Raw genomic sequence first — 70,760 nt, forward strand, 5'->3', positions numbered from 1 at the left:
GCAGAGTCAGCAGAAGCCAGCAGATCACATGACAGATCATTATGTGCAATGGTTTAAAACTTCCTGTGCATTGTGCAAGGTTCAGTTATAACTATATGTATTTAAGAAAACAATGTTGCTTTGCCAGAAAAAGACTTTGGTTATGTAAATTGTTAAAGTCCTTATATTAGTGTGTTCCATAGCCCTGTACATAAACAGTGTGTGGACGTAAGACACCAACACACAGTACTATAAACGGTTGTTCTCTGTTCGATGTTGCCCCCTTGTGGACGAAGAGCTGCACTTCAGAAGCGAAACCCTGTCAGTGTGCATAACGGCTTGGATCTCTGCAGTTCCAGCGAATGTTTACGCTGTTGATTTTGATAGTTTCCCAATATCACATGTTGACCTAAATGTGCACTGAAAGTTCAGCCAAAGCTGCTCCTTCAAATATTTGCTCTGCTTTGCTGCGAGTCTGCCTGAATGATTGCATAATCCTGGAAAAAAACTATAAAATAACAAAATGTCTCCAATGAATTCTTAAAATTAAATGACCTTTGGCCTTTGGTATAAACCGTGTTCCTGCACAAAAAGGGGACATAATTATATTTATATACATTCTACAGTATAAACACATCTTTACAGTCGTTTGTATTAGGTATTGCAATGACTATGCTTCACTATGTGCAGTGTACATTTAAGACTAAGAAAGGAAATATGTAGCATAATGCTTTGTCGTTGAATCACTCATTAAACAAGTTAAAGCATTTGAGATCATTTTCTTTTCATTTATACCTTCTGAATATTTTAATAACTGTCTCAAAATAGATGTAATGCTATGTAATAAAACTTTAATTAAAGTAATAAAACGATTTTCAGTCATATTTCTTTGCAGTTACTCCTGGTATTTGGGGAATGATATTTTGAAATCACAGTAAACTAGAAACATAAACATGAACATATATTCTTTTCCATACTTTTATAGTACATTCTTATGCTTTGTTCATAAATTAGGCTGTGATTCAATTGATCAGCACATAACTAAAAGAACAGACAACAGTTATACAACAGTTTTGCAGAAATGATGAGAAGAAGTTAATCATTTTGACTGATTATTGTGTTTTTTAGGGCTTTGCATACAGTGGGAAGAACATTACATACGGACTGGAACTTGGTTAAACTAAAACAAGGGTGTCCAAACTACGTCCCGGGGGCCAAATGCAGCCTGCGGGACATTTTGAATTGGCCCTCAGTGAATTCAAAAAGTATAAGGAAATATGGCCCAGACATGAAACTTGTGCTTGTGTTCTATTGTACTTATTACATATATATCTAAACATATCTTACACAGTATTCATGAGTTAATGAGCCCACTTAAACCCAAATAAATTCAGTCAGTTAAAGTTACAAACATTTTCTATCAAATCTTAGTTGATAAAAAAAAGCCAAATACCTTATTTCCATAACAAGCTTTAAATAGATCTTTCATATTTCCCCTTATTATAACATTCTGAGGCTTCTGTTTGAAGGGATGAGCTGCTAACACCTTTTGTAGCATTATAAATAAAACCATATGGAGAGCTGAGATGTATTTTTTTTTTTTAGCATTTTCCAGTATCAGACATAATTCACCTACATTTGATTTTTCTAACTTATAACTTAACTTATGAGGTGTTATACCTCACTTGAGTGGCCCAGCCCTTCCTATATGTTTCTGTATGTGGCCCTCTGTGAAAAAAGTTTGGACACCCATAACTAAAACAAACATTTAAACTCTGCTTTTTGGAGTTTCCGAGCAATGAGTCAATATTGCTGCACCTGAAATCCAAACCAATGACTCCGACGACATCAACTTGGCCCTTTTGCAGTTGAATAATCATTGACAGAGATGTAGCTTTAAAGGCTACGGGACGGTCTCACAACACCAATTGTCTCTTCAGAGGTTCATCATGAGGATCGCTCTACAGCTGGGCCTCTGCAGCCTGTGTCTGACTTTGACACTTCTTGGAGGAGGAATGTATGCATATTCTTATTTCATTATTTTCATTTGAAGCATCTAATTTTTATGAGCTGAAGATTTGGTACAGGGCGAAATGTTGCATCACTTAATATGTGTATTTTAGGGGAACGGATCTTCCTGAACCACCAGCAGTGAATTGTGCTTGGAGCCGCTGGTCAGAGTGGAGTCCATGTGATAATTGCACGAAAACCAGAGTGAGTCAAAAGTTAAAACTGTCAGTGAAAACTCAATTTTCAAATGAGTTTGATGACAATATTGTGCTAGCTGGCATGTACTGCATCAAATCCAAATCACAGTAACTTCATGGTCAAAGTTGAGTTAGAATCAGTATTTCAGTAGTAATATTATTTTCATTATAAATGTGTCGTTCATCACACACACACACACACACACACACACACACACACACACACACACACACACACACACACACACACACACACACACACACACACACACACACACACACACACACACACACACACACACACACACACACACACACACACACACACACACACACACACACACACACACACACACACACACAGGTTTTGTTTTGCTTTTGTTTGTATTTCATTTCCTGACATCAGTTTTACCAAAAATGTATATTCACAAAAAAAGCAGTGGCTGTAAAATTAATGCAGAAAGCCTTAACTATAAAATAATTAATTCCTTTACTGACTTTTCCCTGATAGGAATATAATTGGTAAAAAAATCCTGAATTGTGTATGTTTTCTGTGAAAGAGCCTGAAATACAAAATTGTTATCTTCACCGTTTCTCCACTGTTTACCCCTGTAACAAATACACAACACACTTGTTTCACATAGATGTTGAACAAAGTGCAATATCATTTATGATCCTCAGAGGCGGGCTCGAGGTGTAGAAGTGTTTGGTCAGTTCGGTGGAGATTCCTGCCAGGGGTCACTGGGGGACAGAGAGGCCTGTGTAACAGACGCTGCCTGTGAGCTGCCGCCTCCGGCCACATGCTCCGACACTGAGTTCCGCTGTGAGTCAGGTACTGCAGCCTCTTTGAACTCACCAACTGTTCAATACCTTTATTTCTTTTCAATGCCTATACAATTCCATCTCAACACAGGAACTTGCATCAAGAAGAGATTAATGTGCAACGGGGACTATGACTGTGAGGACGGATCAGATGAGGACTGTGATCCTCTGCACAGACCTTGTGGATCAAAAGTCCTGGACAGTAATGAGCAAGGCAGGACAGCAGGATATGGGTAAGAGAGAGTTCAGTTGCAAGTGTCCATATACAGTCATATAAAAGTTAAACGAGGGCTTTGTCGCTTCAGGGTAGAGCACTGACTCTCATTGTGACTAGATATTAATCAAAGCATTATTCGGAGGAGATGCTTTCCGATGTTTTGTAGTTGTTTTGCAAGTAAATAATAGATTAAACACTATTGTGACATTTTGGGAACTATATGTAGTCACTTTCTTGCAGAGTTAGATACGAATAAATATCACTGTGAGATTATTTTGGCATAAAAATATTGAAAGCAGGAGGATGCCTCACTCAGTCCAAGTGTAAGAATGTCCCATAATGTAAAACCATTCCGTTTAATACAAGTTATAGAACATGTCTCCTAGTTTGCTCAACTGTACAGCTCAAACTTTTGCAAGCATAATACTTTTTATAGTCTTAAAAGTGTAAAAAACTGTGTCCATGCTCCAGAATCAACATCCTGGGTGCAGATCCTCGCATGAACCCGTTCAACAATGATTACTTCAACGGGAGGTGTGATCGAGTGAGGAATCCCAACTCTGGGAATAATGATAGACTTCCCTGGAATGTCGTTGTGCTCAACTATCAGGTTAGCCAAAACCGTTTCACCTGTTTTACCCCTATCTGTCAAACATGAATGAGACTATTCTGTAAGTTCTGCCATCACAAAATGTTGTCTCCCTGTTTTCCAGACAATAGTGGAAGAAACATCTTCTAGAGAGATTTACGAAAACAAACACACCCTCCTGAGGGAAATGCTAAAAGAGATGAGTACTAAAGTTGATGCCGGGCTTTCCTTCAAATTCAGCCCATCTGAGGGATCCATGTCAAATAAAACATCATCAAAAGTGGGTTTAGATTATGAATATGAGAAGAAAAAAATGATAAAGGATGTCTCAGAGATCTCCACCATCAAGGTAAAAGACACTATTGTGTATATACTCTCAAATAGATGCCACCTGTGTTTACTGATGCCTCTCCCCTGCACACACAGAACCAGAGTTTCATGCGGGTGAAGGGCACCGTGCAGCTGAGCACCTACAGGATGCGTTCCCGCGATCTGAAAACGGCAGATGAATTCTTGGAGCATATCAAATCTTTGCCTCTAGAGTATGAGAAGGGTATTTATTTTGCCTTCCTAGAGGACTACGGAACTCACTACACCAAAAATGGGAAGACGGGCGGCGAATACGAGTTGATTTATGTTTTGAACCAGGACACCATACAGGCCAAAAGTATGTGTCTCTATTCAAACCAAACGTTTTCTTGCACAATGTTATAATAACTCACTCATATGCTTTATCATTGTTGCAGATCTGACAGAGAGAAAGATTCAAGAATGTGTCAAATTGGGCATAACCGCAGACTTTTCAGGAAAAGTTGATGGACATGTGAAAGGCAGCGACTGTAACGATGTAACAAACAAAGATCAAGGTCAGCTTTCCCTGTGTTAACTGATCATACTGATAAGAAATGTAATATTTAAAGAATTTGTGAAATATATCTTTATACTAGACTGTACTCACATGCCACGTATGCTGAGATGTGTAGCTTCAATCCTTCCTGCTGCCAATACTGGCCATTTGTATCAGAATACCTTTATTCGTCCCACAGAGAGGAAATTTACATTTGCTACCGCAACAACAGAGCCAAAGACTACTTAAAAAAAGCATGCATTAAAAAAAATATTAAAGATAAAAAATAGAAAATAAAATAAATATGAATTAAAAAAAGGGGGAAAGAGGAGGACTACCCTGAACTGGGGACAATATACACAGTCTATTTAAAGGACAGAATTACTCTCAAGTTCCGAGGAAGGGTTACATGCGGCTTCAACAATGTAACTTAGGCAAATTGAGTGGGTATATTTGCTTTGTTAGCGGCATTAAGAAGAATTCCTCTGACAAATCTAAGGGAAAAGCTGGGAGAATTTTGTGTATTCAAACAAACCAGCAAGAATCTGAACGTAACCTCTGAAACCAAGCCTTATGAGTAGATCGAGCACAGCTATTGTAATGTGTATGATTAAGGTTTACGGTAATGTATGAATGTGGAAAGTCACTAAAAGTCTTCCCTTGTTGCCACACAGTTGAAACTCACGGAAAAGCAGTGGTGGACAAAGTGATGACATCGGTCAAAGGTGGCACTCTACAAAGTGCTGTGGGTATGAGGGCTAAATTGAACAAGGATGGAGTGATGGATATCAGTACTTATGTGGAGTGGGCCCGGACCATCTCTGATGCCCCTGCGCTGCTGACCAGTGAGGTAAGCTGGATGGGCTTTCTTGCACTTCTTCTGGTTGTGTGAATGTGGTTGAAATGAAATCATTAAAAGAGGCTTGGGAGAAAAAGCATCAGCTGAAATAATGGTTTGTTACATAAAACGCTAAGAAAGATTGATCGGCATAGTGAAGCTGTAACAATATCATTAAAGATGACATGCTGTGACAACAATCTTTTTAGCAAGGCCATCACTCTGATACAGAATACACTATTGTAACTATTAGATTACTTTTTAAACACACTTTCTCAAAAGCTACTGGATGGATGTCATATCACGGCAAGTGCAATGATACTCATTGTGTGTTGATTCTGACAGCCTGAAGCCATCCATATGTTGATTCCATTGGACATGCCAGGTGCTAACTCCAGGATATCCAACCTGAAGCGGGCCACCACAGAATATGTGGCAGAGTATAACGTGTGCAAGTGTAAGCCCTGTCATAACGGAGGCACCCTTGCTCTGCTGGATGGGAAGTGTGTCTGCATGTGTCCTAACCTGTTTGAAGGCATAGCCTGCCAGAATTTCAAGGGGGAAAATGCAAAAAATCCAGGTAAAAGTTAACAGAAACAGTATCACACTTTCCAACAAGGACTCAATGTCCCTTTAGGTCGTTTTAATTAAACATTTGGGAAATGTGTTGCAGCTCAGAGACCGGCTGTGAATCAGGAAGGTAACTGGTCATGCTGGTCCAGCTGGTCCAGTTGTAACGGAGCGAAGCGCTCCCGGACACGCAGCTGTAACATCGACGGGCTTCCTGTGGCCGTGTGCAGAGGAGACACCAATAGTGAAGAGCACTGCTGAGCAGACCCATTTCAACAATCACACACATGGTCACAGACCCTTTATGTCTTAAATACAAAAACAAAGCACCACGTTGGTCTTAACATGCTTATTTAGGAGAAAGGAGCCATCTTGACAGCATTCATTGATAATACAGTTAATAAAATCACAGTTTTTTTATGTGGAAGGATTTTTCTGTTTAGTTTTGGGATTGATGTGTTTTTTTTACTACACATACTGAATGTATCTAGATAAATGAATCTACATTAACCCAACACAGATCTTCTAAAGTTGTTTTAGTACAACTGTAACTAATTGTATGGAAAGTTGACCGCTGACAAACAAATATCAAGCGTAATGTGTATCATGTATTTAATTTATCTGCTGCTGTATACTACACATTTGTATAACACCAGTGATCACTGAATTATTTCCCCAAATCATTTCATTCAAAACTCTGTGCTCTTTTACAGCGCTACAGATAAAAAAGAGCATGTCCTATTTAATCATTAATCAGTCTTAAAGTCCAGTTAGATTCAAACAAAGATATTTGACTACAAACAACAGTGTGTCTCTCCACTTAAGTTGAGTTATAATAGTTTTGTCTGAGGAACGTACTAATAGGCTAATAACTCATCTTTAAAAGCATGAACATATTCCAGGCTGCGCTGTGCAAATGAGATCCAGATGAGTAGAAACAGGGAGGAGAGAAAACTGACAGAGGACAACGAGAGATTAAGGTGTAAACATGACAAAATATATGTGCATTTATATGGGTTTACTGTTCCTAAAAGCACTTTCACGTATGTCTATGAACACATGAATCAAATCTGCTATGGTTAATGTTGGGACAAATCGTTACATTTATTCAAAACCAGCAAGAACTTGAAATGAAGATGAAACTAGAGTCTAGGTTTTACATACAGCTCCAGAAAACAATTAAGAGACCACTACAATTGTTTCTTAAATCTTTATCTCTACATTTATGGCAGCCATTCCAATGTCTGTTGAATTCCAACAAAGAGAAAAATTGTCGGTAGCTTATAGAATACAATAAATGAATAATAAGATAAACCTATACATAATAAACTAGAGAAACTGATAATGCTGAAGTGGTCTCTTAATCTTTTCCACAGCTGTATGTTTACCAAAGAAAAAAAACTTTTGAGAAGTCAGATTACAAACAAACAGGTGTAAATAATAAAGTGTCTGTTGATGAAAGGGTGTATTTAAATCATTACCATTGGGTTATTGCTTTCATGCTTGGAAAGTTGCACTGATAATGGACAAAAAGGATGAATGTCGTGTTTGCTTAGCTTAACAGCCTTTGATTTCCATGTTTGTTAATGGATTTAGTCATTTAGCAGCAACACTGCAGGCATGACTGGAGATCCTAGTGCAACAGGACGCCTTGCTGAGCAAACAGCAGTGAGCATGCTGCTGACAGTGTTGCACAATATATAGGAATGTGCAGACCTGTAAAAGAGAAATATTCTCGCAAAATCTTCTTTTTTCTGCCTGTGTGTGTGTGTGTGTGTGTGTGTGTGTGTGTGTGTGTGTGTGTGTGTGTGTGTGTGTGTGTGTGTGTGTGTGTGTGTGTGTGTGTGTGTGTGTGTGTGTGTGTGTGTGTGTGTGTGTGTAGGGGGGTGGAGATGAATGCATACTTGAGAGGTAACCATTGGGGGTGGTACCCCCTGGCCTTTAGGATGTCAGCATAATGGAGTAAAACTTTGGGACCTTATTGAGCTCCAGGGAGACCCCATTCACTCCGGACAGCACCACAGCCTCGGGCCATTATCTTAGCCTAAAATGTTTTGTTCTTTCTTCAGCCTTCAACAGAACAGTTAGCTCAAAATAATGAACCCCTCTTCATCGATAGACTGCCAGATTCTCTTTTTACTAATATTACCTCATACTATAAACTTAGTAACAAGTCAAAATACAAAGGTTAAATGAGTACATCAGAAACTTGTGACACTTAAATGTAATAGTTTATTTTTCTAATATAGCCCTGATCTAGTGAGTGGGCAAAACACTTCATAATTTGCTCAAATTAATTCCAACAAGAACTTGTTTTCTAAATAATGTTTGAGTAGAAACATCTTGATAGCCAGATGTGAAACTCTTGAGTGAAACATTTCTACATTCACATTAAAAAACATATTCCAGATACTTTTCAAAGCTGTGAAAGGTTCAAGAGAAAATATGAAGGCAAACAAAAAACATAAAGTTGTTGTAACTTTAAGAAACTTTCAAATCCTCAAATTCCTTACTTTGCAACTGGCCAGAAAATGAATTCATGGTTCGCTATCAAAGGGAGAACCATTGTTGTCTCATCTCATAAACATATAGTCCCTGCTTTCAATGAAGAAGTGGTAAGGGATATTTTTTTCAACAAAGCCCTTAGAAGGGTGTGAAAGGAGCCCTTTCGCACTCCTAAACGCCTGGACACAGTTGGAGGTGCCCCCTCCCCACTTCCCTGGGTCACTAAAGGCATTGAAGTTTTAGAGGGCTGCTACGGCAGATTACTCCACACAGCTGCCCCAGCACCGTGGAAATGAAGTTATGCCCCCTTGTCAGCTATGTTTTGTATTCCCCCTCCTCCTCTTCTTCTCTCACTTACTAAAACCTTACACCAGGAGGCCACGTTTGGATGCAGGAGGGAATCAGGGGAGGAAACTAACGGACAACTCCTACAGCCATGGCAGATAGAGAATCTGATTGGCTGATTAGATATTCCCTCTTTGCATCATTATTCAGAGGCTCCAAATCCCTGACATTCAACCCAGCCACTCTCCCATACCATTCCCTTCCCCCATTAAACCTCAATCATAAATCAACCCCTCCTCCACCTTTCCCACCTCTCTAAAAGCTCAGGGTACGGCCTGCCTCAAGTCTACCCCCCCAACCTTCAATTATTGTGGGTCACTGGGGGTTTTTTCACTTTGCTTTGGCTAAGTTTGTTTATTTTCAGTCAAAACTGAACTCTAAGTAACCCATATATGAAACCATGTTTAAAAGTTTGAAATAAAATTCTGGGAATCACATGCTTAATTTTAAAAGATAAAAGTCGGATTACAAACAATAAAAGTCACGCTTGCTAAATTTAATATACTCAGAGGTTTCGACTGCTACTGCCTGATTTGGTCCGGTATGACCTCATGGTGACTGGTTTCAGCTAACTTTAGATACAAGTGAGTAAATAACAGTTCCCTCAACCGTGTATACTGAAACACTATGTTTATCACATCTTACAAGCAGACATTTCAACAGATAATTTAGAAAACGACACAACATTTTCTATCAATTTCTTTTGGGAAAATTAGTGGCTGTTCAGCTAAAGTAATTTAGTTTTACTTCCAGACATTTATTAAACATTTTTAAAGACTTATCATTTAGTCTATACAATATAAGAACATAGAAAAAAGGTTTATTCAGGTTTGAAGAGACTGAGGAGACATCTTCAGATTGTTTCTGTTTTGTCCGATCAACAGAAACCTAAATATTACTTTCAAGCTGATTTGAGAAAGAGACAGATTTTAAAATGTGATATACTTGGATAAGCAAATGTTTTATAATATTTTCCTTTCCAACAACTGCAATATTTATGACATTACTACTCCACTATTTGCATGAAGGTCAGTGATATAACAAGTTGAGAGAAGATGAGAAAACAACGTCCAGCATAAGTTTCCAAGGCCAAGAATGAACCTTAAACCACATTACTCGTTAGATTTGCAGAAAACCAACTACCACTTTCCAAACTTAAGGCCCTCTCTTTCTCTGTTTCAAACTTTTTGTGTCCATCTCACTTTAGATTTCCATGAATCAGACGTGACTACAAATAAATTAGAGCCAGTTGTCTTGATTCCACGAAAGGCAGTCTCCAGAGAGGCTCAACAGGAAAAAGTCAGTCTGGCGGCTGAGTAGTTTTAAAGGCGCTGTATAAAGTTCTGCAGGGACTAAGAAAGAGGGAGTTATTGCATTGCCGTTGTATTAACCTAACTCAAGCAATTATCCGGCATCAAACTGTTTTGTAGTCCCACATAATTTCTTCTCCAAAAGCTTTTGCAGTCATTTATATGTACATTCAGTGTGGTAATAAAATGACGTGGTATGGGGGAAATAATGAGTAATGGTCATTGCGCCAGTGGCCAACGGAGAGAATATATTGTCTACAAAAACTAGCCAAAGTAGGGCTGCCTGTTTTTCCTTAGTGTAACCTAGAGGAGGATGGGTTTGGGGCGGGGTAGAGGGGAGGTGGGACAAGCAACACTGAGTTATGATGAGGCAATTTTAATGATGTTCTGGTCCCTGCACCAAAGGCCCCGGTTGACTCTTTTCTGTTTCGCTATTGGAAAAAAAACAAAAACATTCCTATTTCCTTTGGTGCCAAAAGTTAATTGAAAACATTTCAGGGCAAAGTATGGTCTGGGGCCCCCATATGATTCTCATCCGTTCATTATCCTCCACAATGATAAAAAGGCATTACAATTATTAATGGTTGGAGCAGAGGCCTTCTCTCTTAAAGTGACAGTGTCAAGCTTTTGCTTCTCATCACTAAAGGCTCCGAAATGCCTTCACTGCTTCATTTTGTTGGTATTTTTCTTACAATTGCTGCCATAGTAGGATTTATTATTTGTTTTTTTATAAAGATTGTTTAAAGCCTGGTGATAGCAGTTGAGTCATATAGTAAACTAAAGAGTGCCACATATAGAAGTAGGAGAAGACCTCATCTAATTGTAAGAGAACTAACTGTTAAACAAATGTATCAGCAGGAGTTGGACTGAGCAATAAAGCTGAACTTTCTCACATAACTCCTCTGGGATAGCTGTCTCCCTGTGCTCCCCCACTCCCTGAAAAGGGTGACAGAGGGATAGAGTGAATGACGTGCCCCAGCATTGTGCTGCTGCACCATTGTGTATTTTGCATCTCCATAATAGAGGTGCCACTCGACTTCTCTTCCAATCAATGGGCTGGAGGGCCCATCTCTTTTCCTTGAAAAGCAACATGGCTGCCATCAATAGTTTCAAGACCCATTATCACAAGTGAAGGAGGGGACGCTGGCTTTTTTGTGAGTATAGAGAGCTGACAGACTCATAACAGGAGTCACAACCATGTAAACAGACGGATACGCCATCACTGCTATCACTGATTTAAAAGTGCATTATACTTGTACCTAAATCATAAATATAGTTGTGTGTGACATAGTGTAAAGATAAATATGGTTAGCTTTGGAACTGTTGTTGATTTATAAAGCAAAGGTTACTTTATTTAAGTTATTTTGATGATGTTAATGCAGGTCAATACATTGTTTTGAGCCCTATAGCCTGTTCTGAATAATACTGGTACTTAATAGCTAATGCATGACAGTTACAGCCCAGGTTAAAATCTAATATATTCTATGAAATTTCACTAGAGGGGTATATAAATGGCTGTGCTAAAATCAGTAAAAGTTTAATGTACTTTCAGTGACACCTGGTGAACAGTTGTGTTAAATGCCCTCAGAAAAGAGTTGGTCCCAGCTATATTTACCAACCCAATCAAATTGTCCAAAGAAAATAAAAGTAAAACAGTCCGATTTGAACTTTTTCATACTATTACTGATGTCTTTTCTTTCAGATAAAACGATAATGACCATTTACACTCTTTAAATGTGTATTAAACCAGACACTTTCAAAATAAATGGAAAATACACTTTCAAAAGTTAGAGCCACAAAGAATCCAAATGAATTATTACAAAAACTATCCTTTATTTAATGTGCGTCTACATTCAGAGGAGTGTGTTCATAATGGGCACTTAACATCTCCACTCACCCAAACACAGACATTTTATTTCCCTCAGTGTGTCTTTGTGAAGACTTCAAACAAACACACGGGGTGAGGATAAACAAACTGAGGAGCGAACAGCTTCTTGGCTCCATTTGGGCTGCAAATCCCCAGGAGGAGGGGCTCACCTTTTCTCTCGTCTGTTTGAACAGTTTTTAAGAATTAACACTTGATACCTTGAGCAAACATCCATGTTTACAAGGTCAAGTGTATCACTCTCAAGAGCTTCTTGTTTCAGCATTATCTGTCCTGGGATTTACACACATTGCAGAGGCTTACAGAAACTTTGGTTTTTAATGAAGGGGTTGTGGAGAAAGTCTCTGTAAGGCTGGTAAAAGAAAATTGCTCTGCTTCCCCAGCACACCTCTGAATTGGTCAGGATGAATAAACCCAGTAGTAAAACGTTCAGGCACTTTAAGTTATTTTCCTTCCTCTGTGGTCATAATGCAGTTAAAGAGTGGGACTCACTTATTCATACAGTGCAAATCTCTTGTCACTCATATAGAAATATTTTGTTTACAATATACTGTACAATTTATCTTTACATAACTGATAAACACAGAATAGGCTCCTGCAGCATTGTCTTTTACGTCACTGAAACATACCAAATGCTATTAAGTGATAAACATTGTCCTGATTTTTTATAAACTAATGCAGATTTGAGGTTGAATGTAAAAGATCCAAATGTTAGTTCAGGAGATAAAGACAGTTTCTAGTGAGTTGATTTTGAGAAAGACCAATAACTTTCTGCTTTTCAGATAAATTTGGTCAAAACCAAAATGGTGGTCAGGATATTTAGAACAGTCCGACAAGGTGGGGAGGAACTTGAGTTTTCCTCATATAGATATTCTTCCTGGTCGATATAATCGTCCTCAGAATCTTCTTCAGTGTCTGAAAACCCGCTTCCCGCAAACCTATCACTGGAATCGGAGCAGAACGTTTTCATGCTCACTTTTATGTACTCGCAAATGTTCCTGTCCGTGCCATCACACACACAAGTGTCTAGCTGCTGCGCCTTCGGCATTGTGCGCATGTTGGAGATCACTCTGCGGCAGTCATCCGAGCACCTCTCCCCTCCGAAAAGTTTTCTGCAGTGGAATAAATAATCCCTCATGGCAGAGCTGCAGAAGTGGTCCCCCTCGCACTGCCGCCGGGCCTCGGTGCAGCCCATGGTGCTGGTCCGCGGCAGGCACGGCTCGATGGCTTGTTTGGTGCTCCTGCACACCGGGTCCGTGGTGCAGTCACAGTCCTCCAGAGCCGGGCCACCTTGGGTCATATTGAGCTGAATCAGAGAGGATATGCAGTGGCTGGGACACTTCTTTCGGTCACCACTGAGGACAGAGGAACAAGCATAAAGGTATTGATCGTAAGCGTAATGGCACTCCGGCTCTCCGTGGCACTTCAGGATGGCTTTCCAGCAAACCAGCCGACGACTGTGGTTAGGAGATCCCACACATAAGCCGATTATTAGGAATAATACGCTGCATATTAACACTGCTGTCCGCTCCATCAATATGGCACGACTTGCCATTTCCAGGAAGATTGAATCTTAAAAAGGTTAGACTTCATGTGGGCTTCTGTAGAACCATCACGCTGCATCAAAACAAAGATACTCCCAGATGGTTTCATATCATGTCACAATAGGGGACTTGAAGTCAGCGAGACGCCACAAAGTCAGCAACAACAAGGATGGCCACAACATGATAAGATCTAAAAGTTTCAGAGCTCAGAAAAAGTTTCCAGTTGTCGCCAGTCCCGATGGTTTCACTCTCATCCCAAGAAGCATGTCGCTCAGGACCCACGCAGACTAGTCAAAGTTAGGACCAACTTTTAGACCTTTTTCCCAAACTCCTCAAAGTACCGCGATTTATCCCAAAGTCTCTGATCCGCTTTCTTTCTAGCCCGCATCCAGCCTCTGAGCAGATCTTTGTGATGAGGCTGTGCTGATGGTCTGATAAGGTTACTGCAACCCTCGCCTCTGATTGGTCCAAACTACTGTTGTGATTCTGTCGTCACACACGGGCGGTGACGCAAGCCAAACTGGAGTAAAAGGAAACTTTCAGCAACATTACTTTTTATTATCTCATCATCATAGAAAAGGACTTTTTTGAAGGCCCACAATTGAAATATTAAATTCATATATATCTATGGGGTTATGGCTATTTTTCACAGTGAAAGAGAAGTCTACTCAGATTTTAAAATTAGCAGTACCAAAGTGAAGAAAGGCTTTCCAAAGTTAAAGTCATGCATACAATGAAGAAAAAGTAAAAGTACTCATTATGCAAATAAAATTAGGTCTGTATTGAATTATAATAATTGCTGCAATATGTGCATCATTTACATATTGCAGCTGGTAAAGGTGGAGCTAACTTTAACTACTTTACAACTTGGAGCATGTCAATGTGCCCCTTGGGTTAATAAAGTCTCAAATGTGATCTGAATCTGTAATATCAATATGTTTATTCAAAGCAAAGCTTAACTTTAGAAGTGTAAAGTCGACAACAATAATATAATGAATGTACTGGGTTAAAAGTAGATGGATGATCTCAATGTATCCATAAATCTCTTAATTGTGCTTCTACAAAGTTTCTATTTCACATTATAAATAGTTCAACTGCTGTGGTCTCATTCTTGAATAATTGCTCATCCTACACTGAGAGCCGTATTTAATAAGGCACATATTCTCTGGAAAACACTAGCATGGTGTTGCCTCCCCGCAGTGAGAGACGACAGCTGTTATAACACATGCAGCGCTCCTGTCTTACTCTTTCCGCCATGAAACATAGCAAGCCCTTATTGTGTAGTTATACAGCACTGCACATATATATTTGCAAACACCAAAAAGACGTGACAGCTTGGAGGTTTAAGACCAATGGCTTCCTGATATGGAGCTGGGAAAATACCAGAGGCCTTCACATGAGCAATGTAAAAGAAAAAAAACACATTTGGCGTTGTTTTACTACCCATTCAGTGCAAATGTAAGCAGCGGTGTGAAATCCTAATGACCTAGTACTTTACCTTTTGGTAAAGGGTATTTCCTATTTCCTAACAATAACACTTAAGGGTGTAAAGAGGAATAACAACTACAACCACACACTGTAAACAAACATGCAGCCACTGGGCATGAAAACAGAATGGATCTGCAGCCTTGAGGCCAACAGAACAAATAGTAGAGAAGAAAAGCCCTCAGTCGTTTGGATAACTGTTCTTCTGACCCTGTCACATCACCACACTATGACCACAGAGATCTGGCAGCTCTCAGGGGACCCTCAGACCCCCCGATTCCAATTAGAGAGATTAGAGAGGAGTCAAGACAAGTGCAGAAGAGTTTCTTAGCCAAACAACCCAAAACACCCCCTTCCACCTCCTCCAGCTGGCGTACCAAAGCAACAGGATGACTACAGACTCAATTTACGGCAACATCAAAGTGGAGGTTGGAGAATGCCCAAATGGTGAACTGCTCAAGGGTCCGCATGAACTACAAAGAGCCTGACATCTGAACAGACTGCGAAGGCCAAAACTGGATCCTAACGGACAGATATGGTTGCTTTTTCCACTGCTGTAGACGTGACTATTAAACATGTTTTCTACTTTTTTGCAACGTTCAGAATCACTTCAGTATCTCTAACTTTTGCCCTCTGTTGAGCCACATACTTTCTTTCAATAACAAACCAAAGAACACACCCTGACCACAGTCAAATTTTACTTTCAAGAAGGAGCTCATAATGCATAGCAGGACCAAAATCCCATCAGTGTTGGAGGGCGGCCAGATGAGAACAACGGCCAGATTCAGTGGAGCCAGTGGCTCTGTATGATTGTGGAGGCAGCTGCTCTCCCCCAAACTGTACCTCTTAAATTACTTTAATACATCACTTAGAGTCTGTACTTGTATACTAAACTTCTAAGATTTTTCTCAGGGAAATATGAGGCCAGTGTCCTTTGCAGGCTTGTCCTCTATTTATTTCAAACGAGCACCTCCGGATATGCATCCTGTACATGCGGTTGTTCATGGCGACTTGCATATAATAGTGTTTCCAGAATTGGAATGCGGTTCCCAAGAGTGGATTTGCAAATACTCATGCAGAGACAGACATGCTCTTCAGTTTGTCTCCACTGCTGTCAGAAGTCATTACACACAAGCTGCTATGCCAGAACAATTCACTGAACTTTGTATTCAAGTGCTTCCAAGCTCAGAGAGAGGCAGCGCGAGAGGGGAGGGAGGGAAAGGAATCAATACTAAAACGCTGCCAAGTGTTTTTCTGCCTACATTTATTCATTTTTCTGAGGTTGTTGGAAACTGCTCAGATGTCTGCTTTAGACATACTAATATTTTGTCTCCATTCTTTTCACATGAAAGAGAACATTTCATATGCTTCTGGTGAAAACAAGAACATAACTTGCATGCATAGTCATAAAGGGCAGTATAAGTGTCATCTTGGATCAAGTCAAAAACAAGACACTGCAGTAGCTTGGTTTTTGCCTTAAAGATCAGAACAGAGGGATTTAATCACATGGATCAAAGAGAATTTAGCCACATAGCAGCATTATGTCAGCCTTTCAATCAGACTACAGGTGGATTGATTGCAACATTGTGTACAGACATCTCCTGAGGATGGATCCTAATGATGCTTTGAAGTTGGCTGTTGTGCCACATTTAAAAAAAAACCTATTAAATGAATCATCATGACATTTGGTATAGATTGTAAGATGAATCTGACTTTTGAAATCCCAGACTTTTCATTGAGTACCACCAAATACCTCAATATCTACAACATGAATTTTAAAAAATGGCATACAGACATTCTTTGTTCCCAGAAGATACTTTCAAATGACTTTGGTAATGGTCTGTCTCCTATCAATTCACCCTTGGCAGGCTAACATCATTTTTTGTCTAGGTTGTCCTTGTGTTGTCTTTCCAGACGCTAAGACAACCCATACTGTTATCTCAGCCGAGATGTTTCAGGATGGTACCACATCTGAGAGTGCATCTCTCTGGGGGAAGCCACACACCATAACAGGAAAAAATGACTTTGAACTCACAGAAGAGAACAGAGCCACAAGTTCAAACATCGATCATTGTGGCTGTGAAGAAGGCAAGAGTACTAAGATAATTATTTGTTTTTGTACGATTGGTTTCCAATCAGCAAGGATTTCAGATTCCTCTGACTTTTATCACAGATCAGAATAGCATCTCGACAGAGTAAAGCTAGATAACGTTTCAAAAAGATTCATGTTCTGGCTGTTTCACTTTAGGGTTTTGCAGAAAAGCACAATGGTCTGTGGAATAGATTGGAAAAGGTAGTAAAAGCTATCACAAAGGTTGATAATTGATAGTGGGTGCTGTAGATTTATGACACCTGCAGTAAATGTGTGTTATAAGGAACAATGGAAACTCTCCAGGGATGCTTAGACCTGCAGTAGTGACACTTAGTAACAGTGGTCAGGCAATGATAAGATAACAGAGCCATTTCTCTTCAAAGAGGGGAAGATAATAAAGCCATGCAAACGTTCTCACAGGTAATGAAAGTAGCTGTGTGTAAAAAAGCAATGGGGTAGCTTTTAGAATGGAAAAGAGACTCATTTTTGTTTGAAACATGATCTCTCTTCAAACTCAAATAACATGTCTAAAGTCAGGAGGCTTGTTCAGGCAAAACAATCTTTACTGTGGCCAAAATAATATCTATGAAGGAGGAAATAAAAAATATACAATGTTGGGGATTTATGTAAAGGTTGATTCCACTCTCACATTATGCTAAAGCTAAAGCTAGCGATGATCCGGTTTCCTGTGTTTTTGCTACATGTGGCTGCTGTCACCCAATTCTCACCCTCAAGAGGCATGTTTTCATAAAAGATACTTTAGTCACAGTAAGAAGGGATCATTGTGGGATTACTACTCTGAGTATATTGCCAGTCTTTAATTTTCGTGGAACATTCTGTAACGCAGTCCCTCTGGCATCCTGCCAAAGTCAGGCACATTTGAGCCCAATCTTTAAGGCGTAGCTACCGCTTTAGGAGGCCTAAAATGAGATGTAACTCAAGGCTTCACTGACATTTGACTAATCACAATGTTTAAGCAAATTTGAAGAAGCTTGCTGAAAAGAATGTGCCACTGGTACTAGATTATCTTTCTGCCAACCTCATGAGTATTCTTAGCACTTCAGACTAGGCATGGGAAACATGTGGGCTGATTTATGACATTCTGATGAACAATTGCAGATGCATTTGAAAAAATGGTATATCATTCCAGCTCAGTGTAGAGGCAGTAAAATATCTGTAATACCTGCAGAACTGTATTAGGAGTTAGACATCTGCTAACTAATCGTTACAAATGCAAACATGTTCAAGAGCATCCTTTGGAATATATGTTTTGTTCCTGTAGATATAAAGGCCTATGGTTTGGTGGTAAAACGTCCTCCATTTACACAACAGTTATTGTTCCTAAAATGTAATACACACATATCCTACAAGCGGAAAACTCTGGTTTATGAAGAGTCTGGCGGTCAGAGCGCAGATGAGGCTGTCTTCAGTGACAGTAACCACATGCTCTGAATCCAAACACACCCACACAACCCTTAAGATACAGCACCAGCGGTGGTCCGGTTTTACTGTACCAATCCATACCACTATATATCAACAAAACATAGATTGACTTTTTCCCAATTCTTTTAAATATCATGGTTACAACCGTTTTTGATAATTCAAATATAAAACAAGAAATATCTTCTTAGAGGATCATTTGTCCTGTCCATTGCCAGCTACTTTGTTCTAAGTATCTCTTAAGCAGATGATACAGACATATGACTCACATGCATGAGAAAATGGACATTTAATAAAATCTGATAAAGGTAAATGAGAGGATTGACTGGCCTAGCTTAGTGCACTGCAAGCATTAATGTTGCCTAGTAACATAACTTTGTACAAAACACTTCACTTGGCTTATAAACTGCAGTAAAGGTTTCTCCTATCCAACTTGGCTTTATTAGACAGTTTTGGTTACATTCTTAGACAAGGGTTTTCTCCAAACCGACTTTGGAGCTATGGGTAACCAGACACTCTTTCAGATGTCAGTTTGAATTTTATATTTTGGATGTACAAATATATAATGTAGTCTACTAAGTAAAGTTGGACTGCATCCTCCAAAAAAACAGAATTTCACAGGGTTGGCAAGATAGGGAATGCATAGAGTAACAGGTACTAATATGGGTCCTTTCTGGCTTAAAGTTGAGGCAGTATTTGGATTAGCAGTTAGCTACAGTCCGGGTGGTCTTGGATACAGAGTTTATGTTTAATTTAAACATAGGCTGTGTGAGTCTGCATACTGTCAGTGTGCTGAGAAAACCCATGCTGATGAGTAAAACAAGAGATGGGATGGTAAGTCAAATGTGTGGTCTGATGACTGAGGTTTTTAAACCTTTTTATGGTAATCAAGCTGGCAGACAGTATCTTAGTGGAAGTCTCCAGCTGGATAGATACATATCGTTACAGTTAGGAACATTTGTTGCACGTCATTGCTCATCTCCTCTCTCTGCTTGTCAACTCTGTAATATCTGCAAAAAGTATTACAACTAGAATAGAGTCTACAGCCACAGCTGCTTGAGGATGTATAGGCATTTTGCTGGTTTGAGATAAATGCTAACATCAACATGCTAATATACTCAGAATGACAGTTCTAACAAGCTGATTTTCAACATCTTACATTAGAATTTAGTGCTAACGTTTGCTTATTAGCACTAAATACAAAGTAACACATTTTGAGATATTTCCCTAAATCCACAGAGGCCAACCTTATGGTGGAGCAACAGGAAAAGTCAGAGGATCATCAAAATCAGTGATATGAATCCTCTGGAGACCATGAATGCCTGAACAATCTATCCAATAGTTGTTGAAATATTTCAGTCTTGACCAAAGTGAAGGATCGACTTACCACTTGCATAGCTTCAAATATATCAACTACTGTTTTTCTCCAATGTTCTGCATAACCACTAATTGGATGATCTATTGTCTTTGTGATCTTTTTTACCATCCAGCAACAGAAAAATGGAGAAGGGCTGCAGAGAGGGGGGAGGTTGTTGAGTAAGCTGTCAGCTGCACAGACACACCACAGATGCACCACTATAACACTCTTCAGAGTGTAAAGTAAACAGAGCCTGTCTGGACATGGACTGGATATCAGACAGACAAGGAAGGGCCACAAAAGAAAACAACAGGTACTGACCTGTCATGGGTAGACAGAAAGGGAGGACAAAACAGTGCTGCTAAGATCATATTGTTTTATATTATGCATTATTCATTTAAACTAAGAAGAAATCAGTTAACAAAAGTCATGATAAGATGATGTGGCTATGTGCTGGTATGATACTAACCACTTTTTAAAGACCACATGTTATTACATTTACTTTTGTCTATGAGAAACTAATTGTCGGACCTAAAGCTATATGTAACATGTTGCTCCTTTTGGGGGAAAAGGAAATGCCATACTACAGAATACACTGCAGTAATAATTTGAAATACTTAAATAGTATCATTATTATTCAAACCATTATATCTCATCTCTTCTTGTTCTCTATACATGAGCACACACACTTGCATACACACCCACATACACAAACCACACACACAGTAGCAAGGAGAAAATAAACAGGCTGGGTTTTGCTTTTCCTGCAAAATCTAAATATTGACTCGGTAACATATAATCATACACGGTCTGAACAAAATCAAAAATAAACAAGTGTGCCTGTAATGCGCAAGTGTTTGTGTGTTTCATGGGCACTGAGGCCCTTGAATGCTGACACTGACAAACGCACATAAAAAGGTGGACGTGGTTCAGTTTTTACTGGATACCAGACGCTATGGCTTCCATCCAGCTACATAATGTACTTTTTTATTCTCTTTATACACAAAAAAGATTCTATCCAAAGCACAGTGTTATACGTTCCTGATCTAACATCTGCTATCAATCCACATGACTCACATGCAATATTAAAAAGGCTTCAGATTGCCAAGACATAAGTACATTTCCATTGTGCTTTCAGAGGAGCTTTTCCCTTCAATGCCAAGTTTCCAAGTGACATAAGCAGCCAGAAATCCCCCAAACGGTGTTATTATTGTGTTGTAATGTTATTAAAAGCTCATAATGTATGTTTTTCCCCATTTGCTGGAAGCTACAGTACAACATCAGCAAAAATACAGACTGTGTACACTGGCTTCAAATGCATTGTTGTGCTGGAGCCTAAAAAGCCTGTTTTCCTGAATAATCGTGATTGATTGAATGTGGCTTTTGTGTTAGCATACTGTTCGATCTTTTGTTTTTCTCAGTGAGTCTTTATGGCCTATTAGTGATGTGGTAAAGCTGAAAAATGTCTGGCTCTTTGCCTGTCATAGTGTCCTGCTGATGCCAGAAATCATGAGAGGCTGACCAAGAAACACAGAGGCTGAGAGAAATAAAAGTTGTTATTGGACTCACACAAAAGGATCTTTTCTAACTTGTGTTCTCTCTGGTTGAACACGTTTATTTATTTGCCGTCTTACCAAAATGAGAAAATCCATACCCATTCTTATCTATCCATTTAAAGGTAACGCAATGTGCCTGCAGCGGCTCTGTGGTCGTTGGATCAGTCTGTATTTGGCAGCTTCCAGGTGTGAATGCAAGTAAACATCCTGTTATACCTCAGCCCAAAAGTGGTCTATTAGGCTTGTTCCTTCCAAAAGCAATTTGAACAGATGGTCAATTGAATTACACAATCTTTTTGTTGGCCTTCAACAGAGGCTGAAATTGTATGTGGGGGATGCTTGGTGACAATAAAAGGCTGATTTGGATGGAAGTACACACAAACTTCTACCGCATTCAAATAGAAGTTTAACAAAAACACATAAACAGTGAACATTAGCATCTTTTCAATGCCTTTATTTAAAAAATACAGGGTCTGGCTCCAAATAACACTTACAAGATGGAACAAGCATAGTGTGAGGAAGGCTCAGCAGGCCTAGTCAGGTGCAGTGAGGAAACGAGTAGAAAGCACCTTACAATGAATATCCGCTTGATTGTGATTGTAGTCTGTCAAAGAGACACAGAGAGCATGATCAATAAACCATACTATCTGCCGGATTATGCCTGTTGTTTAGTACATTTTGTAACAGAGTTGTATACCTCATTTGTAATGCTTCTTACAGATGGAAAGATACTCCTTCACATCATCAGGGGATCCCAGGACCACAGGAACTCGCTCATGGATGCTGGTGGGCTGGATGTCCAGAACATTCATGGATCCTGTGGTGGCCATGCCTCCTGCCTGCTCCATGATGTAGGCCATGGGGTTGCACTCATACAACAGCCTCAGCTGCAAAGAGAGAAGCAAAAAATAGGAGGGACTTGATATAAAGATTCATAACAAGTGTGGATTTTTACTGCAACTTCACAGGGTCTAAAATTATTCTTAAAAAAACTCCATTCTTATCAGCTCCACTGCTTACCTTGCCCTTTGGACTCTTGGTATTAGCGGGATATAAAAAGATCCCTCCATACACTAAAGTACGATGAACATCAGCTACCATTGAACCAACATATCGACTGCCATATGGAGAAGAACCATCCTAGAAACAAAAAATGTAATGTCAAATTATAGTCAGCATGTTATCTCATATTCAGAATACAAAATATCTTGTAGCAAATTCCACATTTGGTGCCTTTGCAATAATATAGTGTTTCAATGCAACAGTGACTGCCATTACCTCTGGGAATTTCTTCTTTTGTAGGTACTCTTTCACATCTGGGTAAAAATGCTGAGCATATCCCTCATTCAAACTGTAGATTTTTCCCTTTTTCTTAATCTTCACATCCCGATCCACCAGGATGAACTCACCAATTGACTGAAAATTATGTGGAACATGTCAGAAGAAGGACACAGTACACTGAAATAATGAACATAGAGGAATGATGTTAACATTTCTGATGCCATCTATGACAGTAAAACGTACCGGGTCAAGCATGAAGCAGTTGACTCCCTGTCCGGTGGAGAGGACCATCATGGTGGCGCTGCCGTACAGAGCATAACCAGCTGCCACGAGGTTTCTTCCAGGCTGCAGAGCATCCTTCTCACACGGCTCACCGTCAGTGGTCTACGGAGAGGAATGTTGTGGTTGATATTTTCACAAAATTGAATATCATAACGGTTGCATTGATTGCATTACAAACATTGTATCTGCCTGCCAGGAAATGATTCACTTTAACTGTCTGATAACTATAGTTGAGTTAAAAGTACAATCCACTGCTATTAAGCAGAGCCAAGTGGAAATACTCAAGTAAAGTACAGGCATTGGGTAAATAAAATGAGTTGCAACACTAGACACTACTCTTTCACTTATAAATATGAAAGTTTGGCTTAAAAACTTAAGAACTAATAAAAGAATACTGAATGCCATATAAAACAATTGGCTGATAATATAACTGTGTTTATCAGCATGCAGTATCGTCATTACTCACCTTTTTGTAGATGCCGAAAATTGTTCCTATTGAGACAAGACAGTCAATGTTTGAGGAACCATCCAGTGGGTCGAAGCACACAATGTATTTTCCCTGTCAACAAATAATGTCATACATGTCACAAAAATAGGAGGAAAATCCTTCATAAGGAAAAAACACACATATTTGCAAAAGATGAGCATGTTGGATTTGAATACCTGATTGTCTGGATCTACAATGATGGCCTTCTCATCTTCCTCTGACACCAGCACACAGGAGGTGAATGAGGACTTGATCATGTTGATTACCAGGTCATTGGACAGGATGTCCAGTTTCTTCACCTGGTCCCCTGTCACGTTGGTGGTTCCAGCAATGCCATATCTTCCAAGAGAAGAAAGAGGCGAAGACTGAAGAGATCAAAGCCTCGATACATTTTAAAGCAATTTCAAAACACATAGAACATCTAAATAAAATCCCTTGTGAGTGCAATGAGTGCCGCTTTCACTGCTTTTTTTCACAATATGAGAACAGTCTGGAAAGCACTATCTGCTTGGCCTCTGCCCATAGGGAATGTACACAACATGAGTACAGTTCACCTTTGGCCAGGGTTGACGATTAAACTGCTTACTTATTAAATCATAATGAATTTTACCAAAAACCAACACTAAAGTAATATATCCACACAAATCAAAATGAAGTTATAAAAAACCAAGGCCAATGCAATGGAATGAAAGTCATCACATTATCATTACCTTGATTTAATTACAAATAATTCCTATGTTCACATTAAGATGCATGCATTGTTTCTGTCAATTCTTCCCAACATGGAAAAAGTAACTCATGCTACTCACAGGTTAGCGATCCCAGCCTTCCTGACAGCCGTTGAAATGGCTTTGACAGCTGTGCAGATGGAGTTGAGCAGGTTAGTCAGCTCACCTGTCCCCTGGGCCTTCCTGCCCTCCTCCAGGACAAACCTGGTAAGGGTCAGCACGTTGGTATCGAAGGCTCCTTTATCAGACATTGTGCTGTCAGGTGTGGGACCAAATGTCTCAAGTTAAATAGGTGAGCGTGGACCCACAGTTAAAAAAAGTGGACTCTAGAACTGAGATGGGGGAAGGGACGGGGGTGTGCGACTCTTCCAACCAATCTAAAGTGTCCTTTCTCACAGTGAGGGGTTGGTTGATCACTTCTGTAACTGTGGGTTTAAAAGTGCAAAGTTCAGAGATAGTGATTTGTTTTCAAGTAGCAATGGCCTGAGCCTGATTCATTCACTCAGTGTGATTTTAGATAGCTGGATATCAGTCTGCATTGTTCTGTTTGATGATGATGAGGCTAAATACAAATGTTAGGGACAATTGAATTACAAAATCACGTTATTAAACCCAAATAGAGTTCATTTACACTGTCTTTGAGTGAAATGATTTTATTGTATTCTATAAACTCGTGACAACATGTCTCTGTGTTGGAATTCAACAGACACTGGAATGGCTGCCATACATGTAGAGATTGAGATTTAAGAAACATTTGGAGTGGTGTCTTAATTTGTTCCGGAGCTGTATCATTTATCACCTAACTATCAACAAATGCTCCACACTTTTCATATAGTTGCTTGAGCCTTAGTTTTGCAGGTGCCAAGCAAGTAACAAGATTTATTTAGCTCAAAATAAACACACAAACACTAAACATTTCTTTGCAAAAACACCTTATTCGATGAAGTGGTGCACAGTTTGTACAGGACATGACTAACTGAGCACTGAATACACTACCATAGCTTCTCAAAACATTCCTTCCCTGCATGATTCTGAAGAAGGGTAAAGTTCAAAATCATGGGACTCACTGTCCTCGTCTACCCTACCTGCTTTTATACAACCCCTTTAATATTACATGCGCTGATAAATCTGTATAATTAATAGACAGCTACATTCAGAGGTGGTGGAGGTGCGGCAGTGTGCATGTATTACGTTTCTGACCGTCTCTGTCTGTGACACAAACAAGGGAGGGTAAAGGTATGCACGTGTTCCATGCAGTTACTTCACATAAATCATAGGCCTAGATGAAATATACCAGAGACCTGTTGCAAAACAGAAAGCTACAGTTGAACATTGAATTTAGCAGGCATGGTAAACGCCACAACTATGAGGTAATGAATGACGGAGAGTCACACACCAATCACAGCTCTTTCAGGTAGTGGTGACCAGTGTGTGAGAGCAACAATAATCACAAAACAGACCCTGTTGTAATAGGTCCCTTGGAACACACACATACACAACAATTCAATTACAAAGCTATATTTTTATTTATTTATAAGGAACAGAAGTCAAATGTACTATTTTACAAGTTAAACCCCACAAACTTTACACAAATAATGTGCTATGACTGGTCTAATAATTGTAATTCTTTATTGTGTCCACATGATGTCGCTGTGTAGTTTACAAGCTGTTGTATTTAAATAAAGTCTGGCCAAAATAAAATTATAGGGATTAGGCTATTTCCTGCAGGTAACTAAATCAACTTCAGTTGTTTAATCCTCTGTAAATAAAGGCAGTCATTTTCTTCTTCCCCCTTAACATTTTAGCACAACAAGATCTACATTTACTCATACTACAGGATGTAAGCTTGACCAACTTGTTCTCCATTTGTTATTATACTCTAGTAAGAGGAATAAAATCATGTATTTAAACACAAATAATGTGCAGTTTTATTTGGCTCTTAAAAAAAACCTTTCCCAAGTATGCTACTATAGGAAAAGTGAACATTATTTAAGAATTATAAAATATATATAAATAATGATGTTGGATTAAATAATATAAACAGTAGGAGTTTGTGTAAAGACATAATGCATATTCTAAAAAAATTGAAATGTTGATTTAGACTGCTATTAGCCAAAACAGAAACAGCCCTTCTGCTGTGAAGGGAAGCCTGCAGAACGTCTTTAAAAAATATGCTACAGCGATAATGGAGACGACATTATGGTCTGTTTGCTGTGTAATCGACTCAATAGAAGAAAAGCCATCATTAATAATTCACTGAGGAGTATTCAGCACCTGACAGGCTCCCAGGAGCCTGCTGTGCGTGGTGACAGCTCTCCGCACATGCGCAGTAGCTGTCCCACTGCTGCAGAGTGCAAACTTATTTAGTTTCAAAGCCAAAGCAGAAATAAAGAAGAAAAGACAAGAAAAAAAAGACATCCTTGCTTTTGCATTTATGTCTAAAACATGCTATCCGACTTTTGCAGCTGATACTTTGTCATATAATGTTTAACATCTCTGCTTCACCCTAACTTGTTGTTACCTTCCCCAGCACAGGTAAGTGGCATCCCATCACGCTATTAGCTAGCTAACGTAGGCTAACAGGTGAATGTGTGCCGACTTCCATTTCAAATAAACAGAAAAACAATAAAGTATTCTTTTTAACGTAAGAAAGGTGAATAGTTTTGTACAATCACGATATCGTTGTTTAAGCTTATTTTATCTCACCGTGACCACAAGGCGTCAGGCTTAAGCAGTTTTAAGCCTGCTAATTTCTGTTTGGGCAGTCGAGAGTCAATTTGGGCCCTTTTATTTAAATTACATTTTGTCATAATGTCATTTTCTACTACGGTGCACTGTATATGTTTTAGGAATAGGACTGCATACCTGTTTCAGCAGGTTCTATGAGTGTCAAACGTTGATTGCATCTTTGGTGGATTGAAATTCCCAAGCGAAATGATAATGAGGACATCTTGACCACCTGCACAACAAAGGGAGGGGGAAACGTTTTTTGGACTATTCCGCAAAACCGGAAACACCTGTCTTGGACTCAACCAATTCTGACTTGTGACCCTTTTAGACAAATCAATGTTTACTTGACCTTTTAATGCAAATATCTTCACCAGTTCAACCAAGGAGTTTTCTTTTTAAATGATTCCTTCTCTTATTTTTAGCAACCTTATTAAGTTGTATTTATCTAGAAATTCACAAGAAAAATACGAAATTGGTGTAGACTTAAGGTCTAAACCCTATTTATCACTACACTATTTTATTTGAAGATACTGCATGCATACCAGTGAATGTAACCCAGGTGTTTTTACCTTAATTCAACCAGAAGTAAAGTACTAATTGAGATTTAAAAATATATGTGTCCTGGTCACGAAGTTTGACTGCAAAAACCTTAATGTCACATATACTGATAATAGTGATGGCCGGAAACTCATTTAGATTGGAACCAAATAAGAGCAAAACAGAAGTGTCCAAGCAAAACACACCAAGTGTACACACAATATATCCTTGGTGTCTGTTTTAAGTTAGTAAATTAATGATTTAATGAGAATTTGGATAACTCCAAAAGGCATAAAACATACTACGTTTCAAAACTCATGTATTTCTTTTTGGGTCTATTGTTATCTTTCTAATCCACTCCTCATACCTCGTCCATTTTGTACATGTTCTGTTTTTTCCAAGCATTTCTGCTCACTTGAGCTGCAATCTGCTTTCCTACAATGCGTTTTCCCAAGCCACTCTATAACATTCATATGAGAGCAGCAGAAAAAGTACCTTCGGTCACCGTGGCTGCGTCCAAAGAGAGCTTGTTAAACGTACTGGATTTATTGCCTGAGGCTTGATGTCATGTGTTCATTCAGGCTTCAGATTAAAATGCCAGTGTGGAGACAGTCTGATTTCAATGTGAAGGGGGAATTATTTACTGACACATAATATGCACATTCTAAATGTTATAAGTCAGTGTTCATGTTTAATTTAGTACAGTGAAGAAGACTAGTATTGATAACTGGATAAAAAAGCAGGAAGTAAAACCATATTGATGTTGACAGCAGTGTATTCTAAGATAATTGGATAAATGATGTATATACTCTGACATATTTTAGCTCTATTTTTATTATAATTTGTGTTGAATCTAATGCTTTTGCAGCTGGAACAACCTCATTTATATTTCCACATCTCATGGTGTCTTATTTTAAACATAAAAACCTACCTTACTAGTTGCTAATGTAACTAACTTACTATAAAGGTAATATATGTAAGACACTGACGGGCCTACAGACTATGTTCATTCTTAACTCCTCTATAAAACCTCAACATGCTGAGAACTGAAGGTGCTGCTTACTGATGAGAAAATGATATGACACTGTAATGCGGTGAGTCACTGTTGTGCACCAAGGCTTAGCTCTTTGCTCACTGTACTTTTTGCAGAATTAACTATAATGTGTCAGGGCCTGGTATTGCATTTCCTATATGCAAGCATTGTAATGTAAGCTGTTATTGACTGCTGGACTAAGGCTGGGAGAGACAGAGAGATTGAATGAGTGAAGCAGTAGGACTATACATGTAGAGGAAAAGCTAATTATCAAGAAGTGAAGCATGCTTAATCTGCTTGTTTGTATTTTTATACAGATTTATTTGAATGCCCAGCTGGATATAAAAGGATCCCTTCATTTTTTATACTCTGTGAATCACACTAATGGCCCAAGGCAGTTACATTTTGAAAAATGTTTCAGGTAATTATTATTATTATTACTTTCAAAATAGAATGATTTCAAATTTCTCGATGTGAATGTCCTAACTTTTACGTTATTCGTAATGCACAAAATAAGTTATTCCTATTTTGCATGCTTTATAATGGAATTCAACAATCAAAAAGACTGGACACTTTAACACATAGTCCTCTCAACTAAAAAGAAAACACATTTACATTTGTATAAGCATTTATACCTGTTTCAACTAATTGAGAAGTGCAAAAGATTTCTGTTCATTTTTGTATGTTTACTTGCTGAAATATTTGGAAGATGTCTGTGGTTGAGAAAACCTGCCAAGAGTCTGGTCAGGCTTTTTGAGGGAGAGTTGCATTGTAATTATAGAGCGGATTCAGTCTATGTAGAGAGACATACCATTTAGAGAGAAGGGACTACTGAAAACAGAGCGTCTACACAATTAGAAGTTCCTCCTCTGTCCCTCCTCTTCTTGTGGGACAGGCTCACAGAGTTTATAGTCAAATACATCTCGAGGTGATGGAAGGAAGGCTCTAGGCTGGAATACAGATTGTCGCTTTTGAACATATAATACTGAGGTAAGTAAAGAAAAAGAAACGAAGGGCAGAAGTATATAGCCTTAAGCTTTTTAAGGCCTTAGATATTTTTAACCAAATATTGTTGTGTTTTCCAGTATTCAAGGTAAAACAATTACCACCTTTTAGTAGTTTGCAGATGTAAATGCATTGTCTATTTTGAAAATGTCTTCAAAAAAAACTAAAGACACAATGCAGTGATCACATTTATAGGGCCGTTTGTCTGGATTTTTTTTTTTTTACTCTGCAATAGTAACAAAGTGTTTTTATTCCACTGTTGGTTACCAGGTCAAAGCACTGAAGAGTGTGTTCCTAACTACTTGGGCATTGACTACAGTCATCAGTCGGACTTGGACTACATCAAGTGTGTGGACCATTTCCAAAACACCGCCAACATTAAGCGGCTAAGCCTTAAGAGGAGGCCAAAAGTGGCCCTCAACAATGTGGAAAAGTCTTCCAGCATTTCATCCAGCCAGTGGTATTCTGCAGAATCTTTGTCATCATCTAGCAGTGATGATACAAGACTACTGGGCATGTCTTCTACAACCAGCCGCCGTCCTCCTCTTCCTCCACCACATGGTTCCTCATTGGATAACAAACCCTCTCGGAGTGAAGGACCCACTACCCCTCAGCCGGCTGCAAGATCTTTTCCTTTACAAAAACAAAGCCCTGTGGGGGAAGATACCGTTATGGAGACCTTAAAACATTTGGAACAGGAGGTTAAGACACAGCTTCCACCTCAGCCCCAACCCCGTCGACGACTAGCCAGCTTTGGAGGGGTAAGCTCCCATGGGTCTCTCTCCCCCTTCACTGGCCTGGGTGCATATAACCTGAACAACAATGGGAACAAGCCTACTACCACAGGAGGTGATGTGCATGCCCACCTTAGCTCGTCCTTGGGCAGTAGAGGCAGCACAGGATGCCTAAGACAGAGTTCACAGTGCTCTGGTAGAACCACTCCAGTGACAGGTCTCGGCCCGATGCACCTGCAGCATGTTCGTGACCAGATGGTGGTAGCTCTGCAGAGGCTGAAGGAGCTGGAGGAGCAGGTGACAATCATCCCTATCCTGCAGGTAAAAATCTCAGTCCTCCAGGAGGAGAAAAGGCAACTGGTCTCTCAGCTTAAGAACCAAGGTGACAACAAGGACGTAAGTGATGTGATCTGGAAGAGAGCCGACAGCATGGAAAAGTCGGACATTAAGAACACAATAAAAACAGAGGAAGAACTTGACGAAATATTGAGAACTGACCACAATGATTTTAAGGAGTTCAGGCAACTGACTGAAGAGATGCAGGCATTGGAAAGAACCATCAAGGGCAAACATTTTCAAACCAGGCATGAAAAAGGCCAAAACCCTCTACATGACAATGCTATCAATTCAGTCGCAGCTGTAACTGATAAAGATATCACCCTGTCTAGAACAACTAAAGAAAACAAATATGTGTACACTGATCAGGTAGAGACGAAGTCCATTGCAACAGAAGTGACTGAAGAAATTCTTGGACTATACACAGAACGGGAAGCAAAGATTGATGCCCAACAACTTTTAATTGGTGCCTTGAAGGAGAGAATCTGCTACTTAGAAGCAGATTTGAAAGAATCAGCTCTCCAGACAGAGATGAGCCGTCTGAAACTGGAGCTTCATGCTGCAGGAGCAAGGAACCGAGCTGATAAAGCTTGCTCTGCAAAACCATGCACTGTGAGCAAAAGCATTGAGGCAAGGCCCCACACCACAAGCCAGGGTGTTGGAAATCACACAGAGCTCCAAGATGCCAGCACAGGGAGGGCAACAGAGGTGAAGACTGTGGGAGTATCTTGTTACGGGCCTGAGCTTAAGAGTGTTTGCACAGGACCAGATGAACCCATGAGCCACTGGGAGGTCAGGGAGCGAGTGGAGACCATGGAAAAGGGTGTGGGGATCCACGTTTCTACAAACACCCAGGGAGTTGGAAATGACATAAAGTTATGTGATGTAGAAACCAACACTGAGATACCAGTGGAGAATCTGGGTTCTAAGACAAAACAGATTAGGTATCGCTCAGTTGGTTGTGGGGACTGTTCTGTTGATGTGATAGTCAGCAAGGCAAAGGAAGTTGTTTCTCAAGGTATTGCTACAGATCAAGTCAGAGAGTAGATCTGGGAGTCATGGCATCACCTCAGACAGCTTGTCAGCGTACCAACACTGAATCCAGTTCAGTGTCCCGCTTTACCAACACCAGCCATGCCTTTAACACGGACTCCAGCACTAATACTTTGTTAAGTACACAAGACAAGCACACCAACACAACTCAGACTTTTACTAGGACAGTATCAGTAGGCAACAGGGTCAAAGACATCAAATGTACCCCAGAGACCCGCAGTATTGGGGTAGGAACTGAAAATATACAAGGAAGTGCATTAAGCCAAACAACAGGGACAACTTTCAAGTTAACCCGAGACGCTGGTGTTGGATTTACAAACATTAATGATAATTTCCTGATTGGGCTGAAAACCCGCAATATGGCCTCTGGACCCTCCCATCTACCTGACCCCATCAAGACAAGGAGCATCGGTGTGGGGGAGGGGAGGATACGAGATCTGTCTGTCTCATGCAGTACACCTGGCCAGATGATCCAGAGATCATCATACTCTCAGTGGGGCCCAGAGCTGAACCATTACATAGAGAAGATGCAATGGCTTCTCAGGGAGCATGGGGACCTGCTGACTGATGACCAACCTCCTGGGAGAGAAGGATTTGTCCCACAACACAGTAGCCAAGGAAGTACCAACTCCAAGCTGTCCTGCAATGACAAAGCTGCAGCACAAGGAGAAACAGAAGCCCATCCTGTAGTTCCTCAGCCATCAGGTAATACTGCAGATTCAGTAGTTTTTAAGGAGTTTTGGTAGGGCATCTGACCAAAAATCATGTGTGTATCCTCTTCATTTATTCGCATCTTGCTGCAAACAGGTCAGTGAAATAGCATTAAACCAAGGCAGAGCATATAGCTTTCCAAACCTTTGCATTATTGTAATCCTGATCATAAAAGTCTATCACATCCTGTGTACCCAGTGATTAGAACACTGTGGCACTACTGGCCAAAAACACCTTTAGTTACCTTGTTTAATAATAACATTAACTTTTGTAATGTTTGTACCATTGTGCTGGAACTATTTAAAACCATCAGCATTAAGCTTTTTCTTTGTTGCAGTCAGCGGAGAGTTTCAGTGTCCATCTCCACTCTTCGATGACTCCAAGTGTGACCAAGCAAACCCAGGACTGTGCCATCAAGGTGGCTCTAATTCGGAGGTGAAAAGAATGATACAGATGTTGGAACAACAGGCATCCTCTAATCTGCAAGGTAAACATGCACATGTCTGTGTCTGTGTGTTATAAAAGTAATCAACATGAGGAAGACAGTAAACATTAGGGTGGGTAAGCATATGTCTCTGTGGAAGAAGTCTAAACATATTTTACTTCCAGACTGCTCCCAAGGCCCACTCCAAACTTAATTTAGGTGTAGAGGAAGTGGCTGCTTTTGGCGCTGCATGTTGACTTTTTGAGGTAAACTCTTGGAATGTTTGGAATTATATCTGGTTTTGGAGGGCGTCTAGTACCACATACCTGTGGCGGAGGGTCTAAAATTGAGTGGCAGCTGTTTTTAGAGGAAACTTTCCCTTTTTAATGTGGCCTTCAGGTTGGTAAGAGCGTATGAAGCATTGTGAGAATATATCCTCGCTAAGTCTTGCCCAGTATCTGTGTCTGTGGAGTATTTAATTAAATAAAATGCATATGACACGGTAATAAATGGTGGTGTATGTTAAGATTTAGATATGCCTTTGCTGCATGTTGTTTCCAGACAGGTCCACTAATCCCGCTGTGAGGTCTGTAATGAAGAAAAAAAATGGCGCCCAGGGTTGTAGCAGCAACAGGAAGAGCATGAAGTTCATGAGGGTGATCACAGGGTAATCATCTAATCTCAGAACAGATTGAGACATAAGTATAATAGCATATTTATGTATTTACTCTGACGTTTGGTCCTTAGATTGGATCCCGTGTCTTCTTATGAATGTTGTGCCAGTGAGCAGGCACACCCTGAGGAAGTGCAACAGAGAGGAAACACAAATTCAAGGGAAACTTCTCAAGATGGAACCCAAGGAAGGAAGGGAAAAGGTGGTTCCAACAAAGGGTCAAAAGGGACTTCAAAACCACATACACAGAGGTAATGTTTTAAAGCCCCAGAAACTCAGTTGAAGGCATTAGAAACCTATAGGGGTTCTGCTCAGGTCTGAACTCACACTGTGTAACTGTTAGCCTTTTATTCTTTCAAGGTGCAAGTTAAGTGAAAAGATGTATTCTGCTTGTCAAGCCTTGAAGATGCACCTGAGTGATGACCCACCATTATCCAGCAGAGAACTGGTATGTTTTGTTCAATATATTCAGCTCTAGGGCCGTTGAAGCTCACTATGTGTGCATGTGTGAATGAATGTGTGTACATGTTGAATTGAATGTCACTGCATGGGTGTGGAGAGAAGCTCCAGGGTGCAGGGTGTGTTCAAGTATACTATTTAAAAAAGAATTGGCTTTTGCATTGGATAGAAAAGGCGCAGGAATGTTCCTGCTCTGTCATTTTCTGTTATTACATTTTTCTTGCGCTTGAAAAAAACAACATTTGTGAAAGGAGTAAAAGAGGCTCCTTCTCCAAGATAATTTAGTATACAAATAGAGAGAATGAAGTAAAAAATAAGCATATTCAATAGGAACATTAAGATTTTATTCAAAGACTGCTGAGCAATGTTATGATACTTACACAAAACATTCTCAGCATCCCAATATTTATTTATGGATTATATAAAAATAGATTACTAAGCCTCAGCCTTTGTTTGCTCATTTGTCTGATTTATTTCACTCACATTGTTGGATTCTCCTTTATCTTCAAAGCTCTAATTGCTCTGCATACGTTTAATTATGGTGAATTGCGAGACGTTTTTGGTTGCATATAACATTTTTGTCCTTTTCCAGCATGACTGTCTACAAACAATCCAGCAAGAGTGGTTTTCTGTATCCAGCCAAAAGTCCGCCGCTCCTGAAACAATAGGGGATTACTTGTCTACATTTCGGGTCATTTCACCTTCAGTATTGCAACAGATAGCTAACATGGCTGACGGCAATGGAAACACAGCTCTGCACTACAGCGTGTCTCATTCCAACTTTGCAATAGTCAAGAAATTGCTTGATGCAGGTACAGTAATGTAAAGTGTCTATTTTTACAGCATTGTGCATTAGTGCTCTGGTTCTGTGTATCTACAGTATGCTCCCTAATAGCGGGAGTAATTAGGTGAATTAGTGAGTGCATCATATGTTGTTTTTTATACATCATATAAGTAAAATAAACTATGATTTTCAAAATAATGACTAAAAATAAGGTACTTTTTCCTATCCCAGGTGCACTCGTTTCAAACTTTAAAGGATAATTGAGTGTTGCCAAAACAGGATGAGGAAAATACATTTGGCAGACTGCTGCATGACCAGTGACAAAATATGTTTTGTCTTACCATTAAATCTGTTTTGAAAAACACAACACTGAAAATGTAAAAAGCGTGACTAGAGACTGTTTTTATGTTGCACAAAATGAAGACTAGAATGACCATGTACCCTTTATGAGCCAAAACAAGTTTAATTGAACCTCTTCTGAAACTGTTAGTGAAGGTAGTTCGGATGCACTTCATGTGGCTTATTCTTTAGGCAAGTTGAAATGTTAACTATGTGGAAACTGGGCACTTTAATGCTTTGGCCAAGGCTAAAATATATGTGTAATGTTGTGGCTTTTACTTCAAAAATTGATGGCTGTGCATTTCATGTCTATGAATAAGAACAATGAATCCCTCTGGTGTAGGAGAAAAATAGAAAACGTTTTTCAATTTGAAACTTTTTAGTCTGTATAAGAGGAAAGAGTTTGCAAGTAGAAGCAATTAATATATACAATTATAAAAAACGTTTTTCATCATTACTTACTCTTGTTAAACTTTTTTTTCTCCCCTGGGGAATGGACCACCATCGCTGCAGAGGTTTGCAACGTCAATCAACCGAACAAAGCCGGTTACACGCCCATCATGCTGGCTGCACTCGCGGCTGTGGGAATTCCAGAGGACATGAGGGTTGTGGAGCAGCTCTTCCTAAAAGGAGACGTCAACACCAAGGCCAGCCAGGTCAGTGTGCTCTCAAGTAATGGTAGTGGCTGTGGCGCCCTGCTGATTCCCTGAATGGATCCTGATGTCCTGAGGTCCCTTTTAAAATAAAAAAACAGCATGTTGTTGAACTTTTAATAATGTAAAAGTAGATGTGTTTTACTTTTTTAGCTTGTTAGGGTACATGCACGTTTCAAAAAGTTAAATTGAAGAGCAATTTAAGACCAAGTGAAAGGAAATGTATAACCCCTTTCTAGTTTTCTGTCATTAAGGGCCAGACGTATTAAGGGAAGTTAGCAGCATATGAATAAAAATAAGTCCAAGAACTACTTTAGCATCTATTTGTTCAAACATTTTTATAAACATCTTTACTATTTGCATTAAAAACAACAAAAGATGCCTACATATCAGGTATTTGAGTTTAAGACCTTTTGATGACCTTCAGAATCGTCAGAGAAGGTTGTGTTTTATTGACAATAAAGAAGATTTTAAAAAATAAATATAAACTTAAGTGAAATAACGACAATGGGCTGTCCAATTAATTATAATTTCTTGAAAAGACATAATTAGTACCATGTTTCAAAACCAAGGAAAATGATAAGATCAATATTAGGAAATTGCAGAACCATGCAATAAAGTTTTTGGATGTGTCCATATCTCTAATAAGTGAAGAATGGAGAAAGTGTGAACACCAAGCTTTTCCATATTTGAAATGTCTGAAATTACAAACTCTGCATCATTAACAGTGTATATCTGTTTGACCCCTGCATCCAGGCTGGTCAGACAGCTCTGATGCTGGCTGTGAGTCACGGCAGGATGGACATGGTGCAGGCGCTGCTGGCACGGGGGGCCGACGTCAACGTCCAGGATGACGAGGGCTCCACGGCGCTCATGTGTTCCAGCGAGCATGGACATGCCGACATTGTCAGACTGCTGCTGGCACAAGAAGACTGTGATGCCACTCTGAGTGATAGTGTACGTGAGTCAGTACTTCGCCTCCCTGCAACCTCTTTAAATGTGGTGGCTTCAAGCTGTGAAGCTGAGGGGTTCCTACTTTGTGTTTCATTTCATATCCATGTAGTATTATTACAGCAGAGTGAACAGTGAATATATCAGGGAGACAAAGGCAAATAAATGGTATTTAAATCAATGATGGTTTTAATGAACTCCTACTGTATTTGAGTTTGTGTTTTACAGGATGACAGCACAGCCCTGTCCATTGCACTGGAGGCGGGACATCATGACATAGCAGTGCTCCTTTATGCACATGCCAACTTCTCCAAAGGACAGACAGGGGTGAGTGGGTCTAAACTAACACTTAAACAAAGTATTTGTGGGTAATTTTCCAAAAACTTCTTGTATGTTTGTGTGTTTGAACAGGCAGCTGCTCGTCACGGCGGCAGGTCTCTGTCCTCCTCTAGTGGCAGAAACATCTTGGAATGAAGTGATGCCCAGAAGGCTGAGGGGATGCTTTTTGAGTCTTATGTTTGAGGTGATTCAGTATCATAGCCTTCATAGCAGAGAGGGACATTTTTAACAGTGTCAGCACTTCAACTTTTCATTCAAATGACAGAATGCTAGTTATTCTCTGAAATGCATAGTATGTATTAACTCAGCAGATAATATGCATGGCAGAATTATTTGTAATGAGATTGTTAATACATCTGAACGGTTAATAGTTCATGTTTGTGTCCTGCAGTCATCTATTATTTACAATCGATTCTTTCTTTAATCCTTTTAATTGTCTATTTTGTAAATTATATTTAAGTGTGATATTTTTAAATATACTAAGTATGCAAAATAGTATTATAATATTATACAACAACATATACAGTACCATCAAACTCATAAACATGAGAGTAAATATAAATGAGTAAAAAACAGATAATAAATAGCTACAAATAGTTTCCATTTTGTCAATTAATTTTAAAAAATGGTGGAATAAATCCATATTTTTTAATGTAAGCAATTTTTTATTAAATGATTTATTGGTTTTTAAGTTGGTACTTTTGCTGTATCTGTACTGCTTCCCTAGAATAGTCTTTAAGTAGATACGTTATGTCATTTTACACATGGTCTTGTTTGTGACATAAGGAATACTTTAACATTTTGGAAACGCAATTTTCTTGCTTGGATAACAAAATGAATAAAAGTTGCAAATAATAATCAAGGTTTCAGTGTTTTGGATGAACATTTATTACATTTTCTGTTATTAAGTTACTACATCAGTTGGAGAAAGAATGTCAGTTGAACTTGGGTCATGAGCATCTCTTTCCCTCATTATCACATCTGGCAGACACCAGTTTGATTCACCCTGACACCTAGCTCTCTGTTCTTTCTCCAACACCTCCAATCGGCACTCCTTTCGGCTGGCTTGGTTCTAGTTTGTATTATCCTTTAATAAGGAAAGGGCCTGACAATGCATTAAACATATTTTCAGGAGACCAATGGAGAAAACTAGCTTATTCTTTACTGTATTTGGCCTGATCAAAGTATGCTTGGCTCTATCCCTTTTTGCACCCCCTCAAATTAAAACTGAATTCAAGCTTTGAATAAGCTATAAAGAATGAATAAAACATTCAGAATAACCTGTTCCCCGGTACAGGCTGTTTTAATTAATATTAAATAAGACCTAGCTACACAAAGGCAGTTTTTTGGTCCATGTTGGTTTTCAAAGTAGAGAGATTATATTCTGAATTAGCCATGCAACAAAGGCTATCACTCTTCAATTAGGAACACTGATAGAGGATAAATATGTGTACAGGTATAAATTAAATAATAATCAATTGCAAGAAATCATAAAATACTAGAGCCCTTTTTGAAAGTTTGAATCTCTATATTCTAAAGTATTTGCAGAAAATTCAGTCATTAATACATGTGTGACGTTAGTGAGGCATGCAGGACACACGGACATGGTTGTCAGGGGATGATGTCTGAAATCATAATCATACCCCCCCCCCCCCCCGTGTCCCATTACTGAGAGCTTTTGCAAGTGTGACTGAGAGCACTTTCCAGCTACAGCAATAAAATACCATGATCAACTGTAGGAGGTCTACCATCAAAGTGTGCAGTTGCCATGGCAACAGTCAGCGGTTTTGAGCAAGTGGTTATTGGGAACGTAATGAAATGATACCTCTATTTCATCTTTGTTAGCTGACCCACTCACTTACATTAACTCTCTGAACAGAACATCACTACACCTTATTACTTATTAGAATAGAAGGAAAAAATAATAATGATACGGGCTTCCTTCTTTTATTTTGTGACACGATAATATTAAATATCTTATGGAAGTAAATCCACTGTGTATATAACAAACGCAATGTAAAATGAGTTCTTCTGTTCACATGAGCATACAGTATGATGCATGTGTTTGACATCGGCTGGCTTATGATTCATTTTGCTGCCTATGATTTATTATTTCAAGCCTGCAAGTGGTGCATATGTTAAGGTTCTTGCAGTTAAATGATGATCTAATTCCTCAGCTGCATCACATTGCCTCTTTAAGAAAACAATGCATCCTCTTTTCTTAGCGATTAAACCTGTAAATTGTAGTCACTGCTCCTAGTACTAGGATGGGTTAAATGCAGAGAACAAATTTCACTGTGTGTGCTCTGCTGTGTGAATATATGTGACAAATAAAGAGGGTTTCATCCTCCGATTCTATCTATCTATCTATCTATCCAGTTTCTATTAAACTGCTTGTATTGTCTGCTACAGCATACATATCTGCCCTCTAAATCTCATGTGTCTTCTCTGAGATAAAGTCACACACCAAAGGGGACACAGTTACATTGCACGCCCCATCTGCATTAAATTACCAAAACACCATCAGCTCTACATGGAACTGCTGACGTCAGTGTGCTGGCTAGACAGCTAATTATCTTGTCAGCTGAAGCAGGCTTAACTGCATGTTATCCCACATGCGTGTCATCTCTGTCCGTTCAGATGCCTGTTTTCTTTTCAATACTTCTACTAATAACCTAGTTTGTATCCTACAGGATAAGTTTGTTTACCTTGATTGCCAGCTGCTGTCAATCAAACACTGATCCGCCTCGTTCCGTACAACTTCCACTTTTTATAATAGAAAACACAAGACCTTGACGTTCTTTTTGAATGTAAAAAGTAATCTTGCATACTGTAATTCACATTAAAATACAGAATGGACGTGTAATATAATGTTTTCATGGTGACTGAGATGAGTACATTCCAGTTACATATGTATCCAAGAATATAACAACACTGAATGCAAGTCCTTAGTATTAATCGTTAGTTACTTCTAAGACAATTTTATAGTTAAAATGCATTTATTTTGATATACAGACCTTTAGGAGGCTATAAGAGTATGAAAACGACTGTGCAAATGTCATCCAAGACATCCTGAACTATAGCTGTTCATTTAGAAGTGGTATATTTGTGGTTCTATTATTATTATTATTATTATTATTATTTGTATAAATGTGACAGAAACTGCTGTTGTTCGAGGCCTTCCTTTGGATAGCATGAATGTAGAATACACTCTGCAGGGCAAAAGGCCTTGGCCAGCTGCTAGAAGAACAATGACCCTTTACTCGGTCCCTAGAGGAACTTCAGTTCAGAATTTAACTGTGTGGCATGGTCTGTCCTGTTTTGCCAGGATGTGAGTTCGGACATTGCTGTTTTGCTGCAGCACTTTGTGCACATGCTTGGAAAAAACATTAATTGATTCACAGAAACCAGATGTTTTTAATATCTGTCCAAACTATAAAAGCGTTGCTGTTTTGCTACAGCTCAGCAGATTAGTGTTATGGAGATATTTTCCCTTTGTGTCTTGGCACAGAAATGACATGTAATCTGAGTCCAAATGAATGCATTAGTCATCATGCCGGAATGCTCTGGCTGTATGCAAACAAGGGAGACATCTTCAGTTAGACTTTGGGGTGGGGGGCAAATGTGGGTGTATATAACATAAGGGAGCTGTGAAACTTAACAAGGTATAAATTAGCACCAAATTTACATTTTCTAAGGCTGAAAGCCAATATGAATTAGGAATGTTACGAATAAATTACTAATGGTGATGTAATGTTGTTGATTTGGCAAATGAAGCTGCCCAGAATCAGCACGTCTTTGTGGTTCTTGATCCAGAGAAAACCAGTTTATTTACTGGTCAGCCTCTCTGTTTTAATCCAGATGTTGCACACGCCTGACACATAGTCTGTACAACTTGTTTTGTTTTATAGAAACTTTTAAATTATGTTCTTTAAACCATCAGCTAAATGTTGGATTTTCACAGAACAAGCTAGGCTACCCTGAGCAGTTAGGACCAGAGGTGGAAGAGGTACTCAGATCGTGTACTTAAGTAAAAGTAGAAACAGAGTGAAGGAATACTCTGTTACAAGTAAAAGTCCTGTACTATTTAAAATGATTAAATTATAATACTCAAATAAAAGTACCAACATATTGGCATCTTAAAATATTAACGTAAGTACCAAAACTAAAAGTACTCATTGTGCAGATTTCATAATATATATTATGTTTTATTATAAATATTAATTGATGTGTTTGTCAAGCTGGTAAAAGTGAAGCTAAGCTTTAATTATTAAATTGACTGCAGGGTAGCATGGGAATTGTACTCCAGGTGTAACTAAAGTCTTATTTAAGTGTAGATCATATTGTCTATTCAGTTTGTATATCTGCGAAGTAACTATTACACAAATGCAGTGGAGGAAAAGTAAAATATTAACCCCTGAATTCTAGAGAAGAAGTATAATTAGCATAAAATGGAAATACTCATATAAAGTACAATACCTCAACATGTTAGCAAGTATACACCAATGATGAGGACCATGCAGCAGAGATAGTTTCAGACTAGTGGCCACCCACGTGCGTTTTTGCCACACAACAAATTAAAACAACAACGAATAAAGAAAATAAATAAATAAAAGGGTGGGTCAAACTTCTGTTAAAAAGTAAGGATTAGGGGTTACACGTATTTTCCTTTGCAGCATTTGGTTCCGGGATCGGACATCACAAATCTCAAGGGGCATTGATCCTGTGTTCCCCTTAGCGATTACGCGCTCAACTAACGTGCACACAGCCTATGATCTATGTGTGTCCTATGTTGCTGCAGGCTGGACTCATGTTCCTCAGATCCCTTCAACTTGTTGACACGTTCCCACTGAAATGAAAATTGGAAAAAAAAAAAAAAAATGGAGCCGATAACTTTAACAGCAGGGTAGGAAGAGAGAGAAAAAACTGTCTGGCATCAGTCGATATTAAAAACATGCAGAGGGAGACAAGCTCGGGGCCTTCCAGAGTCAGGAAAAAGACTTCGGAGAGCTGCAGACAAGAGATGGGTATGGCATTTCTATTTTCCCCGAGCCCATTGATTTGTATATGAAAACATAGCGCTTTTATTCTCCCCCCTTCTGGGCTCTGCTTCTGAGTGATCAGCTGATGAAGAGACTAGCAGCTCGCCGCTATGCTGGCTTGCTAATTCTCTCCCCAACAGCTGCAGCCGATCCTGATAGCCAGCCTGCACATTGCACTCAGGTAAATATGCTCCTCCATGTCTTTCCTCTCAAGATTCAGCCAGGCTACATCGCATGGGAAAGAGAGGAAGATTTGGATGAAATGTGTGTTTGAATGTGTGTGTGTGTGTGTGTGTGTGTGTGTGTGTGTGTGTGTGTGTGTGTGTGTGTGTGTGTGTGTGTGTGTCTCTGTGCGTGCGCGCGCGCTCGCGCTCGCTATGGAAAGGAGAGCGGGTGTGAGTTTATTCCTGTCTGTCTGTCTTTCTGTGTGTGTGTGTGTGTGTGTGTGTGTGTGTGTGTGTGAGTGAGAGCAGGGGGGGGAGAGGGGGTGTGTAGGTGTGTGTTGTAACAGATGAGAGGGAATCTTTGCCAGATTAGTCTGGAAAGAGGCAGGCTTGTTATAGGAGATAGCATGGAGCAGCACATGCACACAAACACACACACACACACACACACACACACACACACACACTGACAGCCTCACACACACACATGTACAGTCAATGAGGTGGCTCTGCTGTGTTATACATCTTTTAGGATTACTCTCCATCCCTCCAGTATTCTTGTGAACGACTGCAGCCCCTCAGAGGGAGCAGCGGGGCTTTTAAAGCCTTCATTTGAGCCGAGCAATGATGAACAGGAATTCTATTGTTACTCAATTCTCTACCATGTATTTTTGGTCAGGGTGTGCATCATGCGTTTTGAAACCATCAGTTCTATTTTTTGAGGCTTTTATAATTATTAGAGTTCTGTACAGTGCTGCTCCTCTGTGCAAAATACAATATTTCTGCATGCCTTCCTCTTTGTCCTTGAGAAAAATGTATTTCCTAAAGTGCATGCTTTATTATGGGATTTATATGTTGATGTGCTTACTGTATGAGCGTGTATGATTGATGCATCAATATGCTGTTTGGATTGGACAGCGTGCCTTCTCTAATTCCTCCTTCCTCTGCTCTCCAGCCGGGCTGCTGCTGAGCGGCTGCTGCTGCTGCATGCATACTCGTGTTTCGGGTCTCTAATTGCCTTTGTGAAAAATACAGTGGTTGCAGCAGATATTTCGGAAAGGAGTGATGGTTGAAAACAACTCGGCATGCAGCAGGCATCTTTGTCGAGTACCGTATACCTAAATCTATCTCATATTTTGTGACCAGGAAAAATATGGTTTATTTATTGCAATATTAGCATTTTTAGACTATGTGACATGGTATAACATGGCGTCTTATAATGTATTCACATTTGTTGTGCATAAAAAAAAAATACTCATCTGAGATCAAAGCCTCCAGATAAAATAATCTGTCCTAAATTTGCAGAGACAGCACAGCAGTAGGGTCGCTCAAGTCCATGCAAGTTCGTATGCTATGTTAAATAAATTAAACGATCTTTCATTTCAATACAAAACCATACTCTGTAATTCTGAATGCTTTAACTCCAGTACTGCTGATGAGCCGGAGACTGATAGGTATGCCCCCTCTTACTCGATTTATTGAATATTTGGTTGATTTGTTGCCTGACATTTCTTGAGTTTATATGGTTTTTTTATGCTGAATAACTTGAATAATAGGAGTATGTCTCTGGTTAATTTGAGATTCAAAGTTATGCTGCAGTTTGCATTTTTTTCCCAATTGTGGAGAAACTCAGTTACTACAGATAGTTTCAAGTCAACAAAATGGTATAAGTATTAAACTACAATTTTTTTGAGAGACTTGCATTCTATAGATTGCTGTCAGAAGTGCTTCCAAGAGATCATTTTCTTTTCAAAACATAAATACCGTGTTTAGCAGTTTCTGAGCATCCCAACCACCACATGGAAATCACAGGTAGAGTACCAATGAATGGGAATGGTGGAGCTTTGAATGGAAATCAATCACAGTTCTCCCTTTTTTCCATCAATTCCCCAGTTGTTATTATTCATGTAATGTTCAGTTCAACCTGATCAACAAATCTAGCACATGACAGGTGTTGTGTGTACAACATAAACTGTATATAGGTGGTTATACCACAATTGTTAAATTTGCCTTACTCTCCCGCTATAAGTTTGTTTGAGTGTGTTGGATGTCGCTTCCTCTCCCGGCAGCCTGAGGCAGCAGAGAACGGCTCACTTGAGGCGATGGAAGAGGACATCAGTCTAAAGAAGCGTAAAAGTGATCATCATGGGGAGAAAGAACTGCAGGTCGGCCAGGAAACAGGCGAAAAGGTCAAAAGGAAGCGAGGACGCCCACCTGCTGAGAAACTACCTCCGAACCCTCCTGAACTCACCAGAACACTGAGCACGCTGGTAGACATGGTCATCAACTACAAGGACGGGTGAGGGCACTCAATTATTTTTGGTTCTTTCATGGCACTGTGATGCAATGATATGTAAGTCCAAATGCATGAACTAGATGTCAATGAAACATTCAAACCCAGGGCTCTGATTGTTTTGACCAGGTATGAACTCAAAATTGCGACCTATACATTCATCTCAATATAAACATGAATTTCTTATTTATTCATCCCAAACACCTAAAGAAAAATCTTCAGTTTCTCAGTGTTTACATATATATTTTTGAAATCCTCTGTATTCTACCTGTCTGTAAGATGGACTATATAAGTTGCAATAGCTGCAATGAAACACTGTGAGGCCGCTTTAGGCAAAGAAGTGCTTTGATCTAGATTCTAACCTCAGCAAGTTAGCATGCTAACATTTGCTAATTCCATACATTTCAAACCAAATGCTGACATGGTAATCAGATAAATGAGATGAAGTGAACTATGACATTGTGCTTCCAGGCTGGGTCGACAGATCAGCAAAGGCTTTGTGCAGCTTCCCTCTAAGAAAGAGGTCCCCGAGTACTACGAGCTGATCCGAAAGCCCGTCGACTTCAGAAGGATCAGGGTAGGTGTCACTGAACGCTCTCAGAACTCACACACAGCCATCACTGTTATCTTATCTTCTGACAGAAACTCACATAAAGAGAGATGAAACTCGAGCAGATATATAATGCATCAAAAGACAGGTGTGTGCATGGAACTCTCAATCACTTCTTCTGTAAATGCTGATGAAGAGAATTATTTCAAAAGTGCTTAGGGAAAGTTTGATGCTATGAATTCTGAATCATGTTTCAGTTTGAAGAAAAACTTTTCTGTAGTTTACACTGAAACTTTGATGAATTTATTATATACATATATATATCTCACATATTATTTTTTTTAAATACCAATTATGTTATCCACATAGGTATCCTTTGAGCTAAAATATGAATACCAACATTATATTTTTAAATTGTAGGCTTGACTAAATTGTTGGAGGAACAAATACTGAAAATAGAAAACATCCAGACATTCTCTTGTTAGCTGAAAAGTGTCAGTCTTTAACTTAATTAGCAACTAGATAAGATTACACTGGGAAGAGACCGAGGGGTAGACCTAGGACCAGGTGGAGGGATTATATCTGTTCACTGGCCTGGGAGCGTCTTGGAATCCCCCAGTCAGAGTTGGTTGATGTGGCCAGGGAAAGGAAAGTTTGGGGCTCTCTGCCCTGACGGAAAAGCGGAGAAGATGGATGGATGGATGAGATTACACTTTTTCTTTTTCTGGAGTATAACAAAACACCGTTTGCATCCAACCAGAAAATTCAAATAGTAATAAAGCGCTTTTTTGGGGGGGAATATGAAGGTAGAGACAGGATCTACCTCAGCCCTATTTATGTTGATAGGGGTCTGTCTGCAGCTTTTGGTCTTTCTATAGTCCACAATAAGCTCTTTGGACTTGGTGGTGTTGAGGGCAAGGTTGTTGTCACCTTTGGACAGAGCTGTTTCCCTCATGTTTAAATTCTTTATGCTAAGCATGTGGTGCTAGCTTAACATTAGGTGTACAGGTATGAAAGTGGTTCTGATCTTATCAATTATCTCTTAGTAAAAAAAAAATACTTAAGCTACTGCATACTTGAGGAAAATAACATTTCGACAAATGCTTATCAAAGACTTGACTGGATAGTTGAAGCTGAAAAGTTATTTCTTGTTTTGACGCTGACCCTCTGCTCCACAGGAACGTGTGCGTAATCACAAATACAGAAGTGTGGTGGATTTGGAGAAGGATATCTTCCTCCTGTGTCACAATGCTCAGACCTATAACCTGGAGGGATCTCAGGTGATCCCAGTAGAATACTTTTGTTTTCACACAATTATTTTCACACTGTGTTGTGTTGTTATAATAAATGGTTTTGGATCCTGTGAAGAACAACCCACGCTGTTTATGTGTCTCTGTTTACCACCACAGATCTATGAGGATTCCATTGTCATTAAGTCTGTTTTCGAAAGCGCAAGACAGCGAATTGTCACAGACGAGGAACAGAAAGTGACGGTTAGCGCCAGCCACAGTGATAATGGCGGCGGAGCAGAAGACCAATTTGTTCCATCAGCAGGTGAGAGTTAAAACACAAACAACAGGAGGGGCAGTTAGGGCTCTTAGAAGTGACTCAATGGAAGCAAATGAAATACAAAGGACATTAAGTTCATGGTTAAAAAAGGTCATCTAAAAATGAAACTAGATAAAGGGGGCATTGTGGGTGCAGTATTTTTAGACTTAAAGAAGGCCTTTGACACTGTCAATCATGAAGTTCTTTTGTCAAAACTTTCTTACTTTAATTTCTCTGGGGATGCCATCAAATGGATGAAATCATATTTAACTGACAGAAAGCAAAGTTCATGCATAAACACTCATACCTAAGCTGTAAAATAGGTGTCCCTCAAGGATCTATACTGGGCCCTCTTTTGTTCAGTCTATACAGCAATGACCTGCCCACAGTCTGTCCATCAGTGCACATACAAATGTGTGCAGATGACACTGTCCTCTATGTGCATGCTAAAAATAAACAACAAGCCGCACACCAACTGACTGAAGCCATGGGCCATGTATCCAACTGGCTAACCAATTAATGCTTACAGCTGAACATAAGCAGAACTGTTTGTATGTATTTTTCAAAACAATCTACTGTATCCCATAACCCTGCTGTCCTAGTTAAACAAGAGAAGATCAGAGTGGTGCCTGACTTTAAATATTTAGGAATCATCCTAGACTCACAACTCTCATTCCAAAAGCATGCAAAAAAGGTGGCCAATACTGGCAAATTTAACCTGGCAAATTTTAGGCACATAAGACCATACCTGCCAATGAAGGCTGCAAAGCTCTTCTTGCATGCAATGCTCTTCTCTCACTTTTCTCACTGCTTAACTAGCTGGTCGGAAGCTAATAAAACAACTTTGCAACCAATTGAATCTCTCTATAAGCAAGCACTAAAAACACTGGACCGTAAGGCAAATAGTTATCACCATTGTCTTCTAGTGAAAAAGCACAACTTGTTCAACTTTGAAAACTTTATACAATTCTCTGATGCCTGTCTAATCTTTAAGGTACTTCATGGGCTTGCTCCACCCCCACTGCACCAATTCATGAAACAGAAAGATAGTGTCAATAGAGTTACCAGATCAACCGCCAGAGCGGCCTGCATAGTGCAGTACAGACAAAGCAAGTTTGGACACACAGCCTTCTCAATTAGAGCCACCAATAATTGGAATGGTCTGCCCAATGAATTAAGGGAGTGTAACAGCCTTACAACTTTCAAAAGCAAACTCAAATTTTGGATTAGGGAACATCATATCTGTAACCACATACCAAATGCTTAAAGCCATGTAATGTTATGCTTCTCTTTCCCTCCTTTTATTCATACTGTAACCTACTGTGTGCTGTCATTTTTATGTGTATGTGTAGTGAGAGGCGTGCATTGTCTGTGTCTGTTTGAGGGTGTGTTTATGTCTTTTTAATTATTGTTTTACTTGTTATCAGTTTATGTATTTTTATATCTTTAGGGTGCCTTTTAAGATCTGGCTAGGGACAACAGATGGAAATTAGCATAGCAGCTAACTCTGGCTTATTTACAGCAATTTGTCTGTTAATCAATGAGCACTGTCCCTACCAACTAAATAAATAAATAAATCTTTTCAATTCAATCACGTTACATAATACTGATCATATTTTTTTGTTCTGTTACCAGTGAAACCATTTCCAGTCCAGCTAAAGAAGGGGAATAAAGAGGAAAGACGCAGAAACGACATGGCCAAGAGGCTTCACAGTGATTTAGACAGCGATGAGGATCTAGAGGATAGCAACACAAAAGATGAAGGTTGAACTGAAGGACCCTCTATTTTTTTGTATTCTGTTCATATTTATTCCCTACCATGTCCCTTTCATTGGTTTCTCCATTATCTGAGACAAAGAAAGGAAAATATAGCAGAAAGGACCATTCTACGAGAGCCACTTATGGAACAATGCCTTTTCTTTCCATGTCCCTCAACCATGTCTTGCTTCAAATAGTGCTGTTCTTTTCAGTTAGCTGGACTTTTACTACACTTCCTCTTTTATCTGCCTTATGTCTCTGTGTTTGCTTCTGAAAATATTATGTAAGACACCAGTTTGCTCTGACTGTTTTTAATCAATATATTTGATTGTATGAAATGCCTTCATATGTCTTGGAGCATGGTTTGTATATCTCTCGTGAAGAGGACTCCTGCAGAGTAGCACCGCTGATGACAATGTTGACCTGTTCAGGGCTTGAGAGTTGAAGCACATGGGAAGGTGTTTTTAAAGCAAAACAAAGAAAAATTAACACTGTAAAATCTCTGAATGTGATTTTAGAGATAATACATCTTTGATAAAATATTAAAAAAGAGACTACAAATACTAGTACTGATAGTTGGGTCTATTCAAGGGTACATTTGTATCCATTGTGCTACAGTTTATTCACATATTGTACAGTTTGTGTGACAATTAAGTTAAAAAAAACATTAATTTACTGGTTGTTGGGGGGCGGGGGGGCTGGAAGATATCATTGTTAAGACAATCCCTGGAAACATGTATAACTTAAACATCTGCAAATAAATTTTACCAAAAGCCCTTTTGGTTGGCAATCAATATCATTGCTATTATTACATTTAATTTGATCTTTATAAGTATAGTCATTATAGAATTTGTGTATAATCAATCCAGCACAGGAAGTAGTCACGAAAGGATGAAAGAGACATGGTTGGGCAGGTTTACTGCAACTTTAAATTAAAGCAATGATTTAATCAAATACAGCAACTCCACATTGAAGCAAGATGAACAGGTAAGTATGCAATACCTATTGTGTGTGATGTGTATTGTTGACAATGTTCCAATAGGTGGTGCAAGAGAACAGTTTGCTTGTATCTGTATTTGTTCCTTATTTTCCTTAAACACATACATATGTAACAAGTCAAGCTTTTATTGTTGTTTTTACCCGGCATCATCACTTTACTTCATTCTGTATACGTTTACTGCAGTAATTGATGAAAGTATAATATGTTTTGTAGAGCATTTGCAGATAAAAAAGGTCATGCCTAACCCTAAACCAGAAAATGTGTGGCACAAATGATACAGAAAATTACCTTATCAGAACTAAATTGGCATAGCAGGTTATTTTAATTTTATTATCACCCCCACTGTATGACTATCTTTGTTCTTCCCACCCTGTCATCAGATGGTTCCACCTGTATAAAAACAGGAGTAGTTTTCTCTACACAAATCCCGACATGGACATGGAGGTGAGACATGAGCATCAATGAGTTTCCTAAGCTGCTAGAACCCTTGCAATTTGTTCTCAAGCACTCAAATGGTAAATTCAAGTTTAATGATAGTTGCTCTTATGACAGCATGTAATTTTATTTCACAAGTGACCATGGAACTCTCAATCCGTGCCCTTCCACCCCTTAATGGTTTTCACCAATCAAAACACGAATGATCTATGTAGGCGACAGGTGACATTCACCAGTGCTGTAATTTGCATGTAAAATTGAAATCCTGTCTGCAAGCCAGTTTATATGCAAAAAGATGTGTAGGTGTACTGATAAGCAATGTAATACAAGCAATCCCACGCCTGCCCACTTATTTAGGTAAATGTATTTAATACAAATGAAAAAAATATAAAATCTGAATTTTTCCATTTTTTATTAGGGTGTGTTGTATGCTAATCAGGGAAATATAATTCACACCATGAGATGCAACGAAATGTGCTAAAGAAACTGCATTTACACACCCAGCGGACACAACGGAGTTGCCTTTAGGGCCACTAGCCGAATCCTTTGCTTATTGTTGAGGTTCAACTAAGTTCACTGGCCAACTTTTGACTCTGTCACTCCAATGTTCACAGATTAGAGGTGGCATACTATCACCTTTTCTGAGCAGGTTTGTGAGCGGCTTCCCACAGTTTTACATTAACTCAAGAGCCATTTTACCAGAGGCTGAAAATCTGCCGAGAGCTGCAGCCTTAGCTGATTCTCTGGGGGATTCTCAGTTAATGCTTTCTCACCTCAAGGAGTTATTTTCATGAATATCCCTCACTGGAGCTTCAAACTGCTGTTTCAGTTGTTGACAAGTTTTCCGACATTTTCCTACCTATCTGCGATTTGTAGTTATTCATGGGCAGTAATAATGAAAATATGTGCTCATGCTGAATGAAAATTCTTGGGAATATTGTTTTATGTGTATCAATAATCTTTGAGAACTCAACATCTATGTAGTCAAATATCAGTATGCAAGCACACAGTGGAGGGCATCTGTAAACAAGGGTGAGTTGCAACATGGTGTGATTGCATTGAAATTCAGAGTCAAGCTGCCTCTAGCATAAGAATCATTTTCAGTGCTAGGATATGACTATCAAATACAATAAGCCATGGCTACAGGCACAAGAACACTGTGATAAACAGCAGTATGTGTTTTTGTTGATTCCTTGTAGATATGATAACGTGTTTGAACTCACAAAGGGTATTTTTTTTAACATGAGTTTGTCAAGTTTAAGATAAATTGTAAGGACAATTCAGCTATAATCAAGAATTCTTCATCTCCCAAATCACTTTCAAAGTGAAATGGTTTTCTTGCTCTTTCTTGGCTGCTAGTTCAGTGAGTTGTGGTCGTACAGTGATGAGACTTATACCAATGGAATCTGTAGAATCTCAGGTTTCACATGATATGTGGTTTGTGCAGATAGCATGTAGTAAAGCTCACTCTGTGCTATGTAGCATTAGCTCGTTTTCGTTCAGTGATGATTTAGACATTGGAGTTGTGTTTTGTTTAGATAAAAATGGTTAATATGGTCTGGTAGCTGAGTTTCTTCCCGTTAAGTGGGTGTGCCACATTAATAGGTTGTTAAATGTTAACATGCCCTGAGGCGCGGTTTTTTACAAGTTGCTGCGTCTGGGCTTATGAGGTTAACGTGTTGTGAATGAAAAACCATCGCCGTATGTCTGCTCAATACAGGTAAAGTGTGCATACAGCCTAAAAGCTTGGTAACGTAGCGTTGATAGCGTTAGCGTGCAACTTTGCCGAGGCAAGCAGTGTGCTTGCGGCTCAAGTTCCACAACAGCTCCACAATTCAGTGAAATGTCGAGAACACAACCATAATTTGGGTTTTTGCTCCGGGGGAATAGTGGTAAAAATAAATATAAGCCACTTGTTCTTCACATCTTCTTCCTTAGGTATGGCAAACAAAGAAAGTTTTGGTTAGCGGCGAAAGTGACAGCTTCTCCTTGCCATGGCTCCTCTGCTCGGGTCGGCTTTACCTTGTGGTGTTGGAGCGGCTCGCAGTTCCGTATCAGGTGACGTCAGTGTGATACCGAACTGAACCAGGAAGTAAAGAAAGGAATCCAATCAAGGCGTTTCAGGCAGGGGGAGGGATATGGGAGAGAATCTCCCTCTAGCCTGAACTTTGGGATTTTAGCTATTGCAGACCTATTATGCACACAAACATAAATAACACACTACAGGAAAGGGAAAACCCCAAAAAGCATAATATGGCCCCTTTAAATAAATTTAAGAAATCACTCAACCTCTGCTGATTGGACCCGAAGAAAATATTGACATTCATGGATCCTAGAGGAGGACTCCAGCTGGGTAAACCAAAAACTTTTCTCTAATGCTAACTCAAGAATAAAACTGAAACGTTTTGACAACTTCAGTATTTACTGGATTGCCATGAAATTGGTTCCAGACTTTAACATCCTTCTTCGGTTTGGTTGAAAAGCGACATTATGACCTGGTTCTTCATCTAGCGCCATCCTTGTGTTGTAGAAAGATTCATTTGTCCACAAAGACTCACAAACCTAGCCCCAGTTGTAGGCCACTCTGCATTTAGAGCTAATTACAAATCTTAGCATGCTATCACGCTAAACTATTACGATGAAAAATATATACATTATGTCTGCTATAAATCAGCATGTGAGCATCATCTTTGTGATCTTAACACACTAACATTAGCATTTAGCTTAAAGTATTCTTGCAACTGAGCAAATCGTTTCTGTGAAATGAACATGAGACAAAATGTAGATGTTTTTTTTCCCAGTGAGTTCCAAAATAATCAAAAATAACTATCTTATCTGCTAGTTCATGTACTTCTACATTCTGTATTAAAATCCCACATCAATCACCTTCAAGTTCATGAGAATATTCCTCACCCCCCCTCCCTCAATATCTCCAATCTCATAAAAGCATCCATCATCTTATTAAGTAACCTATTTGCTGTGGTGATCCCCAGGTAGAACAAGATAATGAAAACTAAATCAATCAATTTCCATTATTGAGATATCCTTCCTTAACATTTAATGAAGTGTGATGAATTGAAAGCTGACAGGGATTAACAATGTGGTGCAGCTAAAAGGTGTGTGTTTTTAAGGTTAACAGCTCAGGAAAACAGAGTGGATGAAAATCACATATACAATGACACGTAAACCTAATGGAGGAGTAGGGATAGAGATATTGCTGAAGGCAGATAGACTAATGGTTTGGAGATTAGTGGGCCCAGAAGGTGACTTTAATCTGATGAGACGACAATCCTTTTTCTTTACCCATAGGAAACAGATTTAATAGATGGATAGTTTATCACAGCCTTTGCTAATCACCTAGTATCAGTTGATCACATTCGGCCTCATTGCCCATTGGTAGGAAAATGTCAACAGCAACATTTATATCTGATTTTATGCTTAATTTGCCTGACAGGGTGGGTCATTTTGAATTCCTCATGTGTTAAAAGTGTCCCTTACTGAGGATGACTGCCAGCTGTTTTTTAAAAACCTACTCAGAGTTGGTGTCAGTGCCTGAATGGCACCAGAACACAGCACCTGAAATGTGTTAGAGAAAAAGGTAATTGACTTGGAGACACATCGCCCAAGTTCCTTCTAAATGTACGGAGGCCGAGAACGGCCATAGATTTTTCTCTTTTTTATGCACTGTTATCTCGTGATAACGACTTATCTCGACATAACAAAGATCGTTTTCAGGATTAATTAATTTTGTTATCTCGACATAACAAAGATCGTTTTCAGGATTAATTAATTTTGTTATCTCGACATAACAAAGATCGTTTTCAGGATTAATTAATTTTGTTATCTCGACATAACAAAGATCGTTTTCAGGATTAATTAATTTTGTTATCTCGACATAACAAAGCTTGTTTTCTGAATTAATTAATTTTGTTATCTCGACATAACAAAGATCGTTTTCAGGATTAATTAATTTTGTTATCTCGACATAACAAAGATGTTTTCTCATGATAACTACTTATTATGTAGTTATCTCGATATAACGAAGATTGTTTTCTGAATAATCATTTCGTTATCTCGATATAACAAAGATTGTTTTCTCATGATAACTACTTATTATGTAGTTATCTCGATATAACAAAGATTGTTTCTGAATTAATCATTTCGTTATCTCGATATAACAGAAATATGTACGTTACCTTAGCTGAAGCAGCCAGATATATAGGAGTTTGTCAGCCTCTCATCTGCTAACCGGTAGCCCCTAAACAAACCCAGTCAAGTAAACAAACTAACATGAAGTGTAACTTACCGGTAGGCTACACCTACAACCAGTGGCTACAGAAGCCGTTCGTGGCAGCTCTTGTAGGTTGAAATCAGGTTGAAATCAAGTCGAACATTAATATAAATTAGTAATGAATGAATAAATGAATCCGTTATCATGAAAAACGGTCTTTGTTATATCGAGATAACGAAATAATAAGTCGTTATCACGACATAACAGTGCGTAGGGCAGGGGATAAGTTGGGTGTCAAGAATAAACTCTTGCAAGTATAATCTTCCCTGATGCAGGTAGCCCAGTGGAAATGTGTTTTAAATATGAACCCCAGCTGGGATTCAGAATGCAGAGAAACAGCCTCAATCAGAACAGATTGGATGGAAAAAATTTGATAGCAAAAAAGTCTCAAAAGGGCTAAAAGAGCAGAGTTTCTGGCTGGCCATGTCTGCTGATACGGGCTTGCATTAAGTCAGGGAAGGATCAGAAGTCCCTGGGTGTGCAGTTCTCCACATCTCTAAAGCCTTCAAGGATGGGCGTTGTCACACTTTGGTTGGTTGAAAGGGCACATGCACCAAGATGTTTCCACTTTTTAATCAAGAGCCTATCCTCACTCCAGAGCAACAGGTGATCTGAATAAACTCTAATCAACTCTAAGCTGTGACATTCAGGCAAACATGAATTTGGGAATGTAAAATGATAACACGTAGGCCTACCAAAGAATATGCTATGCCACAATTGGCTTTTGGTAAAGAACGATAAGGTCAACAGAACCCATGATTTATTCTGATAATATTTATTCTTATTTTGAGTCAAAGTGTGAATTATGCTTCCCAGTCCCACACATAAACGTGTAATAGCTACGTTGGTCCACAGGGCAAGACATACTGATTTAACGAATAACCCTCTCCTGACATGGATACGTATTTTTTTCCTATAGATTTCTGATGGCCAGTTCCCATGTCACGTGATCGTCAACTTTGCCGGTGTGAAAAGAAAAAACGTGGCGGACACCCGACTCATTTTTAGTGCAAAATCCTAAATTGTAGGATACTTTGGCCATTATAATGCTTTTTCATTACATTTCTAGCAAGACGTGTATATCCTACTTTCAGAATCTAAGTCCAGTGGATGTGTAGGATCTATAGTTTGAATATGTTTTTGTAGCTGGGCTGTACGGGGAGACTGTTGCCCATTGTGGCCGTTTGTCGCTGGCCTCCATCCATTCTCTGATGGGGCCTATGTCTGGATCAGCCTCCTGAGCCTTCTGGAGCTCTTCTGGCCTCCAGCCACAGAACAGCCCAGTAGTGTTGTTGGTCGTAGTCCGGTAGATTATTCCAGGATTTATATTGTCAACCCCAGCAGGTGAAGCTTCTCCTACCCCCACTGGACTCACTGCTGTGGAAGCTGAGGGTCTCTCTGCCCACACTGGGCTCAGCATCGCCTGGTTGATGTCAGAGTCCAACTGGCACTGCATCGCCTGATCACAAAAACTCACCAGCTGAGGGGAGGGGCATGGCAGCTTACATGGACAAGACTGCCGGCAGGGTCTCCTTGAGTGGCTGTCTGCGTTGCTGTGTAGCAGGCCGGCCCGATGAACAATCTCAAAGTTGTATTCACCCAGTCTCTCCAACCACCTGGCAAGCTGTCCCTCAGGCTCTTTTATACGTGTTAGCCAGCGAAGGCTGCTGTGGTCAGTGCGCACTGTGAAGGGCCGGCCCAGGAGATACTGCCTGAAGTGTGATGTAAACTCCACCACAGCCAGCAGTTCACGTCGTGTAGTGCAGTAATTCTGTTCAGTTTTGGATAGTTTGCGACTCCCATAGGCCAGCACACGCTCTCTGCCTTGCTGAACCTGAGAGGACAGCGCCAATGCCCACATCGCTTGCATCTGTATCCAGTATCATGCTGCCTTGGTCGAGTGAATAACCCAAAACAGGTGCTGTGGTTAGCAGACGCTTGAGCTCGTTGAATGATGCCTGGCATTCTTCACGGCAGTAAAAACGGGCATATTTTTTTGTCAGGGCATGGAGAGGCTCAGCCACGGAGGCAAAGTCTTTGACAAACCGCCTGTAGTATGATGCAAGGCCGATGAACTGGCGGACTTCTTGGACTGATGTAGACGCCGGCCACTCCTGCACCTTCTGAACTTTGCTGGGGTCAGTAGCCACACCATCCTCAGAGACAATGTGGCCCACATAGGCCACCTGGCGGCGAAAGAGAAAGCATTTTGCAGCCTTGAGTTTCAGGTTAGCCTGTTGGAGGCGGTCGAAGACCTGGCTCAGTCGTTGCAGCATCTCCAGCACATCTCTGCCCAGCACGATGATGTCATCCAGGTAGACGAGGCAGGTTTCCCACTGCATGCCAGTCAACACGCGGTCCATCAAGCGCTGAAATGTGCTGGGGCGTTGCACAATCCGAAAGGCATCACATTCCACTCAACAGTCCATTTCTTGTGCAGAAAGCAGATGCTTTGCATGCTCTAGGGGTCAGCTCGACCTGCCAATAGCCGGAGGCGAGGTCCAGAGTGCTGAACCATTTGGCACTGGAGAGGGTGTCTAGTGTGTCTTGGATGCGGGGCAGTGGATACGCATCTTTAATAGTACTGTCATTTACGGCTCTATAGTCTATGCAGAGGAGGTAGGTGCCGGCTGGATCCTGTTGGCCGCTTGTCACAAGGGGTTCTCCGGATTCTTCTATAGGCTGACGTCATCGGGAGCGGGTCCTCTTATGACGTCACCGTCGCCATCTTGTTAGTGATGTCCTGAAGCTCTCACCTACGACATTCTATTATGCAATCCTTCTGAGGTTTATCAGTTACTAAACACGCAATAGTATCATTGCAGCATCAATGAGTAAGAGGTAGAGGCGGTGTGTTTAGTATGTAACTCCACGCGTCCTTCTCCCTCTACTCACAATACACAATACAATATTAGCTATATGCTATCTGAGGCTAAAAACAACATCCGGTAATACTACCAGAATTGGACAAATATGATCCGTCCAGAAACAGTGAATTATCTTTTAATATTCCGTTTCAATATACTGATTATTTCTAAAAGTACCATAATGAAGACGTGCTTTGGATTGGACCAGGAATGGATAGCCTAGCAGGGCTTCATCTGAGGCTATGTCAGCCACCAGGAAGTGTATGCTAACTTGGCGTTGGGTTTATCTGGACAGGGAAGATAGCTTCACCGAGTACAGGTATGTCACCCGGACCGATACCAACAACGGACGTAACAACTGATTGCTGGAGAGGAGGCCGGACCTCTGGGTGAATAGCTTCGTAGTGATGCAGAGCCAACACACTTTTCCGTGCACCACTGTCCAAAACAGCACCCACTTCCAGTTTGTTTATAAGCATGAGAATGCACAATTCTTGATTCTGTGTTTTAAGGTGGAGCACAGTGGGGTCAGTCATTTCAGGAAATGCTGAAAACACTTGGGCTTTTTGTGTTTTCTTTGGTGAAGGGTGTGTTGCCTCTAAAGCTTGAATTATACTTGTTTTAACAGCCCTTACGCTTACGTCTTGCGTTTATGTTAATGACTCGAGGCGTTTATACTTCATTTTGCTTTGTCGGCGGTTGCGTGTGCTGCGTGGCGATTCCCCGCCAGGACAGTAGGTGGAGCAGTGGGTTTTTCCAATGACGACCTTAGCCAAGCCTACTACGTTGAAAGGAAATTCACCGTATGCTCATACCGTCGGACCTCTTCTGACAGTCTCTCTTCCAGTGGATTCATGTTGTTGCTTCTCCTTCGTCGCTTTCTACCTTGACGTTCGAAAACAGCGGGGTTTTATTAGGGGATGAAACCGGAAGATGTGAACACGCCGCCGGACGTGATGTAGATAGTGGCTTGCGCCAGTGCTTACGTCTTGCGTCTTACGTAAAAGTTAGAAAATTGAGGTGACACACGCGAGCACGCAAGGGGGGGCTTGCAACCGCGCAAGGGCTTGCGATGCGTCTTGCGTTGCGTCTTTTTTCACCGACTATAAATCAAGTTTAAGGCATTTATACCATTTATCTGTAATGTGTAATAATTCATTTATATCCATTGTAGTTAATAATAACAGTAAAAAGGTTATTAAGATGATTTGATTTTGATAGTTGAGTTACTCATGACATCACTTCCTGATAAGGTCGCCTGTGTGTACTCGCGACTTCCTGTTTTTGTTCCCTGCTTGTGTGGACTGAGAGTGAGGCAGACATGCTAGGTGTGTTCTGAAGCCATCCGAAGCCATCCACTAAGAAATATTGTAGAGGCAATGCCGTAAGTACACAGAACATGTGTTAAATGTGAGTAATTCATATTTTGGGTTGTTTAAAATGTAATATCTGTTGCTTTTTTACAGTTTTCACCAAATGTCATGAAGACTTCAGAGTAAAAGGTCAACTCCACTACGACTCATGTTTTCATTGGACACGGTTTAACTTGGTGTTGAATCAGAGTTGTTACACTCTAAGTGAGAACACTACAAAGGGCAATTCCTCCTCATGTGACCTAATCCTGAACAGTTATGACAACAAATCTCCTCCCAGTTGATGTCTTTACGGCCTTTTTGTTTGTTGGGTGTGACTTTGGGGTTAGAGAAGGTGTGTTGGAGATATGGGCTGGAGTTAGCAGGCGTGTCCTGCACCCTTGATGGCGTGGCATGAGCTTGGGGGCTATACACATGGTCTCATTGGACTCGGCCTTGTATTCCACTGTCTTGAAGGCCGTAGCTGGGCCCGCTAGCCTCAGCAAAAAGGGGTTGTGCTTGAAAACCTTGGACTGGGCTCATTGTCACATATGAAAGGGTTAGGATGTCCATACCCTTTATTTCTGTTAACCCTTTGTGGCAGCCGGGTGTGGTTAGAGCGCCGGCTGCTGGGGTGAGGGGAGTGGCTCGGCCGGAGACCAGACAGCTGATCGGAATCAGGTAATCAGGCATTTAATATATAGCATGTTGGTAACCTGGTTCTGGTCGGTCTTGCAGTAGGCTGGGTCCTGGGAAGACGACACACCCCGTCCTGGCCTTGCCCGTCCTAAAAGTACCGCGGAGCGGTCTGTTGTGTGCACATTTCTTGAGGAATAAACGCTGTTGTTTTTGCCCAACCACGAACGCTTCCGTCTCTTGCCTTTTACCTGAGCCATCCCGCTCACAGTGGCGCCTGAACAGGGACCTGAACCCCTCAGATGGCGGAAGGAGAAAGCCCGCTGGGCCAGGCCCTCCAGCGTCTCGCCCTCATGCAGGAGAGCACAACTGCCCTGCAACGTCAGCAGAGCGAGGCTCTCCTCGAAATCGCCTCCAGCCAGCGGGAGGACCGTGCTCTCCTGCAGGAGCTGCTGCAGCGTCCGGCCGCCCGGGAGGCCGAGCCGGTGACCAACCCCGCCCGGCCGCCGCAGATTGCCCTCCAGAAGATGTCAGCCGACGACGACCCAGAGGCTTATCTGGACATATTTGAGGGCACTGCGGCGGCGTGCGGGTGGCCGGAGGAGGAGTGGGCTGTGTGGCTTCTTCCCCTGCTGGCCGGGGAAGCGCAGCTAGCCGCCCACGGCCTGCCAGCGTCCGATCGACATGAGTACAAGCAGCTGCGGAGGGCCATCCTGGACCGGCTCGGCAGCACGCCAGAGGGACACTGCCGCCGGTTCAGGGCCCTTCCCTTCGAGGACGCTGGCCGCCCCTTCTCCTACGCGAAGCAGCTCCTCGATGCGGCGAGGCGCTGGCTTCAGCCGGGGATGCGCTCCGCCGAGGACGTCATGGAGCAGGTGGCACTGGAGCAGTTTGTCGCCGGGCTGCCATCGTCAACGGCGAATTGTCACCGCCCTGCCAGCCTGGCGGCAGCCGTCGTCCTCACGGAGGACCACCTTTCGCTTCCCCGGCAGAGCATGAAGGAGGAGCCCCGACAACCTGTCGTCCCCGCGGACCGACCCGTTCCAGCCCCAAGGAGGAGGTTCCAGACAGCAGCCGCTGCACCACGTTCCCCTCAACCCACGACCCTGCCCCTTCCCACCCAAGCCCTACCTCATCTCTCTCTCTCTCTCTCTCTCCCCAGGATCCAGCCTCCGCCTCTGGTCGTCCGGCACCACGGGGGGCTCCTCAGGCGCCAGGGCAGGAGTGCTGGCGGTGCGGGCAGCCCGGCCACTTCCGGCGGGAGTGTCCCATGATGGAGGTCGGACAGTTGGTCCGGGTTGCAGGACCGCCAGTTGCCTCCCCCGGTTTAGAAGGGACGTACCGTATACCGGTATGTATACAGGGGGGTACCCACCAGGCTCTGATGGACACGGGCTGTAATCAGACGATGATCCATCAGCGCTTGGTTCGGCCGGGGGCATTGGTTGAAGCATCGTGGGTGAAGGTGAGGTGTGTGCATGGGGATATTCACCAGTACCCGGAGGTGACTCTGGAAATATCTTTTAGGGGTAAAAAGCATAGAGTCAGGGCTGGAGTTAGTACTCGCCTCACGCACCCTCTGATCTTGGGAACAAATTGGCCGGGGTTTGCTAAGCTAGCGGGGGCTATGGGGGTGCGTTCACGGGAGTCAGGGAAATGTGAGTGGTGTGCTGTGTTTAGTGGCGAATCGGAAGCGGCTGACGGCGACGAAGGGGGAACAGACACGGAGGGGGCCGGGGAGGTCCCTCTACCACCGGAGGGTGCCGGGGAGGCCCCTCTGCCCCCGCCAGTGTTCCCGGTTGAGGATTTCCCCCTTGAACAGTCTAGGGACGGGACCCTTCAGCATGCTTTCGATCAGGTGGTGAGTATTGATGGCTCCCAGCTACACCCAAACACAGCACTCACACACCCACACTTTGTTGTTATTAGGGACAGGCTGTATCGTGTGAGCCGTGACACACAGACAGGAGAGATCAATATCCAGTTGTTGGTACCACAAAGCCGTCGGGAAATGATTTTCCAGGCGGCTCATCACAACCCCATGTCAGGTCACCTAGGGTACGATAAGACACTACACCGGATCATGGCCCGATTTTATTGGCCGGGCATTCGCGCGGATGTGAAGCGGTGGTGTGCATCCTGCAGCGAATGTCAGCTGGTTAATCCGCCGGCCACCCCAAAAGCGCCTCTGCGCCCACTCCCATTAATTGAGTTGCCTTTTGAGAGAGTTGGTATGGACCTCATCGGGCCATTAGACCGGAGTGCACGGGGATATCGCTTTGTACTCGTCCTAGTGGATTATGCAACACGATATCCCGAGGCAGTGCCGTTGCGCAATATCTCTGCAAAGACCGTTGCACAGGCACTGTTTCATATAATCTCCCGAGTCGGGATCCCGAAAGAGATCCTGACTGACCAGGGCACGTCATTTATGTACGCACACTACGCGAGCTGTATGAACTGTTGGGCGTCCGCTCGATCCGGACTAGTGTTTACCATCCACAGACCGATGGCCTGGTGGAGCGGTTTAACAAAACGCTAAAGAACATGGTTCGTAAGTTCGTTCACGAGGATAGCCGTAATTGGGATAAATGGCTAGACCCTCTGTTGTTTGCAGTGCGGGAGGTGCCTCAGTCCTCCACGGGATTTTCTCCCTTTGAACTGCTGTTTGGCAGGAAGCCACGGGGTGTTTTGGACCTATTTAAAGAAAACTGGGAGGAGGGTCCGAGCACAAGTAAAAACGAAATTCAGTACGTTATGGACCTGCGAGCAAAACTGCATTCACTGGGGCAGTTATCACGGGAGAATTTGCTGCAGGCTCAGGAACGTCAGCAGCGCCTGTACAACAGAGGGTCGAAACTGAGACAATTTTCACCGGGAGATAAAGTACTTGTGTTACTCCCGACTTCTAGCTCCAAATTACTCGCCAAGTGGCAAGGGCCCTTCGTGGTCACACAACGAGTGGGGGACGTAGATTATGAGCTGGTGCGTTCTGACAGGGGGGGAGCAACACAGATCTACCACGTAAACCTCCTTAAAACATGGAGGGAAGTGGCGTCTGCTTCTCTGGCCACCACGGTGATAGAAAGAGATGAGTTGGGACCGGAGGTCGTTATTAACACCGAATTAGCCCCGGTCTGTTGCGGCGACCATCTCTCACCCGGTCAGATGGCAGACGTTGCCGCGTTGCAAGGGCGGTTTGCCGATGTGTTCTCTAGTGTTGTTACCTCCGACTCTCCTGCTTCGAAACTTGTATCAAAAAATGAACCAGCGCAAGGCAAAGCAATGTATCGGTGCTTGATTCGTTTGCTGCTGATCACGTGACCAATGACGTCCGAAGCTTCGTTTCAACGCACACTCACGTGACTGCTTCAATTCGATTCAAAGGTGCGCGAAACGGCGCGCGAGTTGTGGGGTTTGAAGTAGTCGAGAATCAGACAGTCAGTAGTAGTACAGCGAGTTGCGAGTAGTAGTAGTAGTAGCAAAGTAGTCGAGAGCAGTGTTGCGAGTCAGAACAGTCAGTATAACTAGTAGTAGTAGTAGCAAAGTAGTCGAGAGCAGTGTTTCGAGTCAGAACAGTAAGTATAGCGAGTATAGTAGCAAAGAGAAAATAGTTAATTGCAATGGAACCTGTTGCAAAGAGAGGCCGCTCCGAGATGTGGGAGCACTTTAATTTGATTTCTCCTAACAAGGTTGGCAATAGGGCAGGCAAAACCTATATAATTTTATAGCGTAATTATGGATGTTTTTGGAAGTAGGCTAAGCTTTGGCAAAGCAGCTCCCCACAATGTTTTAATTGTGTTATGGTTAACTGATCATGCAACACATCTGCCCGTGTCATGTCATGTCATGGATTAACTTACTGGCTAACCACCCACGAAATCTAGCATTCTTTGCATATATCTAATAATGAAATGTTGTCCCAGGTGTATGGTTCACTTTATTCTACTATAGAATAAACTTGTGTCATCAAAATTATCCTGTGTGCCATGTGTAATTGTAGTGAATGTGTGCATTGGATAGGTCATAATGGCGATTTGGCTTGTATCATAGCCTATTGGCAATGGTTAGTGAAGTTGTTACACATGCGTATAAGTATATATATGTTTTTTTAATTCTGTTTTCAGGTCCAATGTTTGGTTTGCCATCAACAGCTGGCCTATAATAATAACACCTCATCCATGCTGAGGCATTTCCGTGCTAAGCATGAGGCTGGCCAAGCTGCAGCGAGCATCCGGGGTGAGTACCATTGCTCTAATTCAGTAGTTCCCTCCTACATGTAATCGTCATGTTAATATATGTTTATGCATTTATTTCATGGCAGCATTTATTCATTAAAAGTACTCGCAGTGGTATTATGTTATGTAGCCATGACCTTTTGTTGTGTTGCAGGCGATAGAAAGGCCAAGATTGATGAGGCACTGGTGAACATGATTGTCCAGGATTCCCAGCCTTTCAAGGTATAAGGATATGTATTTTCCACATACATAGAGATATTTTTTTCTGTAAAACACATATTAAATATCTTCTACTGTTTAGGTTGTGGATTATCAAGGTTTCAGAGCCTTGGTTTCCCTTTTGGACCCTACGTATGTCCTTCCATCAAGGCAGACCTTGAAGTCCATGATGGAGGCAAGGTATCGTGAGGAGAAGCAGAAGGCCAAAGACAAGGTTCAGAAGGCTACTGCTGTGGCCTTGACCTCGGATATGTGGACATCCATCCACATGGATTCCTACCTGGCCTTCACTTGCCATTTTGTGGATGAGGAAGACAAGTTGGCGACTGTTTTGCTGGCAGTTGCTAAGTTTGGGGAGCGCCACACTGCATCCAACATTGCAACTGTGAAAGGGTCAATTCTGGAAGAGTGGGAAATACCCAAAGCAAAGGTCATGTGCCTTACTACAGATGGTGCCTCAAATATGCACCTCTGTAGTAGCATCATGGAGGTAAGGCACAGCCACTGCATTGCTCATGCCTTGAATTTGGTGGTGAAGAAGGCCCTCAAACTAACCCCAGGTCTGGAGGAGGTGTGCACTAAGGCAAGAGATATTGCCACTTACTTCAGGACCAGCACTGTAGCCAGAGAGCGGCTTCTCTGCCTTCAAAACCAAATGGGTGGTCCAACAAATAAACTCATTCAAGAGGTGGACACAAGATGGAACGGCACCTTAGACATGCTCCAAAGACTGTACGAGCAGAGAGAGCCAGTGGGTGCAGCCTTGGCCTCTCTTCAGACAGATGTGGCACCATTGACCTCCAATCAATACCACAGCATAAGTCAGTGCATTTCTCTTTTGGCCCCTCTCAAAGAAGCCACAGTTGAGCTTTCTGCCGAGAAACATGTGTCAGGTTCGAAAATAATTCCGCTGGTGAAGATGCTGCGGCACATTATTGCAACAAAACAAAGGCAGCTTACAGATGAAATGGCCAGAGATTTGGCTAAACATTTGTTAACCCTAACGTCTGAAAAGCTTGGGAATTATGAGGTTGCAGGACAGCATGCTCTGGCCACTCTCCTGGATCCTCGTTTTAAAACCATGGGGTTTTGCAACACCACACACCAGCAAAATGGTGTTAAAAAACTTATGGCAGAATGTGCCACTGTTATAAGGCAAAAAACACCTGATCCGGCACCCTCCGATGATCCTACCCCATCAACTTCACATGATGCACCTTCAACCTCTGATTCATCAGGTATGGATGCAGTTTCAATGTTGTAGTGTTTATGTATAATATACAGTATATTGATTGCATTCCTGTACCATTACCGTTTCAGGCCTGTGGGAGCTGTTGGATGCACAAGTTTTGGAGAAGAGGAAGGTCAAAAGTGCTACAGCCAATGCCTCTGTAGAGACGAACCGGTACCTTGCAGAGCCCAACATTCCACGAAATGAAGACCCACTTGAGTATTGGGTCAAGCACAAGCATGTGTACCCCCATCTTTTTGTGTTGGCACGGAATCTTTTGTGCATTCCGGCCTCATCTGTGCCATGTGAACGCGTTTTTTCCAAGGCTGGGGAAATAGTTTCCAAGAAGAGAAACCGACTAAACCCCAGTACTGTGGAGAAAATTGTGTTTCTTAATAAAAATCGATTTTAATTTCATGTCCCATCCCACCCAACCCCTGTTCACAAGCACCTCCATGTTCTTGCCCTTCCATGTGTAACCTGTCCACAAGCACTTTCACTGCACCTCCATGTTCTTGCCCTTCCATGTGTAACCTGTCCACAAGCACTTCCCTGCCACACTGATCTCTCCTCTGTAAAACCCTTGCCACATTCAAGAAATAGTTCAAATAAGTCACTATGACTGCCATAAACTGCACAGGCATTAGGAAGCACTTGCAATTATTTTCAATCTCACATTTGTGTAAAACGAAGATCTATCTTCTGCTAGTATGATCACTCACACATGCACAAAGCTGCAAACAAAGGTACAGAAAGACACCCAGACACAATTGTGAAATACACAAACATGGACACAATTCATACGAGAAAAGCAGTAGTTTTATTCAAATAGGAATCCACATATTGATGACATGATTTATTGGTTCAAGTTTTCATAGTCATGTTCAGCCCACAGAGAGGGAGGCAAAATATAGGGTGTTTGAAACATACTGCACTACACGTTTTCAACAGCAGAGGTCAACCTAGAGTTTTAGATGCATTGAATGAATGAACCTTTTTCCAATACAATTGGATGGAAAGCTTCACTGGTTCATAAAGCTTCACTTTGCCATCACTAGTGTTCTCCCCGCTGCCAGGGCGCACCTCTCTCATAAACCACCGCATAGAAACGCCCCTGGGCGTGGCCATTCGTTCACGGCCCTATCGGCTGCCTGAACACAAGAGGAAAATTGTTCAGACGGAGCTTCAGGCTATGCTAGAGATGGGAGTAATAGAAGAGTCCACCAGTGACTGGTGTTTCCCTGTCGTGCTGGTACATAAGCCTGACGGGTCAATCCGGTTCTGTGTGGACTACCGCAGGGTTAACGAGGTGTCCAAATTCGATGCTTATCCAATGCCCCGGGTCGACGAACTCCTGGATCGGCTAGGCACTGCTCGTTTTTATACGACACTGGATTTAACCAAGGGCTACTGGCAGATTCCCCTTTCTCCAGAGTCGAAGGAAAAAACGGCCTTCTCCACTCCGTACGGTTTGTACCAATTTGTCACACTTCCTTTCGGGTTGTTCGAGGCTCCAGCCACCTTCCAACGGCTCATGGACCGAGTGCTGCGTCCCCACTCTGCGTATGCTGCTGCTTACTTGGATGATGTCATCATCCACAGTGGGACATGGGAGCAGCATATGCAGCAGGTGGGGGCAGTGCTCGAGTCCCTGAGGCAGGCGGGGCTCACGGCCAACCCAAAGAAGTGTGCGGTTGGGCGGAGGGAGGTACGGTATCTGGGGTACCACTTGGGTGGCGGGCAAGTGCGGCCACAGATAGAGAAAACTGCCGCCATTTCTGCCTGTCCGGTGCCCAAGACGAAAAAGGAGGTCAGGAGGTTCGTGGGGCTGGCCGGTTACTACAGGCGGTTCATCCCCGCCTTTTCGGAGCTGACCGGCCCTCTGACCGACCTGACCCGAAAGGGTGCTTCAGATCCGGTCCAGTGGACGGAGCAATGTCAGCTGGCGTTTGAGAGGGTTAAGAAAGCCCTCTGTGGAAAGCCGCTTCTGTTCACCCCTAACTTCTCTCTACCTTTTGTTTTGCAGACCGACGCCTCGAACAGTGGGGTGGGGGCCGTTTTGTCCCAGCAGGTAGAGGGGGTCGACCGCCCCGTACTGTACATTAGCTGTAAGCTGGCTCAGAGGGAGGTGAACTACAGTACGGTGGAAAAGGAGTGCCTCGCCATACGGTGGGCGGTCGGCGCCCTGCGTTACTACCTCCTGGGGCGCCCTTTCACCCTCTATTCGGACCATGCCCCGCTCCAGTGGCTCCACCGCATGAAGGATGCCAACGCCCGGATCACTCGTTGGTATCTGGCGTTACAGCCGTTTAACTTCAAGGTGATCCACAGGCCGGGTAACCGGATGGTCGTGGCTGATTTCCTCTCCCGCTCGGCGGAGGGGGGGGGGGGGGGGGGGAGTCAGCTGTCGGCCGGCGGGATCCCGGCCTGAGTCGGGCGGTGGGGGTATGTGGCAGCCGGGTGTGGTTAGAGCGCCGGCTGCTGGGGTGAGGGGAGTGGCTCGGCCGGAGACCAGACAGCTGATCGGAATCAGGTAATCAGGCATTTAATATAAAGCATGTTGGTAACCTGGTTCTGGTCTGTCTTGCAGTAGGCTGGGTCCTGGGAAGACGACACACCCCGTCCTGGCCTTGCCCGTCCGGAAAGTACCGCGGAGCTGTCTGTTGTGTGCACATTTCTTGAACAATAAACGCTATTGTTTTTGCCCAACCCCGAACGCTTCCATCTCTTGCCTTTTACCTGAGCCATGCCGCTCACACCCTTGTATTATGTTAAGGGTCAATTTGACCCCATTTCAGTTTTTGTGTTGACCAAAGTACTGGTTATCCTTTCTTTTTCTTGATGAAATTTGGTGACTTTTCATCATCTAGGGTCATGAACTGGTGTGTAAAATCTGGACACTTTGATGTGTATTGGAATGTCTGTGCAGAGTGTGTATACAAAGATGATGTTGCGGGTCATTTTGACCCAGACCCTTTAAAGTGGGTAAATAGCTGTTCAGATCCAAAATAAACATGTCTCTTTGATGTACTTTTTACTTTGATGTACAATTGTTTGTATTTTGATTGCCTCTGAGACCCAGAGCCAGGTGTGTGAAGGAGAGGGAACTTTCTCACACTTGTCCTTGTCACTGTTCTCATGTCATCTCTTTGACAAACTCACCAAAAATGAGCTCCAGAAGGACGGCAGCTGAGGAGGCTTTATCACAGATTTTGAACTGGGATAGTGATGTAGAGGAAGATATTTCAGAACCAGAGGATCTTTCAGAGACAGAGGACAATGTTATTGCTGATCCTGATTGTCAATTTTCCTACGATGAGGAGGATTCAGAGGACGAGTCTGCCGTTGTTCCTCCAACAGATGAAAACCAAGGAATGCAGCAATCATCATCCACAGAGGGGACATGGGCATCTAAGGACGGTAATATAAAATGGTCAACATCACCACACCCAAGCCGAGGCAGACTGTCATCTTCCAATGTGATCAAAATGACTCCCGGTCCTACAAGATTTGCTGTCACACGAGTTGATGAGATTCAATCAGCATTTCAGCTCTTCATATCCTCACCAATAGAGAGGATTATACTGGAAATGACCAACTTGGAGGGGAGACGTGTGTTTCAAGAGAAATGGAAGCCACTGGATCAGACTGACTTGCATGCTTACATTGGAGTTCTGTTATTAGCTGGAGTGTACAGGTCAAAGGGAGAAGCAACTGCAAGTCTATGGAATGAAGAGAATGGAAGGCCAATCTTTCGTGCAACAATGTCTGTGGAGACATTCCACATGATATCTCGTTTGATCCGCTTTGACAACCGCGACACCAGAGCTGGTCGACGTGAAAGAGACAAACTAGCTGCGATCAGAGATGTGTGGGATAAATGGGTTGAAATTTTACCTTTGTTGTACAATCCTGGTCCCCATGTTACTGTAGATGAGCGCCTTGTTCCATTCAGAGGGCACTGTCCTTTCCGACAGTACATGCCCAACAAGCCCGCCAAGTATGGCATCAAAATATGGGCAGCCTGTGATGCAAAATCCAGCTATGCATGGAATATGCAAGTATACACTGGAAAGCTACCTGGAGGAACATCTGAGAAGAATCAGGGGATGCGTGTGGTGCTGGAAATGAGTGAAGGGCTGCAAGGTCATAACATCACATGTGACAACTTCTTTACATCCTACCGCCTTGGAGATGAACTTCAGAAGAGAAAGCTGACCATGTTGGGAACAGTCAGAAGAAATAAGCCAGAACTTCCCACTGAAATTCTGAAGATGCAGGGCAGACCTCTGCATTCCTCAATATTTGCTTTCACTGAGAAAGCAACAGTTGTTTCATACCGCCCAAAGAGAAACAAGAATGTTCTTGTAATGAGTACAATGCACACAGATGCATCTCTGAGCACACGAGAAGACATGAAGCCACAAATGATCCTGGATTATAACTCCACCAAAGGAGGAGTTGACAATCTGGACAAAGTCACAGCAACATACAGCTGCCAGCGCAAGACAGCCCGTTGGCCTTTGGTGATTTTCTACAACATTGTGGACGTGTCTGCTTACAATGCCTATGTCCTGTGCACTGCAATCAACCAGAAATGGAATGCCGGCAAATTGTACAGACGTCGGCTTTTCCTGGAAGAACTCGGCAAAGCACTTATCACTCCCAAGATCCAGACGCGAGCCAGGCCAGCTCGATCCCCAGCAGCTGCAGCTGTCATTGAAAAGGTCAAGCTCAGGTCACCCGACCAACCTGCAGCCTCACCCAACCCAACCTCACCCAACCAACATCCAGTGGACACAGGTGGAAAGAAAAGGAAAAGATGCCAGGTCTGTCCCTCCCGAGAGGACAGTAAAACAAGTACCTCTTGTGTGAAATGCAAGAATTACATCTGCAGAAAGCACACAGTAACATTCTGTCCATCATGTGGAGAACATTGAAAATGTTGAAGAAAAATGTGGAGAACATTGAAAAGTTGAAGTTCGCTGGGATGAAGTTAAAGTTGAAGTCAAAGTTAAAAAGAAATGTGTTCATGAAGAGGGAAAAACGTAGCCCTTGTGCTTTCTTTGGTCAAGGAAGGAGGAAGGGAGGAAGGAAAGAAGGGAGAAAGTAAGGAAGGAAGAGAAGGAAGGAAGGAAGGAGGAAAGAAGGAAGGAAGGAAGGAAGGAAGGAAGGAAGGAAGGAAGGGAGAAAAGAAGGGAATAGAGGAGGATGAACAGAGAGAAGGAAAACAGGATGAGAAGAAGGAAGGAGAGAGCATGGCAGGAGGAAAGAAGGAGGGAAGAATTATCATTTTGACCCGGGAGGAGGACAAGAGGATTAGACTAAATAGTTCTTAAATATAGTGTTGGAATTAAAAATGTATTGTATGTCACTTTTCTAAATGTTTATGTAATCTAAAATAAAGTTGTTATTGGTTTAACCAGTTTTCTTGACTGTTTTGAGTGCATTTACACAGTATGGGTCAAAATGACCCGCAACATAATCAATGTAATTTTTTTTCAACATAATACAAGGGTTAACATTGTCCATTTTAAGTTCTACCAGTGTCTCTGTAGCAGTTAGACTCATGAACGGGTTTGGATAGCTTGTTAGCTAGCCGAAATCCTCCGGCTTGTTTGCGTTAGCGGCTGCCCTTTAGCTTAGCTTGTAGCCGCATAAACTTGCTAATTAGCACAGCAAATCTCACGGTTTATTTACTCTTTTTATTTACTCTGTTTATGTACTCACTACTGCCTTTATGTTGAATATGAAAGTCCCTTCGTGGTCGCCAATGTCGAGGAGAACAGGGGATGACTCTCTGTAGTCTTCCAGGGTCGAGGTTCAATAACCCACTTCGCAAAATAAGGCAGGGAGGCAAGATTTTCTTGGGAGGCCGTGGCATTTATTCTGGTTCTTAATTTACAGGAAAAACACTTGATAGACATATTTTTTCTGCTGCTTCCTTTTTATCTTCTCCAACACGACCAACCAACGCTCGCTCACCCCTTCCTGCCCACCCACACATGC

At 41.5% G+C, this 70,760-nt stretch overlaps 6 protein-coding genes across 9 annotated transcripts; 4 read left to right on the plus strand and 2 right to left on the minus strand.

Moving 5' to 3' along the window:
* Window positions 1-1,789: 1,789 nt before the first annotated feature.
* Window positions 1,790-7,530, plus strand: c9 (complement component 9). The gene is made up of 11 exons (XM_063890412.1): window positions 1,790-1,996; window positions 2,103-2,193; window positions 2,868-3,018; window positions 3,100-3,241; window positions 3,697-3,835; window positions 3,939-4,163; window positions 4,241-4,481; window positions 4,561-4,680; window positions 5,336-5,511; window positions 5,845-6,079; window positions 6,173-7,530. Exons 1-11 carry the CDS (start codon window positions 1,929-1,931, stop codon window positions 6,328-6,330), a joined length of 1,746 nt encoding a protein of 581 aa, XP_063746482.1. The 5' UTR covers window positions 1,790-1,928; the 3' UTR covers window positions 6,331-7,530.
* A 4,512-nt stretch (window positions 7,531-12,042) lies between these two features.
* Window positions 12,043-14,076, minus strand: gas1b (growth arrest-specific 1b). The gene has a single exon (XM_063890423.1). It carries the CDS (start codon window positions 13,667-13,669, stop codon window positions 12,893-12,895), a length of 777 nt encoding a protein of 258 aa, XP_063746493.1. The 5' UTR covers window positions 13,670-14,076; the 3' UTR covers window positions 12,043-12,892.
* A 7,950-nt stretch (window positions 14,077-22,026) lies between these two features.
* Window positions 22,027-24,705, minus strand: fbp1b (fructose-1,6-bisphosphatase 1b). The gene is made up of 8 exons (XM_063890415.1): window positions 24,448-24,705; window positions 23,815-23,977; window positions 23,618-23,710; window positions 23,113-23,253; window positions 22,867-23,004; window positions 22,609-22,728; window positions 22,286-22,475; window positions 22,027-22,192 (listed from the first exon to the last, which is right to left on the minus strand). The coding sequence occupies exons 1-7, from the start codon at window positions 24,615-24,617 to the stop codon at window positions 22,287-22,289; spliced, it is 1,014 nt and encodes a 337-aa protein (XP_063746485.1). The 5' UTR covers window positions 24,618-24,705; the 3' UTR covers window positions 22,027-22,192; window position 22,286.
* A 4,883-nt stretch (window positions 24,706-29,588) lies between these two features.
* On the plus strand, window positions 29,589-37,919 carry LOC134868975 (KN motif and ankyrin repeat domain-containing protein 1-like). Its single transcript, XM_063890404.1, is given in 12 exon segments — window positions 29,589-29,656; window positions 29,942-31,777; window positions 31,780-32,499; window positions 32,843-32,992; window positions 33,491-33,596; window positions 33,677-33,853; window positions 33,963-34,050; window positions 34,654-34,873; window positions 35,698-35,840; window positions 36,594-36,794; window positions 37,017-37,115; window positions 37,200-37,919. Coding segments are annotated over 11 exon segments (3,558 nt in total). The 5' UTR covers window positions 29,589-29,656; window positions 29,942-30,186; the 3' UTR covers window positions 37,263-37,919.
* A 4,040-nt stretch (window positions 37,920-41,959) lies between these two features.
* LOC134868982 (probable global transcription activator SNF2L2) lies at window positions 41,960-48,967 on the plus strand. 4 transcript variants are annotated; one of them, XM_063890419.1, is made up of 6 exons: window positions 41,980-42,350; window positions 44,403-44,632; window positions 45,098-45,203; window positions 46,355-46,456; window positions 46,586-46,730; window positions 48,360-48,967. In XM_063890419.1, the coding sequence occupies exons 1-6, from the start codon at window positions 42,255-42,257 to the stop codon at window positions 48,491-48,493; spliced, it is 813 nt and encodes a 270-aa protein (XP_063746489.1). In that variant the 5' UTR covers window positions 41,980-42,254; the 3' UTR covers window positions 48,494-48,967. The 4 variants fall into 4 exon arrangements, with proteins under 4 accessions (XP_063746490.1, XP_063746486.1, XP_063746489.1 ...); XM_063890418.1 differs by having other exon boundaries at window positions 42,001-42,154; window positions 42,245-42,350; window positions 46,355-46,730; XM_063890420.1 differs by having other exon boundaries at window positions 41,960-42,154; window positions 46,355-46,730.
* Window positions 48,968-67,861: 18,894 nt separating this feature from the next.
* LOC134868644 (piggyBac transposable element-derived protein 4-like) lies at window positions 67,862-69,847 on the plus strand. Its single transcript, XM_063889922.1, has one exon. It carries the CDS (start codon window positions 67,919-67,921, stop codon window positions 69,689-69,691), a length of 1,773 nt encoding a protein of 590 aa, XP_063745992.1. The 5' UTR covers window positions 67,862-67,918; the 3' UTR covers window positions 69,692-69,847.
* The last annotated feature ends 913 nt before the right edge of the window (window positions 69,848-70,760 follow it).

The sequence above is a fragment of the Eleginops maclovinus genome, chromosome 8, assembly GCF_036324505.1.
Source record: "Eleginops maclovinus isolate JMC-PN-2008 ecotype Puerto Natales chromosome 8, JC_Emac_rtc_rv5, whole genome shotgun sequence".
In the NCBI taxonomy this organism is placed as follows: Eukaryota; Metazoa; Chordata; class Actinopteri; order Perciformes; family Eleginopidae; genus Eleginops; species Eleginops maclovinus.

What these genes read in the sequence shown, in the direction of transcription:
- c9 (XM_063890412.1), top strand. Translation starts at nt 1,929, where the DNA reads ATGAGGATCGCTCTACAGCTGGGCCTCTGCAGCCTGTGTCTGACTTTG. An exon ending in ATAATTGCACGAAAACCAGA is followed by an intron (nt 2,194 to 2,867) that starts GTGAGTCAAAAG and finishes TATGATCCTCAG; the next exon opens with AGGCGGGCTCGAGGTGTAGA. An exon ending in TGAGTTCCGCTGTGAGTCAG is followed by an intron (nt 3,019 to 3,099) that starts GTACTGCAGCCT and finishes ATCTCAACACAG; the next exon opens with GAACTTGCATCAAGAAGAGA.
- gas1b (XM_063890423.1), bottom strand. Translation starts at nt 13,669, where the DNA reads ATGGCAAGTCGTGCCATATTGATGGAGCGGACAGCAGTGTTAATATGC.
- fbp1b (XM_063890415.1), bottom strand. Translation starts at nt 24,617, where the DNA reads ATGTCTGATAAAGGAGCCTTCGATACCAACGTGCTGACCCTTACCAGG. An exon ending in ACTGCTTCATGCTTGACCCG is followed by an intron (nt 23,005 to 23,112) that starts GTACGTTTTACT and finishes CATAATTTTCAG; the next exon opens with TCAATTGGTGAGTTCATCCT. An exon ending in AAAAGAAGAAATTCCCAGAG is followed by an intron (nt 22,729 to 22,866) that starts GTAATGGCAGTC and finishes TTTTGTTTCTAG; the next exon opens with GATGGTTCTTCTCCATATGG.
- LOC134868982 (XM_063890416.1), top strand. Translation starts at nt 42,255, where the DNA reads ATGAAGAGACTAGCAGCTCGCCGCTATGCTGGCTTGCTAATTCTCTCC. An exon ending in GTCATCAACTACAAGGACGG is followed by an intron (nt 44,633 to 45,097) that starts GTGAGGGCACTC and finishes TTGTGCTTCCAG; the next exon opens with GCTGGGTCGACAGATCAGCA. An exon ending in TCGACTTCAGAAGGATCAGG is followed by an intron (nt 45,204 to 46,354) that starts GTAGGTGTCACT and finishes TCTGCTCCACAG; the next exon opens with GAACGTGTGCGTAATCACAA.
- LOC134868644 (XM_063889922.1), top strand. Translation starts at nt 67,919, where the DNA reads ATGAGCTCCAGAAGGACGGCAGCTGAGGAGGCTTTATCACAGATTTTG.